We start from the raw sequence: 72,089 nt of genomic DNA, 5'->3' as shown, positions 1-72,089 counted from the left end.
ATCAGCAGCCTGTCTGTGTATCAAAGTTAGAACTACTGATCTGATTATCAGCAGCCTGCCCGTGTATCACAGTTAGAACTAGAGATCTGATTATCAGCAGCCTGCCCGTGTATCACAGTTAGAACTAGTGATCTGATTATCAGCAGCCTGCCTGTGTATCACAGTTAGAACTAGTGATCTGATCATCAGCAGCCTGCCTGTGTATCACAGTTAGAACTAGTGATCTGATTATCAGCAGCCTGCCTGTGTATCACAGTTAGAACTAGTGATCTGATTATCAGCAGCCTGCCTGTGTATCACAGTTAGAACTAGTGATCTGATTATCAGCAGCCTGCCTGTGTATCACAGTTAGAACTAGTGATCTGATTATCAGCAGCCTGCCTGTGTATCACAGTTAGAACTAGTGATCTGATTATCAGCAGCCTGCCTGTTGAAATGGCTCTCAGTGTGTGGAGCAGTGTATGGGTTAGGGTTAGGGTTATAGAGAGAAGCTGGTTGAAATGGCTCTCAGTGTGTGTTGCAGTGCATGGGTTAGGGTTAGGGTTATAGAGAGAAGCTGGTTGAAATGGCTTTCAGTGTGTGTTGCAGTGCATGGGTTAGGGTTAGGGTTATAGAGGGAAGCTGGTTGAAATGGCTCTCAGTGTGTGTTGCAGTGCATGGGTTAGGGTTAGGGTTATAGAGAGAAGCTGGTTGAAATGGCTCTCAGTGTGTGGAGCAGTGCATGGGTTAGGGTTAGGGTTATAGAGAGAAGCTGGTTGAAATGGCTCTCAGTGTGTGGAGCAGTGCATGGGTTAGGGTTAGGGTTATAGAGAGAAGCTGGTTGAAATGGCTCTCAGTGTGTGTTGCAGTGTATGGACAATGGCAGGACACAGTATTGATTCATTGCAATTGTAAGCAGAGAGCCTGTGGAGGCTGGCCTAAGGCCTGTCGGATGTAAGTGAATCAGAGGCAAGTCCAGTCGACTTACTGCTGAATAATAATCCGAATCAGAACCAGAATTTCACTGACCTTTACTATGCTGTGGATCCCACAAGGACAGCAAGACAATTAAAAGAGAAACTGTACCCCACACGTTTCAAACTCTCTGCAGCATATTATTAAAATAATAATAATAATAATAATAATAATAATAATAATAATAATAATAATAATACTAATAATAATAATAATAATAATAATAATAACAACCCTTCACTTCATCTGTAGGTAAGCCAGTGTAAATTTCATATCTTCCACAACATGTATTTAGCCCCATAGCATGAAAGCCACTGTATAAATGAAAGCTGTACGACTTTTGAATTTCAAAATTCCTCTGTCTGAGTACAAAACAATCACTTAACTGGATTTCTGACTGTATGCTTGTTTTTTTAAATTAGATTGCAGTTTCCATTGTAGTATCATCACATATGAACTGTGACAGGCGCACCCCCAGAAATCTTTCACATGGTCCGCACAACTGAACCACACGACATCCCATCCCATGCGGATACCGACTCTGCATCGACCTGCTGTAAAGTGTTTCAGTCAAGAGTGCTGAATTTCTGTTCGTTCCTGAGCTTCCCTTTCTAGAAATAAATAAACACAGCGCGTTGCCATCGAGACAGAAAAGAAACTACAGTGACAGCCAAATACTCCAGAATGACAATACAAGCTACAAATAAACCTTTCTGAAACACAGGCTTCAAGTAGGGGAGAAACTAGCTGGATCTACACTACAACTGATCACGACTCATCCCAGCAGAGCCGATAACACAGGCTGTGTGGTCCAGTGGTTAAAGAAACAGGCTTGTAACCAGGAGGTCCCTGGTTCAAATCCCACCTCGGCCACTGACTCATTGTGTGACCCTGAGCAAGTCACTTCACCTCCTTGTGCTCCGTCTTTCAGGTGAGACGTAGTTGTAAGTGACTCTGCAGCTGATGCATAGTTCACACACCCTAGTCATTGTAAGTTGCCTTGGATAAAGGCATCTGCTAAATAAACAAATAATAATAATAACACATTTATTACACGTGACAAAACAGGAAGTTAAAAAATCAATAATAATAAAAGGAATAAACTCTCGTGGCATGATAAATGACGAGACCTGCAGTATCCATGTCACCAGAAGCCCGAGATACAATCACAGTTTTTTCAAGCTATTGTAAACGATTAGTTGAAGCCGTTTACAATAGCTTGAAAAAGCAGCACATGTGACCATTTCCCTTCCCTTGTTTTTTATAATGCTTTTTTTTCGCCACTAAACTTTCTTTTGGTCCGTTTGGTTACCGTAGTAAATTGAATGTTCATATTTGTGTCGCGTTAAATACCCGTCTTTGCTTCCCAGTATAGCGTAATGTTGTGGAGTTGCTGTTCTGGTATTTGATGAATGTTCCTGTTTTCTTCATCTTCTTCCAGTTACGCTTTTTCTAAAATGTTTAGTGCGTGTTTATCACTCAACGTCTTTTTTCTTGTGGCAGCGTTTTCCTGATTGTCAACGAACACGTCTCTGTTTTCATCGTAACATTTTGAAACCTGGTCGTCATTTTCATGAAGTGTCAGTTTGTGTGCTGTTGTGAAGTCAGTCGAATTTGTGTCTTTTCGTTCACATAAAGTCAGAAAAAAACAACATATGAATCCAAATTAACATGTATTTATACTAAAGTAATACAAAAATGACTACAAAAGATTTAGAAGCGAGTAGTTTTTCGAGATTTACGATTATACTGTAAATCACTTTCACGAATCAGCCCCCAAATGCAGTCTCCCATCATGTTCTCGTTATACTGTCCTTGGTAGCGGCGTTCAAAGTCCAGTATATCCTGGTGGAAGCGCTCGCCTTGCTCCTCCGAGTACGCTCCCATGTTCTCCTTGAATTTATCAAGATGAGCATCAAGGATATGGACTTTGAGGGACATCCTACAGCCCATTGTGCCATAGTTCTTCACCAGAGTCTCAACCAGCTCCACATAGTTTTCGGCCTTGTGATTGCCCAGGAAGCCTCGAACCACTGCGACAAAGCTGTTCCAAGCCGCTTTCTCCTTACTAGTGAGCTTCTTGGGGAATTCATTGCACTCCAGGATCTTCTTTATCTGTGGTCCGACGAAGACACCGGCTTTGACCTTTGCCTCAGACAGCTTAGGGAAGAAGTCTTGAAGGTACTTGAAGGCTGCCGACTCCTTATCTAGAGCTCTGACAAATTGTTTCATAAGGCCCAGTTTGATGTGCAGTGGTGGCATCAGCACCTTCCGGGGGTCCACCAGTGGCTCCCACTTGACGTTGTTCCTCCCCACAGAGAACTCGGACCGCTGTGGCCAGTCCCGCCTGTGGTAGTGCCCCAAAGGCAAAGATAGCAGGGAAACTTGGTAAAAACCGCCTGGAGACCCATCAGGAATGCCACCATTGCAGCCTCTTGATGCCATCTCAGAAAAATGCAGATATGTATCCACTTAGGCAGCTGGAACTAAACTGAACTGGTGGGCTTAAGGCCCCTGTATTTATACTACTATTTATATTACTGGAAAGTTCTAGAAAGTTCTAGAAGTTACTCCAAGTTTACTCAGCACTGAATCTATCTGGAATGTTCTGGAAAATAGGTAAATTTCAAAATATCACTGTCCTGGTCACAAAAGCAAAGTTTGTGGGGAATAATAGCCATTTTCTATACTTTTGAGGCATAAGCAATTAGGAAATAACACTTACTACCCAGGAACAAAAAAAAAAAAAAAATTGTTACACGGTGTAATAGTTTTGTATAAAATGAAGCCATACACTGATGTAGGCATCTTCAGTGAACTGTACAGGGTGTTCATAATTCACTGAGTAGAGACTGTGAGTCCTGAGGGACTGGAGGCATCTTCAGTGAACTGTACAGGGTGTTCATAATTCACTGAGTAGAGACTGTGAGTCCTGAGGGACTGGAGGCATCTTCAGTGAACTGTACAGGGTGTTCATAATTCACTGAGTAGAGACTGTGAATCCTGAGGGACTGTAGGTATCTTCAGTGAACTGTACAGGGTGTTCATAATTCACTGAGTAGAGACTGTGAGTCCTGAGGGACTGGAGGCAGCTTCAGTGAACTGTACAGGGTGTTCATAATTCACTGAGTAGAGACTGTGAGTCCTGAGGGACTGTAGGTATCTTCAGTGAACTGTACAGGGTGTTCATAATTCACTGAGTAGAGACTGTGAGTCCTGAGGGGCTGTAGGCATCTTCAGTGAACTGTACAGGGTGTTCATAATTCACTGAGTAGAGACTGTGAGTCCTGAGGGGCTGTAGGCATCTTCAGTGAACTGTACAGGGTGTTCATAATTCACTGAGTAGAGACTGTGAGTCCTGAGGGACTGTAGGCATCTTCAGTGAACTGTACAGGGTGTTCATAATTCACTGAGTAGAGACTGTGAGTCCTGAGGGACTGTAGGCATCTTCAGTGAACTGTACAGGGTGTTCATAATTCACTGAGTAGAGAATGTGAGCTTCACTTAGCTTCACTTACACTTATAAAACATCCACACTGTATACAAGCATTGACCAGACCAGAATGTAGGTTTGTACTGAAATATTTACACACGCATGTGCTGCTAGCCAATCAAGGGACAGATGGCTTCATATACTGACACAGTGTGATACTCTTGAATCACCACACCCTTATCCACTGTGTGAACTAGTGATCTGATTATCAGCAGCCTGCCTGTGTATCACAGTTAGAACTAGTGATCTGATTATCAGCAGCCTGCCTGTGTATCACAGTTAGAACTAGTGATCTGATTATCAGCAGCCTGCCTGTGTATCACAGTTAGAACTAGTGATCTGATTATCAGCAGCCTGTCTGTGTATCACAGTTAGAACTAGTGATCTGATTATCAGCAGCCTGCCTGTGTATCACAGTTAGAACTACTGATCTGATTATCAGCAGCCTGCCTGTTGAAATGGCTCTCAGTGTGTGGAGCAGTGTATGGGTTAGGGTTAGGGTTATAGAGAGAAGCTGGTTGAAATGGCTCTCAGTGTGTGGAGCAGTGCATGTGTTAGGGTTATAGAGAGAAGCTGATTGAAATGGCTCTCAGTGTGTGTTGCAGTGCATGGGTTAGGGTTAGGGTTATAGAGAGAAGCTGGTTGAAATGGCTCTCAGTGTGTGTTGCAGTGCATGGGTTAGGGTTAGGGTTATAGAGAGAAGCTGGTTGAAATGGCTCTCAGTGTGTGTTGCAGTGCATGGGTTAGGGTTAGGGTTATAGAGAGAAGCTGGTTGAAATGGCTCTCAGTGTGTGTTGCAGTGTATGGACAATGGCAGGACACAGTATTGATTCATTGCAATTGTAAGCAGAGAGCCTGTGGAGGCTGGCCTAAGGCCTGTCGGATGTAAGTGAATCAGAGGCAAGTCCAGTCGACTCACTGCTGAATAATAATCCGAATCAGAACCAGAATTTCACTGACCTTTACTATGCTGTGGATCCCACAAGGACAGCAAGACAATTAAAAGAGAAACTGTACCCCACACGTTTCAAACTCTCTGCAGCATATTATTAAAATAATAATAATAATAATAATAATAATAATACTACTACTAATAATAATAATAATAATAATAACAACCCTTCACTTCATCTGTAGGTAAGCCAGTGTAAATTTCATATCTTCCACAACATGTATTTAGCCCCATAGCATGAAAGCCACTGTATAAATGAAAGCTGTACGACTTTTGAATTTCAAAATTCCTCTGTCTGAGTACAAAACAATCACTTAACTGGATTTCTGACTGTATGCTTGTTTTTTTAAATTAGATTGCAGTTTCCATTGTAGTATCATCACATATGAACTGTGACAGGCGCACCCCCAGAAATCTTTCACATGGTCCGCACAACTGAACCACACGACATCCCATCCCATGCGGATACCGACTCTGCATCGACCTGCTGTAAAGTGTTTCAGTCAAGAGTGCTGAATTTCTGTTCGTTCCTGAGCTTCCCTTTCTAGAAATAAATAAACACAGCGCGTTGCCATCGAGATAGAAAAGAAACTACAGTGACAGCCAAATACTCCAGAATGACAATACAAGCTACAAATAAACCTTTCTGAAACACAGGCTTCAAGTAGGGGAGAAACTAGCTGGATCTACACTACAACTGATCACGACTCATCCCAGCAGAGCCGATAACACAGGCTGTGTGGTCCAGTGGTTAAAGAAACAGGCTTGTAACCAGGAGGTCCCTGGTTCAAATCCCACCTCGGCCACTGACTCATTGTGTGACCCTGAGCAAGTCACTTCACCTCCTTGTGCTCCGTCTTTCAGGTGAGACGTAGTTGTAAGTGACTCTGCAGCTGATGCATAGTTCACACACCCTAGTCTCTGTAAGTTGCCTTGGATAAAGGCATCTGCTAAATAAACAAATAATAATAATAACACATTTATTACACGTGACAAAACAGGAAGTTAAAAAATCAATAATAATAAAAGGAATAAACTCTCGTGGCATGATAAATGACGAGACCTGCAGTATCCATGTCACCAGAAGCCCGAGATACAATCACAGTTTTTTCAAGCTATTGTAAACGATTAGTTGAAGCCGTTTACAATAGCTTGAAAAAGCAGCACATGTGACCATTTCCCTTCCCTTGTTTTTTATAATGCTTTTTTTTCGCCACTAAACTTTCTTTTGGTCCGTTTGGTTACCGTAGTAAATTGAATGTTCATATTTGTGTCGTGTTAAATACCCGTCTTTGCTCCCCGGTATAGCGTAATGTTGTGGAGTTGCTGTTCTGGTATTTGATGAATGTTCCTGTTTTCTTCATCTTCTTCCAGTTACGCTTTTTCTAAAATGTTTAGTGCGTGTTTATCACTCAACGTCTTTTTTCTTGTGGCAGCGTTTTCCTGATTGTCAACGAACACGTCTCTGTTTTCATCGTAACATTTTGAAACCTGGTCGTCATTTTCATGAAGTGTCAGTTTGTGTGCTGTTGTGAAGTCAGTCGAATTTGTGTCTTTTCGTTCACATAAAGTCAGAAAAAAACAACATATGAATCCAAATTAACATGTATTTATACTAAAGTAATACAAAAATGACTACAAAAGATTTAGAAGCGAGTAGTTTTTCGAGATTTACGATTATACTGTAAATCACTTTCACGAATCAGCCCCCAAATGCAGTCTCCCATCATGTTCTCGTTATACTGTCCTTGGTAGCGGCGTTCAAAGTCCAGTATATCCTGGTGGAAGCGCTCGCCTTGCTCCTCCGAGTACGCTCCCATGTTCTCCTTGAATTTATCAAGATGAGCATCAAGGATATGGACTTTGAGGGACATCCTACAGCCCATTGTGCCATAGTTCTTCACCAGAGTCTCAACCAGCTCCACATAGTTTTCGGCCTTGTGATTGCCCAGGAAGCCCCGAACCACTGCGACAAAGCTGTTCCAAGCCGCTTTCTCCTTACTAGTGAGCTTTGGGAATTCATTGCACTCCAGGATCTTCTTTATCTGTGGTCCGACGAAGACACCGGCTTTGACCTTTGCTTCAGACAGTCTTGAAGGTACTTGAAGGCTGCCGACTCCTTATCTAGAGCTCTGATAAAGTGTTTCATAAGGCCCAATTTGATGTGCAGTGGTGGCATCAGCACCTTCCGGGGGTCCACCAGTGGCTCCCACTTGACGTTGTTCCTCCCCACAGAGAACTCGGTCCCCTGTGGCCAGTCCCGCCTGTGGTAGTGCGCCTTGGTGTCCCTGCTGTCCCAAAGGCAAAGATAGCATGGAAACTTGGTAAAACCGCCTTGGAGACCCATCAGGAATGCCACCATTTTGAAGTCTCCTATGACCTCCCAGCCGTATTCATCATACTTCAAGGCATCCAGCAAGGTCTTGATGCTGTTGTAATCCTCTTTGAGGTGCACCGAGTGAGCCAGGGGAAGAGACGGGTACTTGTTACCATTATGGAGCAGCACGGCTTTGAGGCTCCTGGATGAGCTGTCAATGAAGAGGCGCCACTCATTCTGGTTACAGGCGATTCCGATTGCCTCGAACAGACTGGTCACATTGTGGCAGAAGCAGAGCCCATCTTGACGGGTGAAGAAGCTGGAAAAAGGTTGGTGACGCTTCCTCTGATCTGCGACTTGCACACTTTCATTCAACAAGTTCCACTGCTTGAGCCTAGACGTCAAAAGCTCGGCATTGGACTTGGTGAGACCAAGATCTCTAATCAAGTCGTTGAGGTCTTTTTGGTTGGGGTAGTATGGGTTTCTCTCCTCAGCTCCACCTCTGAAATTGTCATCTGGATCTACAACGTCTTCCTCGCTCTGTGACTTGCTGCTCTCTTCTAAAGACGGCTGCTCTCTCTCCGGAGGAGTTGGTACGGGGAGCTCATGGCAGTGTGGCACCGGGGCGATGGATGAAGGAAGGTCTGGATACGTGATAGCAGGTGCATTCTTGCCAGTCCGACGTTTGGAAGGGTCCACCATGCAGAAGTAGCAGTTGCTTGAGTGGTCAGTGGGTTCCCGCCAAATTCTTGGGATAGCAAACTTCATGGCTCTCTTTTCCCTGCTGTACCATCCTACAAAAATACATTTATTTCACCCATGACTAATGTGTAAGAGATTCTCGCAACATTTTTCATATATGATATATTTTTTCAAAAACATTGAAAATTGTAAAACATTTTAAAATTAAAAACTTTTACAATTTTAATAATTTTAACAAATTTTATAACATAAAATTCCGAGCAACAATTGTCCATCTTACCTTCCAGAGTTTTTTTGCAGTGCTCGCAGGTGAAATGAGGTGCCCAGGGTTTGTCTTGATCCCCGACAGGCATGCCGAAATATGCCTTGTAGGCCTCACACATCTTAGCAGATGCTTCCACGGAGTACTTTTTCGCTCTTGTCTTGATAAATTGGCCGCAGACATAGCAAAATGCGTCTGCCGGATGCTTGCAGCCTCTTGATGCCATCTCAGAGAAATGCAGATATGTATCCACTTAGGCAGCTGGAACTAAACTGAACTGGTGGGCTTAAGGCCCCTGTATTTATACTACTATTTATATTACTGGAAAGTTCTAGAAAGTTCTAGGAGTTACTCCAAGTTTACTCAGCACTGAATCTATCTGGAATGTTCTGGAAAATAGGTAAATTTCAAAATATCACTGTCCTGGTCACAAAAGCAAAGTTAGTGGGGAATAATAGCCATTTTCTATACTTTTGAGGCATAAGCAATTAGGAAATAACACTTACTACCCAGGAACCAAAAAAAAAAAAAAAGTTACACAGTGTTATTATTATTATTATTATTATTATTTCCTATTTCTGTGACACTGGACTCTGATACAGCACAGCCCTGACTCTCACTCTTCTCTCCCTCTTCCACTGTGACGGGACCCTGATACAGCACAGCCCTGACTCTCACTCCTCTCTCCCTCTCTGCTCCACAGTTGATGTGACTCTGGACCCTGATACAGCACAGCCCGAGCTCACCCTGTCTGCGGAGGGGAAACAAGTGAGACGGGGAGAGACATGGCAGGATCTCCCTGACAATCCAGAGAGATTTGATTACTGGTCCTGTGTGCTGGGCAGGGAGGGCTTCACCTCGGGGAGATGCTACTGGCAGGTGCAGGTGCAGGGGAATACATGGTGGAGATTAGGAGTCAGCAGAGAGACTGCCAACAGGAAGGGGTGGATCAGCATAACCCCCCAGCAGGGTTACTGGGCTGTGTGGTGGGGGAATGGAGATAGAGGTGAGTTCACTGCTCTCACTGACCCCCAGACCCCCCTCCCCCGGAGCCTGAAGCCCCAGAAGCTGGGGGTGTATCTGGATTATGAAGAAGGGCGTCTCTCCTTTTACAATGTGGAGACCAGATCTCACATCTACACTTTCATTGACATGGAGTTCAATCCCAGTGAGAAACTCTATCCATTCTTCTATACTTACAGTAAAACAAACCTTGAGCTGGAGTCCCCTGACCCTGTCCGCGCTGCAGATTAAACACACATTGCTGTCTGAACCAAGAAACTTTTCAAACAACTCAGACAATCTCCTCTTCACTTTCACTGACACTCTCTCTGCACTTTTCTGGGCTGATGAGAAGAAATCCTCTCTCTTCCTCTTTATGTCTCTACACCCCCTATACTACTCGCCTGCCCTGTATCCCTCCTTCTTTCCCCTCCACCTCTCTCCATCTCCAGATCCCTCTCTCTCCTTCTCTTCTGCTCTCCTCTCTCCTCTCCACCCTGCCATCTCCTCTCCCTCTCACCACCATGCCCTCTACTCCCTCCCTCTTCTCCCTGCCTTCTCTACTCTCCCTCTCCTCCCTGCCCTCTCTCCTCTCCCTCTCTCCACCCTGCCCTCTCTCCTCTCCCCTCTTTTAATATTGTCATATAGCCGGGGAATCTATGTCACGGGAGAGAGCAGTCTTTTGCTACCTTTACACCTGCACACCCGAGCCGAGCCGGTGACGAGTCGAGCCAGCCTGTTACAGCTCGGGTAGCCTGAGTTGCATTTACACTAGAGAAAGGCGAGCCGAGCTGAGAGACGTCACGCACAATGAATGTGCTGAGTCGATTATATTAAATCACACAGACTGCAAAAATAGAACAAAGCATTCATTTAATAAAATCTTTTTTTACCATGGATTTATTATTATTATTATTATTATTATTATTATTATTATTATTATTATTATTATTATTATTATTATTATTTTATTATTATTTATTTCTTAGCAGACACCCTTATCCAGGACAACTTACAATTGTTATAAGATATCACATTCCACATTATTTCACATACAGATATCACATTATTTTTACATACAATTACCCATTTATACAGTTGGGTTTTTACTGGAGCAATCTAGGTAAAGTACCTTGCTCAAGGGTACAACAGCAGTGTCCCCCACCTGGGATTGAACCCACAACCCTCCGGTCAAGAGTCCAGAGCCCTAACCACTACTCCACACTGAGTCCAGAGCCCTAACCACTACTCCACACTGAGTCCAGAGCCCTAACAACTACTCCACACTGAGTCCAGAGCCCTGACCACTACTCCACACTGAGTCCAGAGCCCTAACAACTACTCCACACTGAGTCCAGAGCCCTGACCACTACTCCACACTGAGTCCAGAGCCCTGACCACTACTCCACACTGAGTCCAGCGCCCTGACCACTACTCCACACTGAGTCCAGAGCCCTAACAACTACTCCACACTGAGTCCAGAGCCCTGACCACTACGCCACACTGAGTCCAGAGCCCTGACCACTACTCCACACTGAGTCCAGAGCCCTGACCACTACGCCACACTGAGTCCAGAGCCCTGACCACTACGCCACACTGAGTCCAGAGCCCTGACCACTACGCCACACTGAGTCCAGAGCCCTGACCACTACTCCACACTGAGTCCAGAGCCCTGACCACTACGCCACACTGAGTCCAGAGCCCTGACCACTACTCCACACTGAGTCCAGAGCCCTGACCACTGCTCCACACTGAGTCCAGAGCCCTAAGCCCTACTCCACACTGCTGCGGAGAAGTACTGAAAATGTGCGGTGGGGGGGGGGGGGGGGTGGCGTACCTAAACAGGAAGCAAAGACGGGGGACCATATTCAATGTATACATAATAACGTGCTCGGGAATATAACGCTCCTACAGCATGTCCCCCAATTCTCTATACAAGTGCAATATTTCTACAGTAAATACAGTACCGGTGTTCAAACTGTAAACAACTTATCAGTGTAACTTCCGTTTCTGTCTCTCCCTTTTGATACAGTATCTGAACTGAAGAAAAGATGCGCAGGCACTTTATAACACAGACATCTTATTCAGCATTAATTTTATAACTAAATAAATATTAGGTCTGTAACGTGGTTATCTTTCCTAATCTATTAACTTTTTTGCTGCGAGAGGAGCTGCAGCTTTCTCCGGGAGACGAGATGCTTCAGCCTGCTTCGGCCCTGAGCCAGATTCAGATATGTTGCAGGGCTGGAGTTTCACAGCTTGGTTCCGGCTCGGCTTGGTTATTTGCTAGTGTAAACACTCCCGTCACGGTACGGGTGTGCTAGTGTAAACGGGGTATTAGTTAGAGTAAAATTGACTCACAGACTAAGAGAGAGGAGCTCAGAGGAAGAACTTAAACACCAGCTCCAATGAAACCAGTGAAAACACCCCAATAATTCAACACACTTGGAAGAAAACTGAAATATTGTTTAAGGAACTCTATTAACCTACATCTCCGCTGAAGAAAGTGGAAGTTAACAATCAATGAGTTAATGATGGGCTGAGTTGTCTGACCAAGAAAGGACATCTCAATGTGAAGAGGATTTTTCTTATTGAACAAAGACCTGAACAGGACAACGGCCAAAGTCATCACCCCAGGGATCAACACTGTGAATCAAATTGAGTATTCAACATGAAACTATAAGAATAGAAAAGAGTCACTGAAGAGATACTTGGGGAATGGAATGAATGCATGTTTGCAGAAAGGCTGGTTCTTGTGAAATATAAAGGGGTGTACGATATCTAGCACATTGTTTCAACTAACAAAGGGGCTGGAATAATATTACATGGGAGTGATTTAACAAGTATACAGAGGGAGGATCAATAGCGATCCAAGAGAATGAGTGAAGGGGCTGGAATAATATTACATGGGAGTGATTTAACAAGTATACAGAGGGAGGGTCAATAGCGATCCAAGAGACTGAGTGAAGGGGCTGGAATAATATTACATGGGAGTGATTTAACAAGTATACAGAGGGAGGATCAATAGTGATCCAAGAGATTGAGTGAAGGGGCTGGAATAATATTACATGGGAGTGATTTAACAAGTATACAGAGGGAGGATCAATAGCGATCCAAGAGATTGAGTGAAGGGGCTGGAATGAATAAGAACAAGTGAAGTGGGGTTAAGTTTCTGTTCCGTGGATTCTAATTAAAATAAATATAATTAACAACAGATTGATGAATAATGAATTACGATCTCTTAATATCTTAATCAGATTTCACTGAAATGTATATTTTAATATTTACTGATTGGGTATTCACTCAAACAGTTATCCTGTTTGGATATTCATATTACTTGATTATTGATTTAGGAATATTGCTCATCCTATATAAAAAAAAAAATTCTAGACAATAGATGAATGCATTATTTTCCATGTAATCAATATTTACACTGAAGCTGAGATATTTCCTGAATATTATTCATTGCTAAACTGATTTCTGCTATTTTGATATGAATCTTCTGTTCTGTTTTTGTAGCGTATCCATTTTCTATCTTTCTTGATAAAAATGTATAAAAGATATAACGGTGTTGTGTGATTTACTGCTCAATTGTTTACCTCGGCAATCTTGAACTCATGAAAAGGAAGACATTTATGACAGCTAATTCAATTAGACCATTACAAATACTGTATGAATGAATCATATCCTTAAAGTGTACATTTTACTTGTGATTCTTCCCACATAACTCTCAACAATAAAGACGCTGTTGGGTCCATGAGCAGATTCTTCACAGAGACACAATGGAACAGCTTGCTGTACGAGTTACAAAACCAAGATAAAATGAGAGCTGCACACATGCCATTCAAGAAGATACATAATGACAACATTGTTAATTACAAGTAATACAGTATCTCCCTAAAATATAATAGCATCAATAAGAGGGCTTTGCTATATTTGTTATTTAAAATTTTTCACTATTTTATTTTTGTAGTGTTGTAAAGGGTAGCATCAGATTCATCGTGTCTAAAGACTTTCTTCCAAATCAGCTTTGTGTAGTGGGGTTCATTATTCTGTTTAGTCTGTATTAATACTAGTAATAATAATAAAATTAGTTTTGAATGCCCTTTGAACTGTAACTCTTATGTGTAAATATTATATGACAAAGTGTGTGTTAGAAGTTAAGATTCCAGCCCTGGATGTTTTGGGTGTATTTGTGGTGGTGGGTGGCAGGGATTGGGTTAATTCCTATCCCTGCCAAATACATGTGCAGAATGTGGCCAGGTGTTGATTGAATTATTAATTGTCAATCAACCCTGGCCACATGGTATTTAAGTGAGACAGGAGCAGCCATTGCTGGAGGAATTGCCTGGGAGAGGGGAGACTACATGGAAGGTATGTTTGGTGGTTGCGGGTTTTTCTTTGTTTTTGTAAGTCAGTGAAGGCCTTGCTCAGCCTGACTCTTAATGTTACATTTGTATTTTTGTATAACCCTTTGGTTTGGCCCTGTGCCTATTTGTGTATTGTACTGACAATGATTTACAGCAGCTCCCATATATGCTTCAAGTCCTCCTCTGCTTGTGTATCCAGAGGGTTTGTGTTGGTAGCTGCATGCCCACCTTTGCCAAGCTGTGTTTTAACATAATCTTCAGGTTTGAACAATACCAGCGGTGGAGCGACTAATCTGATGAACAGGAGTGATGACGCTGCTGTTAAGAGCTCTAATTTCTTTAGTGTTTCACCATCACATCCTGAACTATCTTGTTGTAGTACAGTTTTTGTCACTTGATTAATGGAACAGGAAAGCATTTTTTGTTGGGTGTGTGGCAATGTGCCCCGCCCCTGGGTGCATTTGTGTGTTATATGTTGTATGTTGCGTGCGTGTGTTAATGTTGGTGTATAGCGATTGCTACATGGGCTATAAACGGGTCTGTGTTTCACGTGTATTTAAAAATGTAGATTTGTATTTAAGCATGAGGAGGGCACAAATCACTTCACGTGCTGGTTAAATGTAATATGAGCACGGGGTTGCACAGAATGAATTCACGTGCTGGGATTCAAGTGAATAATTAATTAGTAATTGAATCCCAGCACAACAGTGTATATATAGAGACACGTAGCACTCAGTCGGGTTGTGTGTTCGGTGAGTGGAGAACGGGAGAGAAGGAGAAAGTAAAATAAAGTAAATTGAATTGATAGTTGTTTTCACTCACCGTGTTTGTTAGTTTGTCTGTTCACTGTTTAGTCCGTTTTGTTTGTCTTTTTATTTTGGCGTGTAGTGCCGTGTTTTTTGTGTTCAAACCTTTTATTTTCTGTTCTGTTAAATGCTGCGTGCAGAAATCCCATCTCTTCCCTATGATAAACCTACCAGCACTTCAAGTTGACATGGTTTCATGTTTTTATATTAAATCGATAGCAGAGTGATTTCCAAGCGGACGTGGTTTTTATTTTAAATTGATTTCCAGGCTGACGTGGTTTTTATTTTAAATTGATTTCCAAGCGGACGTGGTTTTTATTTTAAATCGATAGCAGAGTGATTTCCAGGCTGACATGGTTTTTATTTTAAATCGATAGCAGAGTGATTTCCAAGCGGACGTGGTTTTTATTTTAAATCGATAGCAGAGTGATTTCCAAGCGGACGTGGTTTTTATTTTAAATCGATAGCAGAGTGATTTCCAATCTGACGTGGTTTTTATTTTAAATCGATAGCAGAGTGATTTCCAGGCTGACATGGTTTTTATTTTAAATCGATAGCAGAGTGATTTCCAGGCTGACGTGGTTCTTATTTTAAATTGATTTCCAGGCTGACGTGGTTCTTATTTTAAATTTATTTCCAGGCTGACGTGGTTTATATTTTAAATCGATAGCAGAGTGATTTCCAGGCTGACATGGTTTTTATTTCAAATTGATTTCCAGGCTGACTTGGTTTTTATTTTAAATTGATTTCCAGGCTGACATGGTTTTTATTTTAAATAGATAGCAGAGTGATTTCCAAGCGGACGTGGTTCTTATTTTAAATTGATTTCCAGGCTGACGTGGTTTTTATTTTAAATCGATAGCAGAGTGATTTCCAGGCTGACGTGGTTTTTATTTTAAATCGATAGCAGAGTGATTTCCAAGCGGACATGGTTTTTATTTTAAATCGATAGCAGAGTGATTTCCAGGCTGACGTGGTTTTTATTTTAAATTGATAGCAGAGTGATTTCCATTGCCACCGCTGCTGTCTTTGTATGCTGTCTGCTCCTGTTTACAGGGCTCTAAGCACTAATATGATCATTGATGGATGCTGCCAATCACAGCCACCTTGATTGTGACTCACTAGCTGTGCAGCCAATCAGAGGGCTGAGCTGCTCTTTCAATGCACAGTCAGTCGGGAGAGGTTCATATTGAAAATTGCAGCTCAGAGGACAGATATGACAGCTGCACACCCCTAGTGGGAATATTTCAGACCAGCTCTCTTCTGGGTCCTCTGCACACCCCTAATGTTAACCCTACCCAACACTTTACACACAGCCTGCCTGCCTGCAGCGTGTCTGACTGGAGCTCCATTATCTCTCACTTTCACAAGGAACATGTTTTCATAGTTAAATTGTTAAGAGAGCCATGAAGCTACTGTATCACATGTGTAATAATAAAAACAGCACACAGCATTGGAATGAACAGCCCTTGCTTTATTTTGTAGCAATGACACTCGGAGCACACACAGTTTATTAAAATAATATTGGACGGCTGTAACATTTGCTGATTAAACATCCTTTGAGGAGGTCGGTGCTGCTGGTAGTTCCTGGGATCAATCTCGTCAATGTGCTCCTGGTCAAGGTGGGACAGGCCAGGGAGAAAGAGGGCATTGGAGGTGGGGAAGAGTCTTGGGGACTGGCTGCTGAGTGGCAATCACCCAGGGGGAGCTGCTGATTGGCTATTGAGCTGGCAGAGAGAAGGGATGGAGAGTGTCTGTGGCAGTGATGTCTTGTGTATCATAGCTTTGTATTTTGCTTACAAATATTGTTAGTACTTTAAAACTATTCAAAAATATATCAATGTAATACTCACACAAATGCCCCAAACTAGCCCAAAAATTAGGCACCCACCCAAAAACATTTTTTTCACGCACAAGACGAAAAAATACAAGCCCAATTTGTTTTTTTTATTTATTTTTTTTCCAAGCTGCGCGAATGCATTTTGTTTAAAATAAGCACAACGTTAACCCAGGTTTCATGGACGTTTAAACCTGTAGTTTTTGCTACAGTTACGATTTCGATGGTAATTTAAATGTAGCCTTTTTCCATTTATAGTACTGTTTTAAAGACTTTAGAACCATAACACTAAGTATTGTATTGCTGTACTGTACCCATGTATTCGCCTGATTGAGGGTGTCCACATTTAATAAAACCATTGTAATTTAGTTTCCAGTTTTAGTTGCACACATTTCAGACTTACGAACAACCTCCATTCCAAGGTGTTCTTAACTGAGGTTCTGTTGTATATTGATCTTACTTTGATCACTATAAATATTTAAATACATAGGGAACAGAAACTCTGAACTTGCCTCGGGAGTAAATCTTTGCAATGAAGATTCTGCTGGAAATTCGCTGCTAAATATTCTGCCAGAGACATTATGACATTTTCCTTTATGATGTCACCCACATGTCCGTGCTGAACATAAACAGCATGATGTCTGTTGCCATGGCGCCGTGCTCATAAACAGATAACTGCATTTAAAATGGCTGCACTGGGTAAGGAGAGCAGCCAGTCTTAAATACAATGAAGAATTATTCATTTGAAATATCTACAGTGTAAGCTGGTCCTGTTGCTTTTGCTGGTCTTTCTCTGCTCTGCATACCAGTGATGCCCTTCTACCCAGCGTGCAGATCTACTGTGCTGCTTCACTGCTTTCATTCAGTATTGGGTATGAACAAGGTGTTTTTTTTTTTTTTTTTTGGCGATACCTTTCTAATAAAACAATAAGTTTTCTTAGGTTAAAGTTTCTAAAACAGTTTTAAAAAATACTGTAACTGCTGTTTTATTCAAACCTCTCACTCTCCGACATATTATCTGATTTCATTATTCATTCAATACATTTAGTTTATTAACCTGCTCTGTCACTCCACTGGGTAGTTATTCATATAATAAAAAGCATTTCATTCAAAGAGCTTTAGTTTTCTAACGCCTCTCACGTTTTTCTTGTGGAATGGGATGCTTTTTAATCACAATAAGACACCTCAGGACATCTTTTCAAAGCTTTTACGCCAGTCTTTAATTAACTCCTACTTATTTTAAAGAGGTAAACCACCTGTTCATTTTACAAAACTAGAACCACACAGCTGAGTGATACACTGTATTTCAAGCCCTCTTCAGCACTCTCAGTGTGTTTAGTTTTTCATGTTGTAACATTAACATGATGTCTTGTCCTTTTTTAAATCAATAGCAGTTAATTAAAGGCTGGAGGAAGCGCTTTGATAAGGCGTCCCCTCGAGTCTCACAGAGCAGCACACTCCTTGGCGTGTCTCATTGCTGGTGACTCTTCTGCTGCTGTGGACGCGGCTCTGTTGCCTGGTTTAGTTCGCAGCGCAGTCTGAGGAAGATCCTAAATCTGTGCCGCTGGACAGCAGGGAGGAATACTGTCCTGGATAAAGAATAGGAGACAAGAATACAGTTTAAGAGAAACTAAATAAAAGCATGGGGTAGAAATAGCAGAGGTTACTGCCTGGAAGTTTACTCGTAAAGAATGACCTTTCTGCGACCCTGTGCTGTATTTACCAAAAACAAGTTCACACGCACTGAACCTGCAAGACTAGCGAAGAGAAAGCTATGAAACTGCGAGCATACCTGCACCATTGTGGATCTGTTTGCGACAACGGCGCTCAATTTGAATTAACCTGATATACTTCTAAAAAACATTACCAGGTGTAAACGTTAGTGTTTGACATTTCGTTCTGAAGAGGGCGGGAAATATAAATATCGATACACAAAACAGACTATTTATCTGCGATAAACTCGCTGCTTCAGTCACAGCGTCCCGTTTGATAATATAAATCCCGTCACGGTCAACTATCACACGGTAGAGCCCTCATTGCCGGGCACTCTCTCATAAATATCTTTTTATATATAATATGCACATTCTTAGACAAGACTGATAATAAGACATGAAGCATTTCTTTACGTTAAATATATTGGTTAATTGTGGGCTCTAGTTAACATCACTGAGCCCTTGTGCCTGTGGATTGCAACCACAATGTGGAAACATATAGAGAATGTCTGGGAATGGTCAATGAACATTGATTTCTAATACTGGACCCTGTTTTAATACTGTATTACATTTTAAATATGAATGTCTGAATTCTGTTGATAATACTTTGAATAACAGATGCATATTTAGCATTAAAAAGCAATACATGTGATTTCTTTACCAGTCGTTCATTATTTTGTGTATCAGCCTCCACACAAAGCCGAGCGCAGTGCGGTATACTGTAATGATGCTCCAGTCAGTCTGCCCGGACTGCACCTGAACCATCTTAAAAACACGAAGCCTCCAATAAGCTCATTTGTAAAAGTTAGTAAAGAATTGCGCTATACAATATAACGAAGTTAAATTTGAACTCCTAGCTGGTGCAGCGAGAGGGAGAGATGGCGGGGTAGAGGAGGAGTCTCCTCCATTTGCATGTTGGAAATGCCTCGTTTGGCTTTGGGAATAGAAAAATGCGTTGTGGGACCGGCCGATATTTACACATGAACATTGGATCGGGGTTTGGTTTGGTCCGGTCTAAGTCACAATTCCGAGATACTGGCCAATACTCATCAAGGGTTTAATATCAATTCGAAATTACCGACACTTTTTACATATTAAATAAAATACAAATTCAAGTTAACACACATACGTTTGGTCACTTTTCATTCATTTATATGCACTGTACGGTTTGTTTGATAGGACACACTGCTCAGCTGACTGGCGAAAACTGCCTTTGTGATCCAGCACATGCTGAAGTAAAATGTTGAACTACTTTATGACAGTTTACTGCATAGCAGTACAAGCACATTTATTCTTTTTAGAAAGTGTTGCTAATTGCGAAATGGTGTAAAACCATTGAATACTGACCACTATCTCAGAAGTCTGCTATTAAAATTGAACTTTTTGGCCTAAATGCAAAGCGTTATGTTTGGCACAAACCCAACACAGCGCATCACACAAAGAACACCATCCCTACTGTGAAGCATGCTGGTGGCAGCATCATGTTATGGGGATGTTTCTCATCGTCAGGGACTGGGGCACTTGTCAGGATAGAAGGGAAAATGAATGGAACAAAGTATAGAGAAGTCCTTGAGGAAAACCTGCTGCCCTCTGCAAGAAAGCTGAAACTGGGATGGAAGTTCACCTTTCAGCATGACAACGACCCAAAGCACACAGCCAAATCTACACTGGAGTGGCTAAGGAACAAAAAGGTAAATGTGCTTGAGTGGCCCAGTCAGAGCCCCGATCTAAATCCAATCGAAAATGTGTGGCATTACTTGAAGATTGCTGTCCATCAACGCTCCCCAAGGAACTTGACAGAGCTTGGACAGTTTTGTAAAGAATGGTCAAATCTAGGTGTGTGCAAAGTTGGTAGACCTATCCCAACAGATTCACAGCTGTAATTGCTGCCAAAGGTGCTTCTAACAAGTATTAACTCAGGGAGGTAGAGACTTATCCAATTATGATCTTTCAGTTTTGTATTTGATATATATACCAGCAGAGACACTGCAGCATTGGCCCTCCAGGAACTGAGTTTGATTGATTTTAATTATTTTAATGTAATTTAGTTTAAAGTAATTACTAGAAACTAAAAGTTAATGTTAAAGTAACTACAACTTGAGTGCAATCTTTATTGATATTCCAGTTTGTTTACATTTACTCAAGTAAGATAGAGACTGTCTTTAAGACATTCATGAATGGAAGGAAGTGTGGAAGGTCACAGAAGCAGAGTTGGGAAAGTAGAACGTGTGTAATCAGGATTCAAGAAGAAAGTTTCTTTCCACACATTGCTCCAACCTACCTGCTGCTGAGCAGAAATCAGAACATCGTTTAAATGTAAAGAGATACAGCTTGCTTTATTGAAAAGATTCAAACTGGGACTGTGCCAAAACCAAGTTGTAATCGAAAGAAGATAATGGACTGGTGCAAGTTTCTTTAAGGGTGCAATATAAAATACCAGCAGAGCTGCTATACAGAGTGTTGTGCACAGCAGAGCTGCGATAGTGTTGTGCACAGCAGAGCTGCAATAGAGAGTGTTGTGCACAGCCAGTATAGCAGTTCTGTGTACATCGGTGGTTCTCAATCCTGGTCCTGGGGACCCCCTGCTGTGTCTGCTGGTTTTTCTTCCAACTGATGAGCTGCTCTCAATTACTTAAACCCTTAATTCAATAAAAATATAGAATGGGCCAGGAACAAAAACACCGACACTGCAGGTATGGTGTAATTGCGCTTGCACCATTTTATTTTAAACAACAAAAATAAACTATTCAAACAAAAACAAAGCAGCCACACAAAATAGTCACGATCACTAAACCATATAGGTCAGGCTGGGTAATCGCCTTCACTGTTCCTATATATTTTTTAAACTCCTCGCTCTCTCGCTTGCTCCGTCCTCTCCTCCTTTACACGTTCCCACCTCTGCCATTGCTCCCGGCCTTTCTCGAGAAGGTCCGGTCGGAGAAGGCGTCAGTTCTCCTAGTGGCCCAGGAGAATCTGGTTTTCATCCCTGTGCCAGCTATTGAACGTCCCGTCCTGGGAGATCCCGCTTCACCAGGATCTTCTCAGTCAGGCGAGAGGAACACTGACACCCGGAGCCGGGCAGGGTCCAGCTATGGGTCTGGCCCCTGAAAGGGACCGCTGGTCAGCCTTAGGGCTGTCTGACACAGTCATGGGTACGTTGCAGAATGCTAGGGTGCATTCCACTAGGTCATTCTATGCCTATAACTGAATGTTTTAAAGATTGGTGCCGACTAATGGTCATGATCCAATCTCCTATCCCATGACTGCCATTTTGCAGTTTCTGAAGGTTTACCTAGCGGCTTTTTCTGCTTGCCATGCCCCCATTGACTAAATGTCCCCGGGCGCGCATTTTTTGGCTACCTGGTTTCTCCGAGGCGCTCAGCAATTGCACCCTCCTAGGAGGGCCACTCTCCCCGAAAGGAGCCTTGAGATTGTACTGGAGGCTCTCACGCAGGCCCAGTTTGAGCCTATATACTCCATAGAGTTGAAGCACCTGTCCATGAAGACTGCCTTCCTCCTTGCTATCACCTCTGCAAAGCAGGTTAGTGAGCTGCAGGCACTGTCTGTGCATAGCTCCTGTATGCATATTTGGGATGATGATAGCAGAGTGTCACTGCGTGCAAACTCTGCTTTTCTCCCCAAGGTGTTACAGCCTTCCACCAGAATCAGTCTGTGGAAATTGAGTCCTTTCATCCTCCACCGTTTGTGTCAGGAGGATAAGAAGTTGAACCTTCTCTGCCCAGTTCAGGCATTGAGATGTTATGTAGATAGGACGAGAGCGCTGCGTCAGTCTGACCAACTCTTCTTCTGCCATGGATCACGGACCCTGGGACAGCCAAGCAGCTGCTGTAGCATTGGATTGCGGACACAGTCTCGACTGCGTATGATGGTGCTGGCTTACCCCCACCTGGGCGGATAGCCGCACATTCCACGAGAGGTGTGGCTACGTCATGGGCCCTCTTCCGAGGTGCCTCCATGGCTGAGATTTGTGATGCGGCTAGCTGGGCTACCCCGCATACCTTTGCCAGGTCCTACCGTCTGAATGTGGTCGATCCCGCATTGCCCTCTGTGGCCACTAGGGTTCTTGAGATTGCACGCTCATGTTGCTGACCTTGTTCAGGCAGGACTTGGCGCCCTCATATGCTGCCGTTCTTTTCTCCATCTGGGGGTGCTTCAGCAAGGCTGGAATCGGGCAGATTTGTCTTTGTGAAGGACGCATGAATCAAGCCAGGTACAAGGTTGTCCTGGAAGAAAACTTGCTTCCTTCTGCTCTGACAATGTTCCCCAACTCTGAGGATTGGTTTTTCCAGCATGACAATGCTACATGCCACACAGCCAGGTCAATCAAGGTGTGGATGGAGGACCACCAGATCAAGACCCTTCCATGGCCAGCCCAATCTCCAGACCTGAACCCCATTGAAAACCTCTGGAATGTGATCAAGAGGAAGATGGATGGTCGCAAGCCATCAAACAAAGCCGAGCTGCTTGAATTTTTGCGCCAGGAGTGGCAACATCAATGTGAAAGACTGGTGGAGAGCATGCCAAGACGAATAAAAGCTGTGCTTGAAAATCAGGGTTATTCCATCAAATATTGATTTCTGAACTCTCCCTAAGTTAAAACATTAGTATTGTGTTTAAAAATGAATATGAACTTATTTTCTTTGCATTATTCGAGGTCTGACAACACTGCATCTTTTTTGTTATTTTGACCAGTTGTCATTTTCTGCAAATAAATGCTCTAAATGACGATATTTTTATTTGGAATTTTGGGAGAAATGTTGTCAGTAGTTTATAGAATAAAAAAAAAATGTTCATTTTACCCAAACACATACCTATAAATAGTAAAACCAGAGAAACTGAATTTTGCAGTGGTCTCAATTTTTTCCAGAGCTGTATATGTAAAAAATGATATACAAGTAAATGTATTTTTATATGTAAAATATAGGTACGTGGATTTGTGATTATGAATTGTTCAGTTACAAAAATACATTTTGGGGTTTTTCACATTTGTTCCACTTAGTACGGTACTATAAATCGTTGGTCTATAGCAGGGGTGAGCAATTCCGGTCCTGGAGGGCCGGTGTCCCTCCTGGCTTTTGTTCCAACCTTGCCCTAAATTACTTAATTGGACCAATTATTACCAATTATTGGTCTAATTAAGTAATTTAGAACACAGTTGGAACAAAAGCCAGGAGGGATCTGGCCCTCCAGGACCGGAATTGTGCACCCCTGGTATATAGAAAGGATTAGACTACTTTAGTCTCGTACTTGGTATCCTCTAGAGGGCGGCAGCAGGTATTTTTTGGGTTCGTTGCAATTGAGACCTTTTTTTTTTTTAGTACGCAGCTGGGGACTAACTTCAGCGGCCAAGTTGGTTGCAATTGGTATTTAACTTGCGTACTCGTTCAGTAGGGAGCTGCGTACTGACCACGGGATCATCCCCCGTTAGAAACTATGCAATGGCAACAGATCAATCTTCTTAAACTTCCCCATTACATTATGCCCTATACAGAAATCGGTGTATCAGTAATTGTTTATAACAGTAACCTTTAAACCATGTCAGCCTTGTTTCATCCATGGCTTTCAGCGTTGCAGTCACAGTACTGTGTTTCTGTCTTCAGTCAGACTACAGACCAGTTATAATACTGTTTGTATCAGAACCACATTTCAATTGGCTGCTAACCCACGATTCCAAGATTTTTGCCAGAATTGACAGTCAGCTGTATCCAACACAGATCAGTGCACTTCAGCGTGAGATTGTGCTCTGTACACGATACAACTTAATAGCCCATTAACTAGCTAAATATAGGAAACGTAGCGAGCTGTATCAGCGATTTATTTTTGATGATTGAACCATGTTTTCTTTGGAAGCCTTTATACTTGCTAGCACACTAGTTATTGTCTTAACTGGATCAGTTGAACAATTTTCCCAGCTGTCTGGGTGATTTATAGAAGCATCGAAACCTGCTGGACACGTTTTATTTTCTCCATTTGTCAGTTTCAGCATGAACTTGAGCAAAACCTACATTGTTGTGTAACGAAACTGATCTTAAACATTTGTCATTCTCCTTTGGTTTCCTTTGTATTTCTGCAGTCAGACTGTATGCAAATAAGTTCCCAAGGGGCAATAACTTCCCCAAAAGCAGGGCATATATAAAAGACTGACGTTATGTTACAAACATAACAGTGCTTCAGGAAAGAAGGAATTACACTGGGGTGAGTTTATGATGATGATTATTTCATTAACTGCATTAGAAAGAAACTGAACTGTAATACTAACAGCTGGTGTGAATCACCCCCTAATTGCTTCTGGAGAGACATTAAGGTGGAGAGTTGCACTTCCTATTTTGTTTGAACAAATTCTGTCATAAAAACTAAAACCAAAACTTGAATTTCTGTTCGTTTCTATTCAGTTAATCTACAGAGAGACACTGCCAAGATGTCTAAGGAAAACCCGGTAAGTAATGGTACTATGCTTTCTTGAAATACAGGAATTGTGTTCAAATATACAACTATCAACTATCAACTATCTTTGTCTCCAACTTTTAGTTGATCTTGTTTAGCTCTTCATGGCCACACAATGCATTATCCACACTTTGTATTAAGAGTGTCTTGTCTCTTCTCATAACCATGTCTGTATTTTTATCTCCAGGAATATAATGTGGGAGACATAATCTCCTTTAACCGTGGACTCTATCATCACTGGGGGGTTTATTACGGACAGGAACATGGAAAACATTACGTTGTCAACGTTTCAGGAGGTAGAACGTGTGTTTTGGTTTGTTTGTCTTCAGCTATATGATCTAAATAGCAGTATGCTGTGTTTTGTATTGATTTTTCTCATTTCTTTTATGGCATAATTGATATATTTGTTATACTTACATGTTTTAAACTTGTTGGGAATCATTAGAACTTGAATATCCTAGATGCTTTCTCCCAGTGTCTATTGATTTTTTTCTCATAATGTAATGCCCATATACCAACATTACAATTATTATATAGGAGAGTCCAACAGCAAGCCTTTGGCCATTACTTCTAAATTGGTGAAGGAAGAACTTAACAAGGTGGCTGGAAAAAGTGCCTACTCTGTGTACAAAGAACTGGACACACATAATAAACCAAGAAGTCCTGAGCAGATGAAAGCAGACATGGACAAAATGATTGGTACCCAAATAAAGTATGATCCCTTTGGAAAGAACTGTCAACACTTTGCTACACAAATACGGTACGGCAAGGAAATATCTCCCGAGGTAATATTTGTTCATGTTTTTATGTATTTATTTTTAGATAATGTATTAATAACTGTCATGGTCAATAAGCAGAATAATGTATTATTTAACTCCCGAAACTAATTATGCCCCCATATAGCCGTATTTACCCAATGAAGGTTCTGCATTTTATAAGGTTTCTGCAAATACAACAAAATGCCTTTTTGTTTTTTCAATACTGTAACACATGAATGCCTTGTTATGGGACATGGATATCTGTCTATTTACTAAACCACTCTGCAGGGATATACTGTATAATTTAAGCCTTAACTTGAAACATGACCTTTTTACTGACTGTATATTTCCATAACATGTATTCTATGTCATGACCGTCGATCTGATCTGAATTTAGATTCACTTGGATTTACAATTGGAAACTTCCAGGCCTTTAGATGTTCAAAATAGTCAGAAACAAAGCTAGCAAACAAACACGTGGCAGGTGCTGAAGTCATTTTAACTGCAGTTTGGATTCATCATTTTCTTTTTTCTTTCGGTAGGGGGAAAGTGCAGCCAAATCCGTGGGCAAAAACCTGACAGATTTCCGTGCAGAAATGGACCCTTTTTCTGTCTTTGGAAGAGAGAAGTTCAAAAAGTAACAGCTTATTCACCTGATGAATTTCTTCATCTTTTGTGGTGTTCCTTGCCTTTCTGATAAAGGGCACAATTTCTCTTTACAAAGTACAATAGAAAATGCTTGTTAAAATATTCTTACTTCTTTAATTATGGTGAGCAAAATGAATCTATTGTTGTAAAAATGAAATCAATAAAAATTCAAGTTGCATCAAATTCCTTTCACTGTAGTCATTTAACAGTAGAACCGCCATGCAGGTCAGTTTGACCCATTTTGCATTTAAAATGTTAAATACTCTTCTGCTGTAAATCGTATGTGTGTGTCCGTGTGACAGGGCGCTCGTCTCCCGTGTGTGGGTAACCGCTGTTTAAGCATCACAGACATGGGAAGGTGGAGTTTGAACGCCAGCACAGGCACGCAGGATTTATTCACAAAACAAAGTAAACAAAAGGGTCATGTGATGTTGCCAGCCATGGTAACACACAGAGGACACATACAGCAAGCTGTGCAATAGAAAAAATAAAACACAGTACAAAAACTACAAATAAAAGGTACACACAGGGCGAGTGCTAGCCTTATAAACGAGGCGTCCCGCTCCAGGAACCGGCTACACTACATAACCCTCGCTGTACATTACATGGGATTACTATCCCCTAAACTAATCTACTGATGAGCCGGTGTTCATATGACGACTCCTGCTGCTTCACACAGCCTTCACAAGCACCGCTTGCAGTTGCAGGGTTGCATAGCTCCCGTTCCTGCAGAGCAGATGCTCTCTTCCTGAGTATACGCAGCTCCCCTCTGAAGCATGGCAATGCAGTCGCCCAGAGCGATCTCCACTGGATGTTTTTAAACTGACGGACACTCAAGACTCGCCCACCTGCCGCTTGAGGAACAGCACAGCCAATCACTTGCTGTCAACCAAACCTTCCCCTCTCCTTCCCCTCAACCAAACCTAGCAGGCAGCAAGTCTCAATGGAGCGCCCGTCTGTAAACAATAATCTAATCACAGAAAATCAACTCCCACAATGATACACAATAAACCCACTTCCACATACAAATTACACCAACACTAAATTCCCCATTGTGCAGGGCAATCGTGCTGCCACAGCCAGTTTTTGACTTTTCCTAAATATATGAATGAACCCTTTGAGTAGTAAGTTTTAGAATGTTTTGATGGGCCCACTGGAGTGAGTTTTTTTTTTAATTTCTCATATTTACACTCCTCACATCGACACATCTGTTGGTAGGCCTATTAGCAATTTATTACACAATGAAAATATATAAACAACTATTTCTTATAGTAAATAAACAAAACAAATAAAGATGAATCGTTATTTTGTCATAGCGAAAGGTTTTGACAAAAGTAACAGGTACTCAATAAACAACGATCAGGATCAACAACACGTCCGGGTAAACACGTGGTGAGGGTGAAGGCAGTGAGGAAAATGTAGCTCAGTGATCCTTGTCACATTGTCTGAGCTTGGGCCACTCGAGGAAGGTAAATATTCTTCACTGATATTTTCACTAACGCCTGATTCAGTAGAAGAATTTAAATCGGAATTCAGTATAATTTCTCGTACTTCTTTCCCACAGAGCATTTCCCGCTGTTTTCCAGACATTGTGGTCATTTTTTGACTGGGTTTGGTGTGTGTAATTCTGTCAGTATCTGGCAGATGACGCAAGAGACCATTACAAGGTGTTACAGACACCTAGTGTTACAATATCAGATTATCAGCAGTTTTGTAGACCCAGTAATTGTAGTTCAAAATTCAAATTCAAAAGCTCAAAATTTGCAGAACGTACCCGTACATTCATACTCCCTGGGGACCATTAATTCAATGACGTACCGGTACATTCGTACTACTCAAAGGGTTAAAGATTTTTGGCAGGGTCTGTCTCCACAGCTCAGGCACCCACACTAGGCAGCTCTGTGACAATGAAACAGAAGCTGGCTCTTCTGACCAAAACAGACCAAAGTTATTTCATACGGAACATCACTGAAATCTAAAGGTGTTTTTTTTTTGGTTTCTCTCTTGCATGAATTCACTCGCGTCTTACAAGGTGTCGTGACTTATAGAAACTCTTCCCACAGTCAGAGAAGCAATGCATTTTTTATCATCTGTGAATTCGCTGGTGTTTTACAAAGTCTCTTGAATCACTGTAACTCTTCCCGCAATCAGAACAGTGATACGGTTTCACTCCTGTGTGAGTTCGCTGGTGTGTTTTAAGGTGTCCTGACTGATTAAACCTCGTCCCACAATCAGAACAGCCATATGGTTTCTCTCCTGTGTGAAGTCGTTTGTGTACAACAAGGTATCCTGACGAACTGAAACCCTTCCCACAATCAGAACAGTGATATGGTTTCTCTCCTGTGTGAACACGCTGGTGTTTTACAAGATCTCCTGACTGAATGAAACTCTTCTTACAGTCTGAACAGTGATATGGTTTGACTCCTGTGTGAATTCGCTGGTGTGATACAAGGTTTGTTGATGAACTGAACGTCTTCCCACAGTCACAGCGATACGGTTTCTCTCCTGTGTGTGTTCGCTGGTGTGTTTTAAGGTGTCCTGACTGATTAAACCTCATCCCACAGTCAGAACACTGATATGGTTTCTCTCCAGTGTGAATTCGATGGTGTATTACAAGGGCTGCCGAATGACTAAACCTCTTCCCACAGTCAGAACAGTGATATGGTTTCTCTCCTGTGTGAATTTGCTGGCGAGATGCAAAGTTTCCTGACCGACTGAAACTCTGCCCACAGTCAGAGCGATATGGTTTCTCTCCTGTGTGTGTTCGCTGGTGTGTTTTAAGGTGTCCTGACTGATTAAACCTCATCCCACAGTCAGAACACTGATACGGTTTCTCTCCTGTGTGAACACGGCAGTGTTTTACAAGATCTCCCAAGTGACTGAACCCTTTCCCACATTCAGAACAGCGATACGGTTTTTCTCCTGTATGAATTCGCTGGTGTATTACAAGGGTTGCTGAATGACTAAACCTCTTCCCACAGTCAGAGCAGCGATATGGTTTCTCTCCTGTGTGTACACGCCGGTGTTTTACAAGATCTCCTAAGTGACTGAACCCCTTCCCACAGTCAGAGCACTGATACGGTTTTTCTCCTGTATGAATTCGCTGGTGTATTACAAGGGTTGCTGAATGACTGAAACTCTTCTCACAGTCAGAGCAGTGAAATGGTTTCTCTCCTGTGTGAATTCGCTGGTGTGTTGCAAGGTTTTCTGACCAACTGAAACTCTTCCCACAGTCAGAGCAGAGATATGGTTTCTTTCCTCTGCGCGTTCGCTGGAGTATTCTAAAACCTCCTGACTTGGTGACACCATTCCCACAGTCACTGCTCGCCCTTGCTTTAGCTGCTATTCTGGAACCTGGAAAATACAAACAGGAGAGAAAGTCAGACTGTTTCAAGTAGGGAATGCTGCAATTGTATCTTCCTCATTTTGTTGTTTCATAACCTTTTTCTACATTGGGTTATTAGCAAACACAGAACTGTAGCGTAGTCTCCACCAGGGAGGTTGCAATTCCAGCAGGCGGATTTCTGGAGCCAGCATTATACTTCAGCCAATAGGAAAGCCATGAGTAAAAGGAATCAGGAAATGTACAGATTATCATCTCTTTTGTTCCAGATTGTACCCGTTTTGTCATAAGAAATGGTTGAAAGCTATATATTGTTGAACTTGTCATTCAGTATGTTTAAATAGGTTTCTAGTTTACAACAAACACAAACTTCTGTAATCACAATATACAAAGAATAAAACAAAAGCAAAAAATAAATAAATAAAACACATGTAGGCAAAAACATGAGCTAAATAAAGACACTAAAATGCAATCTCTCACTTAACTACCACCAAATAATTCCACATGAATGATACAGGGTTCCCCCCCCAGGAATTTTCAGTCACCAGGGTGGCAGACTAAAGCAGCTGGGTGGCAGAATGTTGTAACACCCCCCAATCTTGTCAAGCATCAAGCAAATAGGCACAACTGGAATGGTGCTGGGCCAGGATTAACACAAATGTTGCTTCTAACTTGGCTTCTTTTTATAAATACAGTCACAGATATCAGGAGAGTAAGCAGAAATTCATTTTAACAGCTCATTTTAAATGCCTTTGGTCGACATTTGCCAGTGTAGCAATGAGAGGTATTATATTGATTTGTATGGCATTGCTGAGATAATAGATAACATTTTGTTTTGAGACACAGGTAATAAGTACTATTGTGTGGGTACTGAGTAAAAAGTACAGCCCACACAACACAGAGAGCTGCATATGAGGCCCACCATGGTAAACAGGTTGAGAACCAACTAACTGATCTTCAAACAAGGATACCTACATTTTAACAGGCATACTTTCAACTGTCAAAATAAAGCAGAACATGGCCCAGGCCAAACCAAAACCTGCACAATCTGCTGATCACACTTTAAAAAACCAAACTGCTATAAATGCTGTTAAACACTGTTTCTATAAAGTGAGATGAGCAGCTTACGCAGGTTTTGATTTGGTTTGGGCCGATGTTTCTTAGGATATTTAGGCAACGGATATCAATGTTGACAGAATTCAATTTTTTTTTCACTGTTTTGAATCTTTAGCTTGCCTTCCGATTAATATTGAACCCTTGGGATAGTAAATACTTGGAATTTTAGTAAATTTTACCACTTGTTAGTTTTTGTAAGCTAGGTATCCTAAACATTACGACTCGTCATCCAGTCACTGTGCTCCACACATCACTTCCAACTCTTAACTTAAAGAATAATTCCAGCGTACAGACTTCCCAATCTTCAGAAAACAATAAGCTTGTCTTTACTTACATCCAATAATAGTCAGACGAGTGGAGAACCCTTCAAATACAGCAATATGTCTCGTGCCAGTAACTCCATCCAAGCACAAATGAATGTTCTTCAGTGTAACTATTTTCTTATTATGTCTTTACATCCTTTAAGAATGTAAAAGGACCGAAGGATAGTGTCATTATGATTTCTATGTATACAGTCTTGTTATTAATCTATATACGTATCAAACGGTATCAACGGTCAAAAACTATATTCGCTCCTCTGCTTATTAAAACTCGTTTACTTTCAAAACCGAATTCTAAAATAGCGTCATTAGCTATAATCCTTCAGAAGCTTTGAAGAGTCACTGATTCAAACCAAAACAACTGCAGTAATGGCTGGTGACAATGTGACTTTGTTTAAACTCTTCATTCAATTAGGAACAACATTACAGAACGATAATTTCCAATCCAAAGATGACCATTCTGTGGCAACCTACACACACATTCAAGGTCTGTTCACATTCATAAGTCTGTTCTTGCTAAACCAACAAAAAATAAACATGAATCTCTTCAGTTAAAAATCAAGGAAACAAACCCAGCGACAGTATCTTATCTCCTTTCAATGGTCTCATCACTGTGCCACACATATCAAATTTATAACGAGTTCACTTGTCACTCAGTACTATGCTTCAGCTCATTCTGTGGTATTTCGGCTTGGGGTCGTTTGCATTTGGAAGGACAATTTCTCTCGATAAAATTAACTCTCATGCAAACGGCACTGTAGGGAAGTCATTAGCAAAAGAGAGCAAGTTAAAAGACCCCGTTTTTCACTTTCTGCATGTAAACATGGCCATGGTCTCACGTCACAGGTGTTCATATTCTAATTGTTCTGATTATCTTTTACAATTCACATGTCAATGCTTTTAGTCACAAAGAACAGTGACCTTTCTTCACTTCTAAAGCAGTGGTTCACAGTCTGGTCCTGGGGACCCATTGTTTCTGCTGGGTTTTGTTCCAGCTGAGCTCTCAGTTACTTAAATGAACACTCAAGTGAACTTACAATTTGGTTGATCACATTTTTAAACTATTTTTCAGCTCATAAGTAGTTGATTAGATTTCAAGTTCTATTCATTTTCATACAGAACCTGAAATATCCATCTCTTTCAAATCATTCAACAGCTTTGATAAGGCAAATAGTTGAACTGAGTGTTTTTTGTTTAATTCGATTATGGTTAGTCAATAAAAAAGGTTTCTACCTGCAGTGACTGGACCAAGAAGTGATTAAACAGGACTCAGTTTCCATTGACTTACATCACACTATAGGGCAGCAGGGCTCTGGACTGTTCACTGGAGGGTTGTGGGTTCAATCTGAGATGGGGGACACTGCTATTGTACCCTTGAACAAGGTACTTTACCTAGATTGCTCAAGTAAAAACCAAGCAGTACACAAAGGGTAATTGTATGTAAAAATAATGTAAGGGCATCTAAGAAAATAACAGTAATCATACTGGGGGCAATGTAATTGAATGATAATGGGAGTGCGACATTAACAGGAGTGATATTAAGTAGCTAGTAGTGTAACCCATCTGCTCCCTGCCTCTCAGTCCTGCTGTGGATAATATGACACAGTAGAATGACGTCGTCACAGCTACTCAGAGTTACTCACCTGCTGGACTGCACTCTGAATGGGAGCTCCCCCCGTCTTCCTTTCCACATCCTCGCATGCTGTTGGGAGAGCTGGCTCCCGCTCCAGCGCCCTGCATTCTCAGGCAGATTCTCTTCAGCACCACGCTACACGCCCGCAGGTGTACAGGACCCAGCGCAGGGGGGGCTGCTTTCAAGGAAACGGGTTCTTCTGTCTGGCAGATCTCCAATTCACTGGGTTCAGCTTTAATCCCAGCACACCCCTCTGGCTTGATGCCACTGCATGGCATGATCTCACAGAGCTCCTGTTTAATGGGGAGGGAAGCCAGTGCAGATAACAGTGTAATGGGGACCACTTCAAGTTCAGGGAGCTCCTCTTTAATCAGGTCAGATTCAGTCTTCACACTGTCCATGGCATCACACATGCTTCTGCTTAGTGGCTGCTGTAAGAAGAAAATGAAAAATGATTCAAAATGCTATGAAAGCTGTTTAAAAAGAGCAGCTATCTGGGGTTTTAAAAAGATGAAGTTCTCAGTCCCTGCATGTTGTTGCGGAGTAACATTCATGCAATTTTCACCCCCAGTGTTAATATCCAGACAAGTTTTCATACTTCAAAAAAAGGAAAAGAAATTAAAGATGTCCTGATAAGATTGTCTTGGCCAATACCGAGAGCCGATTCGAGTTTTGATTTTTTGTGTTTTACCTCATTAGACAAACAGACAGAAAGACACAGAGAGAACACAGACAAGCAGCAAGACAGACAGAATGCAAACTTAAAAAAATGTACTGTAGAAGAGATTTGATTTTAGCATTATTTAAAAAGATTGCCATTATGGAGAGCAATGAAGTGCTTATGTGTGATAAATAATATCCATCACCTATAAATAAGGCATTGAAGTAAAGAAATGGGATCCTCAAACACCAGGTCCTTTCCAGGCTGGAGCCGGCTTGAAAACGGATTTCTCACAGAGGAGAGTCTACTCATTTTTTGATGAGGACGGCACTTAAGAAACACATCTCTGCATGTTAACAGCACAAAGGAAAGCAGCAAAGTTTGTGGGTTTGACATCATTACTAGGTTAAGTGGCATCTACACAATACAATATATTTCATACATACCATTTCCAGCACCTCTTCTTTAATGGGACCTGGTCCTGCTGTCTGGGGGATCTCCAGTTCATTGCTCTCATCTTTAATACCAGACACCTCTGGCTTGATGCTGTCACATGGCATCTCCTGTTTCATGGGGAGGGAAGGCAATCCGGAGAAAACCAGTCTAATGGGGACCAGTTCAAGCTCAGGGAGCTCCTCTTTAATGGGGACAGATTCCATTTTCACACGATCCCTGGCATCAGACATGGGGGTTCTGCTGAGTAGCTGCAGCAAAAAAAAAATAATGAAAAATGAGTAAAATTGATCAAATCAAAAGACAATTAAGGGATTCACAAAATCTTACTAGCAGGGTGTCTTTAGTAATGAAGGAAGTGAGAAGTGAACTTGTGTTGCAGGTAAAGTTAACAGAGGTTCAGCAGCAACTTTGTGCTCCCTATGTGGTGAAAGCAGTCAATATTATAAGTGGCACCATTCTCTCAAGTAGCCAATCAGAATGCAGTATTTTGAACTTTAACTGGCTACCCTTTTAAACCAATCATACATTTGTATTTTACTGGTAGTTTGAGAATGCATCTTTGTTAGTGTTTTGAGAAGGGGGATTCATCTTGGTTTGTAATTTGATGAGGATGCATCTTTGTTAGTGTTTTGAGAAGGGGGATTCATCTTGGTTTGTAATTTGATGAGAATGCATCTTTGTTAGTGTTTTGAGAAGGGGGATTCATCTTGGTTTGTAATTTGATGAGAATGCATCTTTGTTAGTGTTTTGAGAAGGGGGATTCATCTTGGTTTGTAATTGGATGAGAATGCATCTTTGTTAGTGTTTTGAGAAGGGGGATTCATCTTGGTTTGTAATTTGATGAGAATGCATCTTTGTTAGTGTTTTGAGAAGGGGGATTCATCTTGGTTTGTAATTTGATGAGAATGCATCTTTGTTAGTGTTTTGAGAAGGGGGATTCATCTTGGTTTGTAATTTGATGAGAATGCATCTTTGTTAGTGTTTTGAGAAGGGGGATTCATCTTGGTTTGTAATTGGATGAGAATGCATCTTTGTTAGTGTTTTGAGAAGGGGGATTCATCTTGGTTTGTAATTGGATGAGAATGCATCTTTGTTAGTGTTTTGAGAAGGGGGATTCATCTTGGTTTGTAATTTGATGAGAATGCATCTTTGTTAGTGTTTTGAGAAGGGGGATTCATCTTGGTTTGTAATTGGATGAGAATGCATCTTTGTTAGTGTTTTGAGAAGGGGGATTCATCTTGGTTTGTAATTTGATGAGAATGCATCTTTGTTAGTGTTTTGAGAAGGGGGATTCATCTTGGTTTGTAATTTGATGAGAATGCATCTTTGTTAGTGTTTTAAGAAGGGGGATTCATCTTGGTTTGTAATTTGATGAGAATGCATCTTTGTTAGTGTTTTGAGAAGGGGGTTTGTAATTTGATAAATCAATAGAGAATAATTTATCACTTACAGTGACAAAAAAACTGGAAATACAAGCAGATCAAGAGATGTTGACAAAGTTAAAAAGAAAACATGTTATTGTAGGAAATATAAATATATATATATATATATATATATATATATATATATATATATATATATATATATATATATATATTACACACACACACACTCATTATATATGCCAAGCACAGACTACAATACAATAACATTTACAGTTTAAAATAGCATATATGCATTCACTACTACCACCAAAAGGATCGCTTGTAACGTTACACTAACAATCAACCTTGAGCACCAGGCCAACCCGGTATTCCCAGAATAAGAACAGGTTTCTACCAAAGACCCTTTAAATAATACTGTATAAAGTAGATGGCAGGAAGGCAGTTTGACAGCAGTAATAGGATTGCTGGGCTCGCTGGTTGCAAACAGTTTAATTTCTGTTGCACGCACAAGCACACACACACACGAATGGAACACTCAATAAGAAACCTAAGAAGCGCCAGTAACCATGGAGACTAATAGACCAGAGCGCAATAGGAGAGGGTTGAAATTAACCACTAAGATTGTGGCACAGGTAAGAACAAAAGAAAAAGAAAAAACAATATTTGCTAAATGACTTCAGCCACGCTACATACAGTAATGCGTATATGCAATCAATAAGGCAATAGCGTTTCAAAGCAAATCCAATGCCTCAAATATAACAGTCTCGTACCCTGCTCATCAAAAAACAGTCCAACACAAAAAATAAACGTATTGTTAAGATACAAAAAAACAGGAAACAAAATAAAACAAAAAATATCCAAGGAATCCAAAACACTGCTCTTCTTGGACCATCCAATAAATAATAATAATAATTATTATTATTATTATTATTATTAATTATTATTATTATTATTATTATTATTATTGTTGTTATTATTATTATTATTGTTATTATTATTATTATCAATCAGCTTGATCTCCCCGGCCTGCGTGCTGGTCTGTAGGGGATCCAGTAGAACACGAGAGAAAGGAAAAGCCGGGATCGAGCAGCAGAGAAAACCAACAAAACACCAACAGGAAATATTCAAGAGCTAAACAGTAAGAGAGGAGAAGCGACAGCAAAGCTACTCTGTACTACAGAACCGTCTTAAAACTGTACATGAAAACAAAAGCTAGTAAAAGTATTACGCTTTCTAACTATGTAGTTTTACAATAAACGGAACTCGGTAAAGCCAACCTGAACACTTTTAAATATCCCACAGCAAACCTTCAGCCATGAGCAACAGAGAGAGACTTCCCTGCAGGAAAAGACGCCATCCCATAGTGCATCAGTGCAGGGTTTAAAAAGGTCAAGGGCCTCCAAACTCATTTAAAGGGGCAACGTTTCCCCAAACCAGCACTTAAAAGGGAAACGCTAAACAGAACTTTTTGACTTAAATTGTCATTATTTTTATGCTTATTAATGGACCACTTAATTAATATTTACTTTTGTGTGACAGGCGTCAGATTGTGTTCAATCTGTATGGAAAGTGTTTCTTATTAACATAAAATTTCGCATTTAAAAAAAAAACGCGTTTATCGTTTACTGATTTGAATAGATAGACATATTTTGAGCTCCGACACAATACTTTGCAGTCCTGTTTTTTAAATAAAAACAAATCTGTATAAACTAAGCTCTTTAAATACTTCTTGAAAAGTTATGTTAACAGTTCAGTGCGTGCGTTTGTTGGTACCCTTACAGCTCATTGAAATAATGCTTCATTCCTCCTGAAAAGTGATGAAATGAAAAGCTATTTTATCATGTATACTTGCATGCCTTTGGTATGTCATAGAATAAAGCAAAGAAGCTGTGAAAAGAGATGAATTATTGCTTATTCTACAAAGATATTCTAAAATCGCCTGGACACATTTGTTGGTACCCCTTAGAAAAGATAATACATAATTGGATTATAGTGATATTTCAAACTAATTAGTTTCTTTAATTAGTATCACACATGTCTCCAATCTTGTAATCAGTCATTCAGCCTATTTAAATGGAGAAAAGTAGTCACTGTGCTGTTTGGTATCATTGTGTGCACCATACTGAACATGGACCAGAGAAAGCAAAGGAGAGAGTTGTCTGAGGAGATCAGAAAGAAAATAATAGACAAGCATGGTAAAGGTAAAGGCTACAAGACCATCTCCAAGCAGCTTGATGTTCCTGTGACAACAGTTGCAAATATTATTAAGAAGTTTGAGGTCCATGGAACTGTAGCCAACCTCCCTGGGCGCGGCCGCAAGAGGAAAATCGACCCCAGAGTGAACAGAAGGATAGTGCGAATGGTAGAAAAAGAACCAAGGATAACTGCCAAAGAGATACAAGCTGAACTCCAAGGTGAAGGTACGTCAGTTTCTGATCGCACCATCCGTCGCTTTTTGAGCGAAAGTAGGCTCCATGGAAGAAGACCCAGGAGGACTCCACATTTGACAGAAAAACATAAAGCCAGACTGGAATTTGCTAAAATGCATATTGACAAGCCACAATCCTTCTGGGAGAATGTCCTTTGGACAGATGAGTCAAAACTGGAGCTTTTTGGCAAGTCACATCAGCTCTATGTTCATAGACGAAAAATGAAGCTTTCAAAGAAAAGAACACCATACCTACAGTGAAACATGGAGGAGGCTCGGTTATGTTTTGGGGCTGCTTTGCTGCGCCTGGCACAGGGTGTCTTGAATCTGTGCAGGGCACAATGAAATCAAGACTATCAAGGATTTCTGGAGCGAAACGTACTGCCCAGTGTCAGAAAGCTCTGTCTCAGTCGCAGGTCATGGGTCCTCCAACAGGATAATGACCCAAAACACACAGCTAAAAGCACCCAAGAATGGATAAGAACAAAACATTGGACTATTATGAAGTGGCCTTCTATGAGTCCTGATCTGAATCCTATCGAACATCTATGGAAAGAGCTGAAACTTGCAGTCTGGAGAAGGCACCCATCAAACCTGAGACAGCTGGAGCAGTTTGCTCAGGAAGAGTAGGCCAAACTACCTGTTAACAGGTGCAGAAGTCTCACTGAGAGTTACAGAAAACGTTTGATTGCAGTGATTGCCTCTAAAGATTGTGCAACAAAATATTAGGTTAGCGGTCCCATCATTTTTGTCCATGCCATTTTCATTTGTTTTATTATTTACAATATTATGTTGAATAAAAAATCAAAAGTCTGATTTCTATTAAATATGGAATAAACAATGGTGGATGCCAATTACTTATCAGTTTCAAGTTATTTCAGAGAAAATTGTTCATTCTTCGTTTTTTGTGGAGGGGTACCAACAAATTTGAGCACGTCTGTATTCTAATACCCGTCATGCCAGTAAGAACTGGCAGAAAAGTTGTTTGTGTCTTTTGCCATTTTCCCACTGCAGACTGTATTAATAACAGTATTTCTCCTGAAAATATGCATTCAACTGCATATTTCACAATTACAGATGTGTTTAAAGAGGTGTCTATCAAAGCACAGTAAACAAAGCATAGACATTATTGTAGTGGTCTCTAGTGTCAGTGAGAGTAATTGCAGGCACTCACCCCAGTCATCCTGATCTTCTTTTCAGTAGGACTCTTGTTGATGCCGCCATGCCGCGTTCATTTCACAAACAAAGGGCCGGCCACACCCGTGCGTCGCACACAACTAAACTTGAATCTAAACTAAATGGAACTCAGATTGTGCTGCGCTTTGTATTATAATAGGATCCAGTCTTTCACAATGACAATTTTTTTTCTTCAGCATCATCGTGCATTAATTTCTGATACATATTATTCTTTTAAAATTAACTCTTAAAGGGAAGCTCTGCACCGGCTGTGGAATGCAACTCTGTCACATGACACGTTTGCATTCCGCAGCAAAGCAGCTGTGTGAGCATGGACACCTGACCCTGCAGAGCAGAGCAGCAAGTGGGAAATGAGAATAAATAGTTCTGTACTGCGATATTAAAAAGTTTAATTTCACTCTTAATTATATAAATGTGTAGAGGGGGGAAAACTGGTTTCCATCTTCTTTATGTGGAATGGTTAAAAGTACTGAATTCTAGCTCTAAACTTGCTGACGTTTTGCAATACCCAGGAGCTGTGCACGAGCTGTTACCAGAGGGGAAGATTAACCAGCACCTTGGAAAACAGGAATTCTCTACAGCATCACACAACACAAATCATGACAAACAAACAATTTATCATTTATTGTACATTAGATCATTAAAAAAAAATAAAAAGCATGATAATTAACTTGAAAATAAATAAATTGAGTAAGTTCAAAATGTTGAATCCTGAAACTCATTTCCACACTGAGTTATTGATTTCTCCTGACTCGTCCATCAGATGAGGTGTGGAATAGTTTCCTTTCTGCATATTCCCACTCCCAGGCACTGACTGCATTGACAGTCTGAGTTAAACTGACAGCAGAGAAGCCTCTTGTGACGTGTCCGCATCACCACCCACTATCTGACACAGAGTGCAAGAGAGTTTTAAATGCATGCTCAAGAGTGATCTACAAAACAGTTATTACACAGGGATTCGTAATGCAAGGTTAATATTATTTTCCCCTCATGAGTGAAAAGTCCCATTGAACATGGTTTTTAAAGTTTATCTCTTCTGTGAATTCGCTGGTGTTTATGAAGGACTTGTTTCACACTGAAACTCTTCCCACAGTCAGAGCAGCGATACGGTTTTTCTCCTGTGTGAGTTCGCTGGTGTGAAACAAAGCTGTCTGCCCGAATGAAACTCTTCCCACAGTCAGAGCAGCGATACGGTTTCTCTCCTGTGTGAGTTCGCTGGTGTGAAACAAGGTTGTCTGCCCGTCTGAAACTCTTCCCACAGTCAGAGCAGCGATACGGTTTCTCTCCTGTGTGAGTTCGCTGGTGTCCTTTTAGGCTTCCTAACTGACTGTAACTCTTCCCACAGTCAGAGCAGCGATACGGTTTCTCTCCTGTGTGAGTCCACTGGTGGTTTTGAAGGCCTCGTTTCACACTGAAACTCTTCCCACAGTCAGAGCAGTGATACGGTTTTTCTCCTGTGTGAGTTCGCTGGTGTGAAACAAGCCTGTCTGCCCGTCTGAAACTCTTCCCACAGTCAGAGCAGCAATATGGCTTCTCTCCTGTGTGAGTCCACTGGTGGTATTGAAGGCTTTGTTTCACAGTGAAACTCTTCCCACAGTCAAAGCAGTGATACGGTTTCTCTCCTGTGTGAATTCGCTGGTGTTGTTTTAGGTTTCTAAAATGATTGAAACTCTTCCCACAGTCAGAGCAGTGATACGGTTTCTCTCCTGTGTGAGTTTGTTGGGTTTTGTTTAAATGCCCCAACAGCATGAAACCTTTCCCACAGTCAGGATATTCTCCACCACCTGCCCTCACTTTAGCTGCTGGACTGGAACCTGGAAAATATGAACAGGAAAGAGTGAGGGGAAGTGCTTGTAGGCTTAAGGTTGGTTCATAATTCAGACTGACAATTTCTGGTTGGAGTTGAGGGTCTCTGACCCTGTGCGACAGGTTGAATAATGTCATCCACACTCCTGCACATGCCTTAGGGCATGTGCAGGGCCGATTAACACACAGGCAAACTAGGCATGTGCCTCGTGCCCAAACTCAAGGCGGGGCCCAAAACGGTTATGTGGGTTTTTTGTTTTTTTTAAATATACAGATCTGCGCCCAACCTGGAAAGAACTTCACTCCCCGACATTCGAACTGAGGCATGTATCTCAAAATCAAATTGTTCTGACGGGTGTTATGCAGATTTCTGTACCCCATAGAATTCTGCATCCCCTGTGCAGATGCAGTTTCTCAGACTGCTGGACGCGCACATGTGATATTTCTGTACCCGAGCCCAGGTGTTTTCTCAAGCACTCCTGCAGCTTGCAACACATATTGTGAACAAAACAAAACTAGTGATGTGGCAAAATAAAAACCGCACATTTAACTCCACTGATTTTCTAGATATACAGGACATTCAGCCTCCTGTGTTGCTCATCCATGAAACCCTGGATTTAAAGTAACCTTAGAAAAGATTCTTTTTAAAACACGTTTTCATTTTTTTTCACATGTACTGTCCAGAATCATCAAGTGTTCATATCCAGCGATCTTTGAAAGAAAATGCAGCTGTGTCAGGATGGAATCATCAAGGGTACACAATTATACAGGGTATAGAAAGCTACCATAGGAAACACCTGAATATACTTGCATGTCAAAACATTGATGATTCTCTGCTCTGGAGAAAAGGGCATTTTCTTTAATGAAGCGAGTCAAACCCAAGGAGACATTATTGACGATTTTGCGTGCAGTAATTTAATGTATTTGACTCACAACAATGTACAGGTAGGTTTGTTTTTTACTATTTATTTTCATTGGCTATTGTGGAGCTCCCATTAGTGAAAAAAAGTTTGAGCACCCTTCTATATATTTCCTTTTTCAACTTCATATGGTGTTCCTTGTTTGTTTGAACTGTTGCCTTTTTATTTAGTAAATTGGGAAAAGTCATTGTTACCCTCCCCATGTGTTGCTACAACTGTTTAAATAATATATTTCTCTATTCATTGTTCACATCCTGACAACTTTACTCCCATAACTATAAAGTTTGCTTCAAAGCTCTTTACAAAATGTCCACTCTAGTACACTGATTATTGCCCATGTTGTCAAACAGGTAACACAGCAATAATGATCATTGATGTGGTACGAAACAGAAAAGAGTACTTGGGTCTTTTAGTATCTCTCTTCCTGCAGTGATTTAGAGTGCATATCTAAAACCCCAGTGCACTAGAGCAGACATTTTGAAAAGAGCTTTCCAATAGACTTTAAAGTTATGTGTAAAAAGGTGGCCGGATGTGAACAATGTAAAGAAATGACAGGTACGTTATTTAAACAGTTGTAGTAACACATGGGGGCGGGTAATGCTAGATTTTTCAGAACCCCGCTACTTACTCTTTAAAGCCTTTACTTTATGTGTAAAAGCAAAGTCAGTAAAGACGGACGCTGGTGAAACCGAGCCCTGGGATCAAAATCTGCCCTCTGAGTTCTCCTGTAATGTTTCGGGTCTATTTCCTCTAACACACCCTACAATTATATATTTTTCAATAGCATTACATTTAGAGGTGTTAAACATTTAGAATTTAAATGTCAGTAAAGGGTCAAGCGTTTTTAATTTTGCTTAATTATTTCAACTTTGTCAAAAATGGCCAAATATTAACAAGAAGAGTGTATCTGCAAATACAGCTACTCAGTTTTCTTTCGTTGTCTTCACCAGATGCATCGGAAGGCTTGGCATTTAAATCAGCCAAGCTTTCATTTTTCATTACAAGCAGGATGTGCAAACGAGATCGCGACATGTTAATAAGAGACTCCTCTTTATTAAAGCTAGAATGAACAGTACAGTATTTTATGCTGGACACACTCTATTACAATCTTTCTCTTAATTTACATTAAGAGGAGTCGCTTCTGCATTTAAATGAAAACCCCCATTTAGTTGTTTCACATGAACGTGTTTCTCAGTGTGATTGAGATACACGAATGGCTGAACAGGATCAACTGCATTCTTTAAAGAGAGTAGAAAAGCAGAGGTACAACACTGAACAATCAGAAGACCTTTTTTACAGACATATAGGCTGTGCGATCATTTATAGAAAGCTATTTATATAAAAAGATATAGCAATCTCAATTTTTTTACTTGAACGTTTAAACTATATATTTGTAGAAGTCTAAAAGTGTAAAATAAATGAAATGGAATCAATCACCCCTAATAACGCTACACATGTACAATAATATCCCTCTATTTAGACACTGAACATTTCTAATGTTATATACAGTACTTTAGCTCTTCTCCCCCTTGGTATAATCGGGTAGGGGTGCCCGTGTGAAAGGGGCTTATATCTGTATCTTAAGATCACCAGTAGCGAGTCCTATCCTGAACTGGTGTGAGTGGTACAGGAAAAAACAAATAGCTAGTAATGTAACCCACATGCTCCCTCCCTCCCTCTCTGCCACACTATCACGCAATCTAGAATGACAATGTCACAGCTACTGGGAGTCACTCACCTGCTAGACTGCATTCTGAATGTGAGCGCCTGTCTTCCTTTCCACCTCCTTGCATGCTGTTGAGAGAGCCTTCCTCTCCAGCGCCTTGCTCTCTCACACAGATTCTCTCCAGCACCACACTACACTCCCGCAGGCGTACAGGCTCCAGCTCAGTGATGTTTGGTTTGAAGTCCTCTGGTTCTTCCTTCCCTGGTTCCATGTGCTCAAACTCTACTTCAGGGGGACCCCGTTTAATACAGACAATTTCCAGCACCTCTTCTTGTTTAACAGGAAGGTGTTCTTCTGTCTGCGGGATCTCCAATTCATTGTGCTCAGCTTTAATCTCAGAGACCTCTGGCTGGCTGCTGTCACATTGCATCTCACAGAGCTCCTGTTTAATGAGGAGGGAAGCCAGCCCAAAGAACTCCATTGTAAAGGGGAGAGGTTCAAGTTCAGGGAACTCCTCTTTAATCTGGACAGATTCCATCTCCACACTGTCCATGACAGCACACGGGATTCTGTTTAGAAGTTGCTGAAAAAAGAAGACATTTATTTATTTATTTACAGTACTACTAAGGCCATTGAAGGGACCGACAGAATCTGTCCTTAACAGCAGGGCTGGCTTTACTATAGACACAGAATTACACAGAATTAATTGTAATAAGTTTATAATAACGAAGGACTTGATCTGTCTAATCTCAAGAATGATGGATGAAAGTTGGCAAAAGTTACAATATTTCTCTTTTCATTAATTATGTGGAGTATTTTAGAATGCGTTCTCCTAAAACATCCGATCAGTAAGGAGTCCTTTTGTCCTCGGGCATTAAATGTAGATTTGTTACAAAACATGATCTGTGATCTGTTCCACAAACTTTATCAAACTGTGTATATTCTTTTAAAGACTTACACAAACATTGCCAGCACTGGTGTATTATTTATTTCTTAGCAGACGCCCTTATCCAGGGCGACTTACAACTGTTACAAGATAACACATGTTTTACATACAATTACCCATTTATACAGTTGGGTTTTTACTGGAGCAATCTAGGTAAAGTATCTTGCTCAAGGGTACAGCAGCTGTGTCCCCTACGAGGGATTGAACCCACAACCCTCCGGTCAAGAGTCCAGAGCCCTAACCACTACTCCACACTGCTGCCCATTTCACTATCTGAAAGCAAGGCTTGTAAACTGGTATTTATGTTAACCTAGTATAGTACCAGATATCCTGTAGCAAAATAAAAAAATGTGTTTCTTTCACGCAGGAATATTAAAAAAAAACCCTGTGTGACGCTCCACAGCACGAGTTTGGAACTGAGGTCTCCCTCAGTGTTTTAAATGATACCAGCAGAATAAAACTAGTGAAGGAAACAAAGGTACACTTCATTGGAAGTATATTTAAACATTATTTCAAACATATTAAGTACATTTGCGTTTGAACATATTAGTTCAAACACAAATGTGGCTTTTTTATTAAGATTCTGAATTTAATATTTGAATCAGTTCATAAAAGTGACCAGTAGATGGCAGAATTTTTACTTTTATTTTTTTCAATGCAGTCCAGCAATCCAGTTTATTCTTGCACATTAATAACACCGCTATAAGATTTATGTGGTGTTATTATGTTTCCTGTTCCAATATGGTCCTTGTTAGTGTGAGTGACATTTCCTTGTTCATTTGTATCAGTCTGAACCCCTTCTATACATTTCAGCTTCAGCCCTTGGGTTCCAATGCAACGAAACACTAAAGTTAACAAACCAGGATTATTATTGTTACATGTTACTGTTTGTACCACTTGACCCTCATTCGATTAAAAATAAAATACATATTTTAGTAATCAATCTTCAGAAGTGTGCTTTAAATGTGTTTCCAAAAGCTGCTCCACATGAAACACCTCAAAGCTGCTCCACATGAAGCACCTCAAAGCTGCTCCACATGAAGCACCTCAAAGCTGCTCCACATGAAGCACCTCAAAGCTGCTCCACATGAAGCACCTCAAAGCTGCTCCACATGAAGCACCTCAAAGCTGCTCCACATGAAGCACCTCAAAGCTGCTCCACATGAAGCACCTCAAAGCTGCTCCACATGAAACACCTCAAAGCTGCTCCACATGAAACACCTCAAAGCTGCTCCACATGAAACACCTCAAAGCTGTCCACATGAAACACCTCAAAGCTGCTCCACATGAAGCACCTCAAAGCTGCTCCACATGAAGCACCTCAAAGCTGCTCCACATGAAGCACCTCAAAGCTGCTCCACATGAAGCACCTCAAAGCTGCTCCACATGAAACACCTCAAAGCTGCTCCACATGAAGTACCTCAAAGCTGTCCACATGAAGCACCTCAAAGCTGCTCCACATGAAGCACCTCAAAGCTGCTCCACATGAAACACCTCAAAGCTGCTCCACATGAAGCACCTCAAAGCTGCTCCACATGAAGCACCTCAAAGCTGCTCCACATGAAGCACCTCAAAGCTGCTCCACATGAAGCACCTCAAAGCTGCTCCACATGAAGCACCTCAAAGCTGCTCCACATGAAGCACCTCAAAGCTGCTCCACATGAAGCACCTCAAAGCTGCTGCACATGAAGCACCTCTGCAGTGGTGTCATTTTCTGTGACCTTAATGTTTTAAAGTAATGCTGGATTTTGTTTGTTGTTTTTGCCATTTCCGCATGCATGACATCCCTGTACAGTGCAAACCTGTTTGAGGATCCATTGCTCCTGATCCAATCTAAATCAATCTGCATGCTGTTTGGATTAATAGACTTCTCTTCTCCTAGACAGGCAGCACAAATAGTGGAGCTGAGCAGTAAAGCAATAAAGAAAAAGCACTTCACAACAGTTCAGTGTAAAATCAATGCAAAGTTTATTAGTGGCTTCTGAATAGTGAAATGTGTAAAGGTGTTCTCTTTTAATAGCATCATCTACACTTCACACTGTCTTACAGGATGCAATTGAGACACAATATATAAAGATTTAAACATTCTACTGTAAAGGCAGTGCTGATTTATATGTACAGCTCAGACAAAAGTTTAGCATCACCTAGAATTTTTGGTACAATTCATAACTTATTTAACATTGTGTAATCAAAGAAACTACACAAGGATATCACAAAAGTCTACTGGATGTCATAATAGTAGTACAGTACTTCATCATAGATTTCAAAATGTCAATTTATTTCAATTTCTGTCACTTTTTCATTCAGTATATGCAAAACTACAAATCACTATAATTCAATATGTTAACGTAACATTATTCAGCAGGTCTCATTCGACTTTATGAGCAAAATTAGTTCATTCTATAGTGAGGCAAAACGTTTGGTCATATATCTGTAGTCTATTTCAGTCAGTCAAAGCTCTCAGCCTGCGTTAAAGCAGCTAGCAGGGCCAGTGAAATATGACACTGTCTACACTCACACACACACACATACAGCCTAAACTGAAATGGGTCAGACAATCTTACAATAGATCACACTAAGCTAACTAATAGTAAATTGTTCATCGATATAGCAAGTTTACTTTAAAATAAATTCTTCATACAACTGTGAGGTAGATTACTTATAGTTACTTTATCAAGTTTCACTAAAACGTTATTTCACACACAAGGTGTGCAAACTAAACAATTAACATTTCAATGGTACGTGATAGTGTTACAATTAATTAATTTAGTTTCATGAGAGGAAAACGCAACTGGAACTATACTGGCTTACAGCAAACTCAGGCTCTCTGCATTTGCTCGTTTACTAGCTTGCCTTCCCTTTTTGGGTCGTGTTCTCAGTCACAGTCCTGGAGTTGCAGCTTGGCATAGCAGAGTGACAGCAATTAGTTTAGCAATCAAAGTGGAGCACAACATGTTTAGTTTTGCTTGAATATTTATAGCATTTCTCTATGCTAGGTTGCTATCTGCATTAGGTCATTTGTTCATCTTGCACCTTAAAACTCAGTCCTTTGATGTTTAATGTCCTTTTCCGCTAGGACATCGATGCTTTATGTCTTCCTCGCGTCAAACCGCTTCTTGTTGCCGCTGTGAATTATCTGTACAGAATTCAACTGTCCTTTCAGCCTAATCCAGTCCAGATGCCACCCAGCCCTGCTCACCTAGTTCAGGGGTCACACAGTTCAGTGTGTGCAGGAAAGGAGCCCTTTTTCTTCAAGACACATATTTCATTAATCTGTCCAGTTACATTTATAATACACTTTCATGTATTAATATCATATTCAGGGAATATTCACCACAAACAGCAGCATCTTCCCCTTTTTCAATGTCTCTCTTGGGTTTGTTCAGTTCCACTGCAGATCTTTATCTCAGGAATCATTGACAGTTTAAACAATGACAATCCTTTTACATACAGAGGTAATGGAAACATAATAATGTGCCCTTTATACACACAGATACTGGAAAACATACAGGAACTCAAACTCAACGTCAATGAAATCCTTTATAAATAACTAAGCCTGCCTTTGGATGTACTGCATTGTCAATTTAATGATAGCATACTGATACCAAATACAAGCAAATAAGCCATATTTTGCCCAAAGGAATAAGCAGCTAATGGTGATTCCACAAAAGCACCAGCTCTGTTACTGTCAAACAGTCTGAGGCAACTTCATACTGCAGATTGTTTAGATCAATTATTCATAAACTGTATAAACTATGAATGTAGTAATGATGGTAATGTTGCAGCATGTATGTATTGCAGATTTGAGTAAAAGCAACTTTTATGACTCTTTTACTTGCAAACCTTTCATGCTTTACAGTATATTTATACAGCTCTAATATTGTGGGTGTGTCAATTTCACACACAGCAATTTACACAATAAAAATGATAGGAATTGTATTTGAATCCCACTGCATTGAAGCAGGGCTCCAGTACACAACAAGCTTGGAGGTTCTCAGTACTTAAAGGGTGCATAAGGACCTTTTTATTTGATTGTGTCGCATGTTCCCATGTGTTGCTACAACTGCTTACGGAAGGAGAGCGTATTGTTTAATTTGTTGTTTTATTTTTATATTTTGACCACTTTTCTAAACTTTTAAATTGCATTCCCTGCCTCAAGGACCTCTCAGAACTACATTTCCCATCATCCTCCTGCTCACTGGTAAATCCATCTCAGTTACATATGTGAGCAGCAGGATGATGGTAAATGTAGTTCTGAGAGGTCCATGCAGGTACATGTGAAGCCATCTTGAGGCAGAGAATGCAATTTAAAGTTTTAAAAAAGTGGTGAAAATGAAAACAATACACACTTTACGTGAACACATGGGAACATGTAACACAATAAAAGGTCTATATGTGCCCTTTAAAACACTCAAAGCAGTCAAGTTCATTCAAACCCAAAACAGCATTTGCTCCAGTGCAAAGTGTGCACCACATGATATAAAAAAAAGAAAATAAAGGTTGTTTCAGCTTGTGCTTGCACTGGTGCAATAGCTTAGAGGTCATTCTAGTAAGATGAAGGGCACACTGCTGCCACACCCATGAAGAGAGTTTTAGTTTTTTTCAAATAATTTACTTCTGTTCTCACCGACACTGGTACAGTAATGGTATTTTAAAAATATGGTGTGTTTTTGGCATCTTTGTTTAATGTGTTCACAGAAACAAGCTTGGCATGAATCCTCACAGCATGATAAGTGAGATTAATTTCCATTGCAGTTCATTCTGAAAGAATGGGTCTGTCTCCTTCAGTTTGACATGCTCCCCTTCTCAGTGTCTCTGGATTCAGGCTGGCTCTCACTCCTGGGGACCCCCTTCATTTACTGCAGGGTGAGAGAAAGACAAGGAATCAGTCAGCTCTCCACACACTCAAACAAGCAGGGTGGAGAGGTGAGGGACTGGGAGGGAGGGAGGCTGTCTCTAGTGTGAATTCGCTGGTGTCTTTTTAGGCTTCCTGACTGACTAAAACTGTCCCCACATTCAAAACAGTGATACGGCTTCTCTCCAGTGTGAATTCGTTGGTGTGTTTTTAGATTTGCTAACTGATTGAAACTCTCTCCACATTCAGAACATTGATATGGCTTCTCTCCAGTGTGAATTCGCTGGTGTGTTTTTAGGCTTCCTGACTGACTAAAACTCTCCCTACATTCAGTACAGTGATACGGCTTCTCTCCAGTGTGAATTCGCTGGTGTCTTTTTAGTTTTTCTTTGTCAGTGAAGCTTTTCCCACATTCAACACAGTGATGCGGCTTCTCTCCAGTGTGAATGCGTTGGTGTCTATTTAGGCTTCCTGACTCATTGAAGCTTTCCCCACATTCAGTACATTGACATGGTTTCTCTCCAGTGTGAAGTCGCTGGTGTCTTTTTAGGCTTTCTGACGCATTGAAGCTCTTTCCACATTCAGTACAGTGATACGGCTTCTCTCCAGTGTGAATTCGCTGGTGTTTTTTTAGGACTCCTAACTTACGGAAGCTCTTTCCACATTCAACACAGTGATACGGCTTCTCTCCAGTGTGAATTCGCTGGTGTGTTTTAAGGTTTGCTAACTGATTGAAACTCTCCCCACATTCAAAACATTGATATGGCTTCTCTCCAGTGTGAAGTCGCTGGTGTCTTTTAAGGCTTCCTGATGTATTGAAGCTTTTTCCACATTCAGTACAAAAGTGTGGCTTCTCTCCAGTGTGAATTCGCTGGTGTTTTTTTAGGACTCCTAACTCGCGGAAGCTCTTTCCGCATTCAGTACAGTGATACGGCTTCTCTCCAGAGTGAATTCGCTGATGTGTTTTTAGGCTTCCTGGCCTTCTGAAGCTCTTCCCACATTCATTACACTCATGTGATATCTTTGGCCGGGATATGTTTTCTGTATCCTTAAACAACAAGTCAACAGATTCCTCTTCAATATGGACATGCTCCAGTTGAGTCTCCTCTTGTTTAATGTGGACAGGCTCCAGTTGAGTCTCTTGTTTAATGTGGACAGGCTCCAGTTGAGTCTCTTCTTCTTTAATGTGGACAGGCTCCAGTTCAGTCTCTTCTTTCATGTGGACAGGCTCCAGTTCAGTCCCTTCTTTCATGTGGACAGGCTCCAGTTCAGTCTCTTCTTCTTTCATGTGGACAGGCTCCAGTTCAGTCTCTTCTTCTTTAATGTGGACAGGCTCCAATTCAGTCTCTTCCTCTTTCATGTGGACAGGCTCCAGTTCAGTCTCCTCTTTAATGTGGACAGGCTCCAGTTCAGTCTCTTGTTTAATGTGGACATGCTCCAGTTCAGTCTCTTCTTTAATGTGGACAGGCTCCAGTTCAGTCTCTTCTTTAATGTGGACAGGCTCCAGTTCAGGCATCTCCTGTTTAATGCAGACAGGTACCAATTCCAGAACATCCTCCTGTTTAATGTAAACAGACTCCATCTTTGTTCCTTGGTTTTCACCAGGATAAGGCAGTCCTGAAAACAGAAAATGAAATGAAGTATTACGAGCTGTTCTCTATCGGTGTGTTTACACTTACAACTCGGACCTGGACTGGCTTAGGCTCTAATCAGATTCAAAGATTCTTATCATTTGAGCCCCCGTTTACACTTGAGCACAGACCTAGGCTGGCTTTGGCCCAGTATGCGCGCACATACCCCCTGAACTGCAGTGTGTGCCCGATGACATCATATCAACCACGTCTTGTGTGAAGACATTTCCCCTCCCAGAACACAGAGGCGGAAGTGTTTAAATCAACAGCAAGCCTGTCATTTGAGTCACTCGTGTGTTTCTACTCCAAGGTGGTCATTCCGTGCCAATTAAGATTTCATTCTGTCATCAGAAATGGAGCGGAGCATTGAAAACGAGCAAATCAGATGTTTCAAGAAACAGGTCTTTTGGGTCGGTGTGACAGAAACACAGTGATTCTTGGTGGTAAATCTCCCAGACCTGGATTGTTAAAAATAAAATACTTCCAACTGGATTACAAATCTCTGTCTGATAATGACACACCGCATCACTCCTGCACCTGTACACTGCAAACCACTTTGCCACAGTCGGTAAGCATTCTTGGTACTGTGAAGCAATTTAGTCTGCTCTCCAGTAATGCTGCATTTTAAAATCCTGGTATAAACAGTCACCTAAACTGAAACCTAAGATACTGAAATGCTGCACCTCATAATAAAAGGTATTTCTAATGGCCTGGGGATTTAGTGAAATGCATTTTGATTGGACAGTCATCTGTGATGTTTGTCCTATGAATATTTCACAACAGTTAATATTTTGTTTTCTGGTAAGCTTGTACTTGTGATCGCTGAATCTCGTGAAAAGTATATAAAACCATCCCTGATTGGTTGTTGGAGCCTTTGGAGATGTCACTCATATGGTATGCAACCGATGGTTGTTTAAAACGCCTTAAAATGGGCATCTACCGTCACCATGACATCATCGTTCACATATCAATGATTTATAGCAGCTGTTTTTTGGGTCCAGTTAGGAGTGAATAGTCAGATGTTTTCCAAATGGTTTCATGTGGGCTTTTGAAAATCCAGTATTGCACCAAAAATAGCCTTGCAGCCAAATGATATTTCTCAAGAACTGGCAAGGATAGTCCTCCTAGTTTAGAGAGCGAGAATCTCCTTTTCTTTATTCTGGGCTGGGAACCCTCCATATAGACAACAGACAGATTGGCAGCATTTTCCAGTTCAGCATCTTCTACTATTAATTCTAATTATCATCCTGATTATTGGTAGTGTGACAGTCTGGCTCGCAGTGGTGAAGTGGATGACGTCACGGACCAGGAAGTAACTGACACCAAAACAGTGGATGGGTGGGTGAAGCTGAATGCTGCGGCACTCAGCATATTTATTAATAAACAAAACAAAAGATTTAACAAAACACAAAACAAAAGGGCACGAAGGCCAAACGAATCAACAAACAAACAAGTAAGTGTCGTGCTGGAGAATCCAGCACGTTTTAGCAATTGTTTTTTTAAATGTGACTCGCTCTCTCCGCTCCCCGTACTCTCCTCTGTACACCCAACCTCGAGTGCAGAGAGTTGATTTTTTATTTTTTTTTTGCCTTTCATAACAGACTATGAATAGCAGCACGCTCAACACTTTTGTCAACCAATTGTTATTAATTTCACTTCGATCTTCAATTACAGTTTGAGCTCATACACGTATATTGTCGATAAACGGTTTTTCATTTAAATAAATTATTATTTATATATATATATATATATGGATGGATGTTTACCGTGTTAAGGACAATGCTTTCAGTTTTGAGCATTCTGACATGGTTTTTCTTGGCTTTTATAATGCCTAATTGCAACATAAATTGAAAAGGTTAAACTAGTTTTCATTTGAATTAATAGTCTGATTAATAATTTAAAATGAACACAATGCTATATTATCTTAAATCAGTTGTTTGTTTTATACTAAGAGTTTTGTTCTCGATTTGAACAGGAGTGCTCATTGCAATGTTTAAGATTGGCATTTGTTACATTTTAGCCCATGTCTTTAGTCAAAAACATGGATACATTGTTTATCCTCAAACATGATGGTGCAATTGCAACAGACAATCTGAAGTTTAAACCTGAGGACTAAATCCAGTTTAAACCTCAATCACCAATCTGATTCAGATGGTCCGTTGCAATTGCACCAAAAAGTTTATAATGGTATTTTTTATTATTTTTGTCAGTAATGATTTGCCCGTTGGGAATGCAGTGCCCACAGTGCACTGATTGCCTATGTACAATTAGTAATATAAAAAGCAATACTATCTGTGATTAAACTACAGTTTCAAGATTATATCACGTGCCATGCCTCGGAATAATTTCAAGTGCCAGATTATATCACGTGGCGTGCCTCAGACTCATTTCAAGTGCCAGATTATATAACGTGGCGTGCCTCAGACTCATTTCAAGTGCCAGATTATATCACGTGGCGTGCCTCAGACTCATTTCAAGTGCCAGATTATATAACGTGGCGTGCCTCAGACTCATTTCAAGTGCCAGATTATATAACGTGGCGTGCCTCAGACTCATTTCAAGTGCCAGATTATATAACGTGGCGTGCCTCAGACTCATTTCAAGTGCCAGATTATATCACGTGGCGTGCCTCAGCATAATTTCAAGTGCCAGATTATATAAACGTGGCGTGCCTCAGACTCATTTCAAGTGCCAGATTATATAACATGGCGTGCCTCCGAATAATTTCAAGTGCCAGATTATATAACATGGCGTGCCTCAGACTCATTTCAAGTGCCAGATTATATAACATGGCGTGCCTCAGACTCATTTCAAGTGCCAGATTATATAACATGGCGTGCCTCAGACTCATTTCAAGTGCCAGATTATATAACGTGGCGTGCCTCAGAATGATTTCAAGTGCCCGGGTGTGCCTTCCCTAAAAAAGGTTGAGAGCCACTGGTCTAGGCAATGTGAACGACAACAAGGGCTGTTACATTCTTATTGTAAGCATACACTGCTTCAAAATGCAGCACAACTTCAACTGTTCACTTAATCAAAAACAAAAAGATCTCATGAAAATAACTGCTTACAAAATTCAATCAAACTTGAATTAGTTACTAAACAAGACGGCACAGTAATCAATTACAGCTTCAAAAAGCCACAGAATACACCCGCAACCAATGAGATTGAGCAAGATACACAATTACAAATAAATATAATTATTATTATTTTAAACCATCAGTGTTATTTATGATTCAATCTATTTTTTTTTTTTAAAGCATCAGAATAATATTCTACTCGCAGTCCATCGCTGGATTTAATGCAGCATCAAGTCTGTTCTGCACACAACTCGCTATCCTATTGTTGTCTTCAGATATTAAAAATCCAAACACGGCTCTTTAGAGACTTATTTACTGCAGGATGATCACACGTTACACAGCACTGGTAAAATGAGTGTCTCAATGTTCTTGCATCATTAGTAAGCATGCCTGAGCAAACATTAAATTCTGTGCTGGATGAAATTCAATCATGTATATGGATGTACATTATCGGCTAAAATAACACACACTGCAGATAGCCGATTGTGTGTGTGTTTATTCCCTCTCATCGGTGCCATGCAGACAGGCTCCCGATTATCAGAGCATCCCTATTATTAAATAAAAACATGTAAACTGGAACAGAAATAAGAAATAAAAGCTTCTTGAAGTGCATCCTGAATGGTTATAATAACGAGATACAAAGTGAAATTCAAGTGCTTTGAATGAAGTGACTGAACTAACACGATGAGACTGCAGTTTAAACGTACGTGTATTTTGTTGATCTTACAGTAAATCAATGAAATGTGCGTGTTTCAGCACATTGCCACCAACTGTCATTTTAACATTTTACTATGGAGGGGCGTTAACATGAACACAAAAATGTAAGACCAGCAGATGACAGAAAACCCTTTAATCCCCATTAAGATGAGCGACATGATTGTTTGGTCTTGAGATCTGTTTATATGGTCTCATGACAATGTGCTCTGATGCCCTTCAGTGATTTCAATTAATATTTAGCTTGTGCATGATAAGACATGGGATTACTCTGCAATCTCATCAAGTTTACTACCAGTCACATCCAGAACTGTCACGTCCGGAACGCTAATCTGGGCACTTACTATTAAGAAAGGGGCAACATTTTTATTCCAGAACATACATTTTAAAAAGTTATCTTTGCAGAGAAAGTTTGAACAAAATATATAATGTAGTATCCAACTTTTATAGAAACTTTACCAAGAAAATATGATGGCTGTGACATTTGGTTTAATTTAAACACCATTATTTTGAATCACTAAAATATTTTCCTTCATCCCAAGAAAATGTAATATTAGTAACTGGGCAGCAGTGTGGAGTAGTGGTTAGGGTTCTGGACTCTTGACCGGAGAGTCGTGGGTTCAATCCCAGGTGGGGGACACTGCTGCTGTGCCCTTGAGCAAGATACTTTACCTAGATTGCTAACCCAGTAAAAACCAACTGTATAAATGGGTAACTGTATGTAAAAAAATAATGTGATATCTTGTAACAATTGTAAGTCGCCCTGGATAAGAGTGTCTGCTAAGAATTAAATAACAATAATAATAACAACTTGGTATTACATACACAGAGTCAAAATGTGACTTATTTACAAATGTGTGACTAAAACATGTCTCTACCATTGATAGCTACAGTGTATGGAAGGCAGACTTCTGAAAATGTTGCTTTTTTAACAGTAATTTTAAATGCCTGTAAAGGCACAAACAGAACAATAACAATACAGCCTGCATTGACACACACCCTTCAGTACAAATACAGGGAGAGATGCTTTTGATAAATACAACTTTTTTTTTTTCATGGCCATGGCACTTTCATGGAATTGTCCTTATAATGTTTTTACTTATTAAAAACAAGGCTAATTGTTTAGAATGTTACTGCAATTACTGATTTGAGGCACCTCTGTGTGCAGAGCAATAACTTGCATAGTATTGATTTGAGGCACCTCTGTGTGTAGAGCAATAACTTGCATAGTATTGATTTGAGGCACCTCTGTGTGTACAGCAATAACTTCCATAGTATTGATTTGAGACACCTCTGTGTGTACAGCAATAACTTGCATAGTATTGATTTGAGGACACCTCTGTGTGCAGAGCAATAACTTGCATAGTATTGATTTGAGGCACCTCTGTGTGTACAGCAATAACTTGCATAGTATTGATTTGAGGCACCTCTGTGTGCAGAGCAATAACTTGCACATTATTGACTTGAGGACACCTCTGTGTGCAGAGCAATAACTTGCAAAGTATTGATTTGAGGACCTTTGTGTGCAGAGCAATAACTTGCATAGTATTGATTTGAGGCACCTCTGTGTGCAGAGCAATAACTTGCATAGTATTGATTTGAGACACCTCTGTGTGCAGAGCAATAACTTGCATAGTATTGATTTGAGGCACCTCTGTGTGTACAGCAATAACTTGCATAGTATTGATTTGAGGCACCTCTGTGTGCAGAGCAATAACTTGCATAGTATTGATTTGAGGCACCTCTGTGTGCAGAGCAATAACTTGCATAGTATTGATTTGAGGCACCTCTGTGTGTACAGCAATAACTTGCATAGTATTGATTTGAGGCACCTCTGTGTGCAGAGCAATAACTTGCATAGTATTGATTTGAGGCACCTCTGTGTGCAGAGCAATAACTTGCACAGTATTGATTTGAGGCACCTCTGTGTGTACAGCAATAACTTGCACAGTATTGACTTGAGGACACCTCTGTGTGCAGAGCAATAACTTGCACAGTATTGATTTGAGGCACCTCTGTGTGTACAGCAATAACTTGCACAGTATTGACTTGAGGACACCTCTGTGTGCAGAGCAATAACTTGCATAGTATTGATTTGAGGCACCTCTGTGTGTACAGCAATAACTTGCATAGTATTGATTTGAGGCACCTCTGTGTGCAGAGCAATAACTTGCATAGTATTGATTTGAGGCACCTCGTTGTGTACAGCAATAACTTGCACAGTATTGACTTGAGGACACCTCTGTGTGCAGAGCAATAACTTGCACAGTATTGACTTGAGGACACCTCTGTGTGTACAGCAATAACTTGCATAGTATTGATTTGAGGCACCTCTGTGTGTACAGCAATAACTTGCACAGTATTGACTTGAGGACATCTCTGTGTGCAGAGCAATACCTTGCATAGTATTGATTTGAGGCACCTCTGTGTGCAGAGCAATACCTTGCATAGTATTGATTTGAGACACCTCTGTGTGTACAGCAATAACTTGCATAGTATTGATTTGAGGCACCTCTGTGTGCAGAGCAATAACTTGCATAGTATTGATTTGAGGCACCTCTGTGTGCAGAGCAATAACTTGCATAGTATTGATTTGAGGCACCTCTGTGTGTACAGCAATAACTTGCACAGTATTGACTTGAGGACACCTCTGTGTGCAGAGCAATAACTTGCATAGTATTGATTTGAGGCACCTCTGTGTGTAGAGCAATAACTTGCATAGTATTGATTTGAGGCACCTCTGTGTGCAGAGCAATAACTTGCATAGTATTGATTTGAGGCACCTCTGTGTGTACAGCAATAACTTGCACAGTATTGACTTGAGGACACCTCTGTGTGCAGAGCAATAACTTGCACAGTATTGATTTGAGGCACCTCTGTGTGTACAGCAATAACTTGCACAGTATTGACTTGAGGACACCTCTGTGTGCAGAGCAATAACTTGCATAGTATTGATTTGAGGCACCTCTGTGTGTACAGCAATAACTTGCATAGTATTGATTTGAGGCACCTCTGTGTGCAGAGCAATAACTTGCATAGTATTGATTTGAGGCACCTCTGTGTGTACAGCAATAACTTGCATAGTATTGATTTGAGGCACCTCTGTGTGCAGAGCAATAACTTGCATAGTATTGATTTGAGGCACCTCGTTGTGTACAGCAATAACTTGCACAGTATTGACTTGAGGACACCTCTGTGTGCAGAGCAATAACTTGCACAGTATTGACTTGAGGACACCTCTGTGTGTACAGCAATAACTTGCATAGTATTGATTTGAGGCACCTCTGTGTGTACAGCAATAACTTGCACAGTATTGACTTGAGGACATCTCTGTGTGCAGAGCAATACCTTGCATAGTATTGATTTGAGGCACCTCTGTGTGCAGAGCAATACCTTGCATAGTATTGATTTGAGACACCTCTGTGTGTACAGCAATAACTTGCATAGTATTGATTTGAGGCACCTCTGTGTGCAGAGCAATAACTTGCATAGTATTGATTTGAGGCACCTCTGTGTGCAGAGCAATAACTTGCACAGTATTGATTTGAGGCACCTCTGTGTGTACAGCAATAACTTGCACAGTATTGACTTGAGGACACCTCTGTGTGCAGAGCAATAACTTGCATAGTATTGATTTGAGGCACCTCTGTGTGTACAGCAATAACTTGCATAGTATTGATTTGAGGCACCTCTGTGTGCAGAGCAATAACTTGCATAGTATTGATTTGAGGCACCATTGTGTGCAGAGCAATAACTTACATTGTATTGATTTGAGGCACCTCTGTGTGCAGAGCAATAACTTGCATAGTATTGATTTGAGGCACCTCTGTGTGTAGAGCAATAACTTGCATAGTATTGATTTGAGGCACCTCTGTGTGCAGAACAATAACTTGCACAGTATTGATTTGAGGCACCTCTGTGTGTACAGCAACAACTTGCACAGTATTGACTTGAGGACACCTCTGTGTGCAGAGCAAAAACTTGCATAGTATTGATTTGAGGCACCTCTGTGTGTACAGCAATAACTTGCATAGTATTGATTTGAGGCACCTCTGTGTGCAGAGCAATAACTTGCATAGTATTGATTTAATACACCTCTGTGTGCAGAGCAATAACTTGCATAGTATTGATTTGAGGCACCTCTGTGTGTAGAGCAATAACTTGCATAGTATTGATTTGAGGCACCTCTGTGTGCAGAGCAATAACTTGCACAGTATTGATTTGAGGCACCTCTGTGTGTACAGAAATAACTTGCATAGTATTGATTTGAGGCACCTCTGTGTGCAGAGCAATAACTTGCATAGTATTGATTTAATACACCTCTGTGTGCAGAGCAATAACTTGCATAGTATTGATTTGAGGCACCTCTGTGTGTAGAGCAATAACTTGCATAGTATTGATTTGAGGCACCTCTGTGTGCAGAGCAATAACTTGCATAGTATTGATTTGAGGCACCTCTGTGTGTAGAGCAATAACTTGCATAGTATTGATTTGAGGCACCTCTGTGTGCAGAGCAATAACTTGCATAGTATTGATTTGAGGCACCTCTGTGTGTACAGCAATAACTTGCATAGTATTGATTTGAGGCACCTCTGTGTGCAGAGCAATAACTTGCATAGTATTGATTTGAGGCACCTCTGTGTGCAGAGCAATAACTTGCATAGTATTGATTTGAGGCACCTCTGTGTGCAGAGCAATAACTTGCATAGTATTGATTTGAGGCACCTCTGTGTGTACAGCAATAACTTGCATAGTATTGATTTGAGGCACCTCTGTGTGCAGAGCAATAACTTGCATAGTATTGATTTGAGGCACCTCTGTGTGCAGAGCAATAACTTGCACAGTATTGATTTGAGGCACCTCTGTGTGTACAGCAATAACTTGCACAGTATTGACTTGAGGACACCTCTGTGTGCAGAGCAATAACTTGCACAGTATTGATTTGAGGCACCTCTGTGTGTACAGCAATAACTTGCACAGTATTGACTTGAGGACACCTCTGTGTGCAGAGCAATAACTTGCATAGTATTGATTTGAGGCACCTCTGTGTGTACAGCAATAACTTGCATAGTATTGATTTGAGGCACCTCTGTGTGCAGAGCAATAACTTGCATAGTATTGATTTGAGGCACCTCGTTGTGTACAGCAATAACTTGCACAGTATTGACTTGAGGACACCTCTGTGTGCAGAGCAATAACTTGCACAGTATTGACTTGAGGACACCTCTGTGTGTACAGCAATAACTTGCATAGTATTGATTTGAGGCACCTCTGTGTGTACAGCAATAACTTGCACAGTATTGACTTGAGGACATCTCTGTGTGCAGAGCAATACCTTGCATAGTATTGATTTGAGGCACCTCTGTGTGCAGAGCAATACCTTGCATAGTATTGATTTGAGACACCTCTGTGTGTACAGCAATAACTTGCATAGTATTGATTTGAGGCACCTCTGTGTGCAGAGCAATAACTTGCATAGTATTGATTTGAGGCACCTCTGTGTGCAGAGCAATAACTTGCATAGTATTGATTTGAGGCACCTCTGTGTGTACAGCAATAACTTGCACAGTATTGACTTGAGGACACCTCTGTGTGCAGAGCAATAACTTGCATAGTATTGATTTGAGGCACCTCTGTGTGTAGAGCAATAACTTGCATAGTATTGATTTGAGGCACCTCTGTGTGCAGAGCAATAACTTGCATAGTATTGATTTGAGGCACCTCTGTGTGTACAGCAATAACTTGCACAGTATTGACTTGAGGACACCTCTGTGTGCAGAGCAATAACTTGCATAGTATTGATTTGAGGCACCTCTGTGTGTACAGCAATAACTTGCATAGTATTGATTTGAGGCACCTCTGTGTGCAGAGCAATAACTTGCATAGTATTGATTTGAGGCACCATTGTGTGCAGAGCAATAACTTACATAGTATTGATTTGAGGCACCTCTGTGTGCAGAGCAATAACTTGCATAGTATTGATTTGAGGCACCTCTGTGTGTAGAGCAATAACTTGCATAGTATTGATTTGAGGCACCTCTGTGTGCAGAGCAATAACTTGCACAGTATTGATTTGAGGCACCTCTGTGTGTACAGCAACAACTTGCACAGTATTGACTTGAGGACACCTCTGTGTGCAGAGCAAAAACTTGCATAGTATTGATTTGAGGCACCTCTGTGTGTACAGCAATAACTTGCATAGTATTGATTTGAGGCACCTCTGTGTGCAGAGCAATAACTTGCATAGTATTGATTTAATACACCTCTGTGTGCAGAGCAATAACTTGCATAGTATTGATTTGAGGCACCTCTGTGTGTAGAGCAATAACTTGCATAGTATTGATTTGAGGCACCTCTGTGTGCAGAGCAATAACTTGCACAGTATTGATTTGAGGCACCTCTGTGTGTACAGAAATAACTTGCATAGTATTGATTTGAGGCACCTCTGTGTGCAGAGCAATAACTTGCATAGTATTGATTTGAGGCACCTCTGTGTGTACAGCAATAACTTGCATAGTATTGATTTGAGGCACCTCTGTGTGCAGAGCAATAACTTGCATAGTATTGATTTAATACACCTCTGTGTGCAGAGCAATAACTTGCATAGTATTGATTTGAGGCACCTCTGTGTGTAGAGCAATAACTTGCATAGTATTGATTTGAGGCACCTCTGTGTGCAGAGCAATAACTTGCATAGTATTGATTTGAGGCACCTCTGTGTGTAGAGCAATAACTTGCATAGTATTGATTTGAGGCACCTCTGTGTGCAGAGCAATAACTTGCATAGTATTGATTTGAGGCACCTCTGTGTGTACAGCAATAACTTGCATAGTATTGATTTGAGGCACCTCTGTGTGCAGAGCAATAACTTGCATAGTATTGATTTGAGGCACCATTGTGTGCAGAGCAATAACTTACATAGTATTGATTTGAGGCACCTCTGTGTGCAGAGCAATAACTTGCATAGTATTGATTTGAGGCACCTCTGTGTGTAGAGCAATAACTTGCATAGTATTGATTTGAGGCACCTCTGTGTGCAGAGCAATAACTTGCACAGTATTGATTTGAGGCACCTCTGTGTGTACAGCAACAACTTGCACAGTATTGACTTGAGGACACCTCTGTGTGCAGAGCAAAAACTTGCATAGTATTGATTTGAGGCACCTCTGTGTGTACAGCAATAACTTGCATAGTATTGATTTGAGGCACCTCTGTGTGCAGAGCAATAACTTGCATAGTATTGATTTAATACACCTCTGTGTGCAGAGCAATAACTTGCATAGTATTGATTTGAGGCACCTCTGTGTGTAGAGCAATAACTTGCATAGTATTGATTTGAGGCACCTCTGTGTGCAGAGCAATAACTTGCACAGTATTGATTTGAGGCACCTCTGTGTGTACAGAAATAACTTGCATAGTATTGATTTGAGGCACCTCTGTGTGCAGAGCAATAACTTGCATAGTATTGATTTGAGGCACCTCTGTGTGTACAGCAATAACTTGCAAAGTATTGATTTGAGGCACCTCTGTGTGCAGAGCAATAACTTGCATAGTATTGATTTGAGGCACCTCTGTGTGTAGAGCAATAACTTGCATAGTATTGATTTGAGGCACCTCTGTGTGCAGAGCAATAACTTGCATAGTATTGGTTTGAGGCACCTCTGTGTGTAGAGCAATAACTTGCATAGTATTGATTTGAGGCACCTCTGTGTGCAGAGCAATAACTTGCATAGTATTGATTTGAGGCACCTCTGTGTGTACAGCAATAACTTGCATAGTATTGATTTGAGGCACCTCTGTGTGCAGAGCAATAACTTGCATAGTATTGATTTGAGGCACCATTGTGTGCAGAGCAATAACTTACATAGTATTGATTTGAGGCACCTCTGTGTGCAGAGCAATAACTTGCATAGTATTGATTTGAGGCACCTCTGTGTGTAGAGCAATAACTTGCATAGTATTGATTTGAGGCACCTCTGTGTGCAGAGCAATAACTTGCACAGTATTGATTTGAGGCACCTCTGTGTGTACAGCAATAACTTGCACAGTATTGACTTGAGGACACCTCTGTGTGCAGAGCAAAAACTTGCATAGTATTGATTTGAGGCACCTCTGTGTGTACAGCAATAACTTGCATAGTATTGATTTGAGGCACCTCTGTGTGCAGAGCAATAACTTGCATAGTATTGATTTAATACACCTCTGTGTGCAGAGCAATAACTTGCATAGTATTGATTTGAGGCACCTCTGTGTGTAGAGCAATAACTTGCATAGTATTGATTTGAGGCACCTCTGTGTGCAGAGCAATAACTTGCACAGTATTGATTTGAGGCACCTCTGTGTGTACAGAAATAACTTGCACAGTATTGACTTGAGGACACCTCTGTGTGCAGAGCAATAACTTGCATAGTATTGATTTGAGGCACCTCTGTGTGTACAGCAATAACTTGCATAGTATTGATTTGAGGCACCTCTGTGTGTACAGCAAAAACTTGCACAGTATTGACTTGAGGACATCTCTGTGTGAAGAGCAATACCTTGCATAGTATTGATTTGAGACACCTCTGTGTGCAGAGCAATAACTTGCATAGTATTGATTTGAGGCACCTCTGTGTGCAGAGCAATAACTTGCACAGTATTGACTTGAGGACACCTCTGTGTGCAGAGCAATAACTTGCATAGTATTGATTTGAGGACACCTCTGTGTGTACAGCAATAACTTGCATAGTATTGATTTGAGGACACCTCTGTGTGCAGAGCAATAACTTGCATAGTATTGATTTGAGGACACCTCTGTGTGCAGAGCAATAACTTGCATAGTATTGATTTGAGGCACCTCTGTGTGTACAGCAATAACTTGCATAGTATTGATTTGAGGCACCTCTGTGTGTACAGCAATAACTTGCACAGTATTTACTTGAGGACACCTCTGTGTGCAGAGCAATAACTTGCATAGTATTGATTTGAGGCACCTCTGTGTGTACAGCAATAACTTGCATAGTATTGATTTGAGGCACCTCTGTGTGTACAGCAATAACTTGCACAGTATTGACTTGAGGACATCTCTGTGTGCAGAGCAATACCTTGCATAGTATTGATTTGAGGCACCTCTGTGTGCAGAGCAATAACTTGCATAGTATTGATTTGAGGCACCTGTGTGCAGAGCAATAACTTGCACAGTATTGACTTGAGGACACCTCTGTGTGCAGAGCAATAACTTGCATAGTATTGATTTGAGGCACCTCTGTGTGTACAGAAATAACTTGCACAGTATTGACTTGAGGACACCTCTGTGTGCAGAGCAATAACTTGCATAGTATTGATTTGAGGAACCTCTGTGTGTACAGCAATAACTTGCACAGTATTGACTTGAGGAAATCTCTGTGTGCAGAGCAATACCTTGCATAGTATTGATTTGAGACACCTCTGTGTGCAGAGCAATAACTTGCATAGTATTGATTTGAGGCACCTCTGTGTGCAGAGCAATAACTTGCATAGTATTGATTTGAGGCACCTCTGTGTGCAGAGCAATAACTTGCATAGTATTGATTTGAGGACACCTCTGTGTGCAGAGCAATAACTTGCATAGTATTGATTTGAGGCACCTCTGTGTGCAGAGCAATAACTTGCATAGTATTGATTTGAGGCACCTCTGTGTGTACAGCAATAACTTGCATAGTATTGATTTGAGGCACCTCTGTGTGTACAGCAATAACTTGCACAGTATTGACTTGAGGACATCTCTGTGTGCAGAGCAATACCTTGCATAGTATTGATTTGAGGCACCTCTGTGTGCAGAGCAATAACTTGCATAGTATTGATTTGAGGCACCTCTGTGTGTACAGCAATAACTTGCACAGTATTGATTTGAGGCACCTGTGTGCAGAGCAATAACTTGCACAGTATTGACTTGAGGACACCTCTGTGTGCAGAGCAATAACTTGCATAGTATTGATTTGAGGCACCTCTGTGTGTACAGAAATAACTTGCACAGTATTGACTTGAGGACACCTCTGTGTGCAGAGCAATAACTTGCATAGTATTGATTTGAGGCACCTCTGTGTGTACAGCAATAACTTGCATAGTATTGATCTGAGGCACCTCTGTGTGTAGAGCAATAACTTGCACAGTACTGATTTGAGGACACCTCTGTGTGCAGAGCAATAACTTGCACAGTACTGTTCACTTAAGAAACAGTCGGAAATGAGTCATGGAAAAGAGATCTACTGAAAAAATTAATTTAAAAGCAAGTGATCAGCCCTTTTTAATCTGTGAAAATAAGAGATTCATTGTACTGTAACGCGCATTCTTGTGCTAAACTCTTAGCCTTTCAGATACGTTTCTTTCTGTAATATTAAGCAACAATGTCACAATAATAAACAAAGCATTGCACACAATTACAATCCTGCCCAGTAACACAGTGACTGCTCCGACACACTCAGTTACAATGAGACAATATAAGCCGAGTATGAAGCTGATTGAAGTGTAATGAATAAAGAGAGAGACGCTTACTTCAGGTATTGTCAGTGGGATGTGCAGCACGGCTCTAGTGCTCCAGTCACTCGCTCTGACCGTCTCCTCAGTGAATGTGTCCTTTCTTCTCTTCAGATCTGAAAATGTGTTTGTTTATTTCAAGAAGAACAAAGATTTTTTTTTTACATATATTATTTGTTTTAGTTCACTTTCACAGATGTATACTGCACTATGAGATTACAAGAATACAGATTAAGATACTGTGAAAGAAGCCGTTCAAGAGGAGGGGGCAATTTCACCCCCCAGGTGAGCAAGGAAGTGCAGCACTATCTGAAAGCAAGGCTTGTAAACCCATATTGTAACCTCGTGTAGTACCAGATATCCTGCATCAAAATAAAAACGTGTTTCTTTCAGGTAGCAATATTAAAAACCCTGGGTGACGCTCCACAGCACGAGTTTGGAACTGAGGTCTCCCTCAGTGTTTAAAATGATACCTGCAGAATAAAACTAGTGAAGGAAACAAAGCTACACTTCATTGAAAGAATGTTTAAACATGATTTCAAACACATTAAGAAGGACAGAAAGCCGGGTTTCCATGCGTGTTCATTTAAGTGTGAAAATGGCAGAGTCACTGTATTAACGTTTTGCAATGCGCTGCTTTTACAATCATTACGGCACACGTGAATTCACTCCACTCAGTGAAATAATAATTGTTTGATACTGAAAATATATTTGATCTCGTTTATAAAAATCCCCGATTGCTAGTCTCTAAGTTCCACGCGGTCTCACGAATAGAAAAAAAACAAAACATGCACGACAAAAATAGCCAGACCGTCAAAGACAATATTTACTCGCTAGATGTTTTCAACACGATCTCAATCTGTCTGCAAACCCGCCACTCGAGCAGCACTGAGCCCGCGGCACGGAGACTGCAACTGAGAGATATGAATAAAAACAAACACGCCGCTTCACAAATACAACACACACACACAAAAACAACGCGCTCCTACCACACTACAACCCGGACCTTTCAAAATAATACAATATAACAGCGCTCTGTAGTTTATAAACACATTGTAGAGCTCCATGCAGACTCTCTCACCTCCTCTCTGCTCTCCCTCAGTGTCTGAACGGATAAAACAACGCGCTCCTACCACACTACAACCCGGACCTTTCAAAATAATACAATATAACAGCGCTCTGTAGTTTATAAACACATTGTAGAGCTCCATGCAGACTCTCTCACCTCCTCTCTGCTCTCCCTCAGTGTCTGAACGGATAAAACAACGCGCTCCTACCACACTACAACCCGGACCTTTCAAAATAATACAATATAACAGCGCTCTGTAGTTTATAAACACATTGTAGAGCTCCATGCAGACTCTCTCACCTCCTCTCTGCTCTCCCTCAGTGTCTGAACGGATAAAACAACGCGCTCCTACCACACTACAACCTGGACCTTTCAAAATAATACAATATAACAGCGCTCTGTAGTTTATAAACACATTGTAGAGCTCCATGCAGACTCTCTCACCTCCTCTCTGCTCTCCCTCAGTGTCTGAACGGATAAAACAACGCGCTCCTACCACACTACAACCCGGACCTTTCAAAATAATACAATATAACAGCGCTCTGTAGTTTATAAACACATTGTAGAGCTCCATGCAGACTCTCTCACCTCCTCTCTGCTCTCCCTCAGTGTCTGAACGGATAAAACAACGCGCTCCTACCACACTACAACCCGGACCTTTCAAAATAATACAATATAACAGCGCTCTGTAGTTTATAAACACATTGTAGAGCTCCATGCAGACTCTCTCACCTCCTCTCTGCTCTCCCTCAGTGTCTGAACGGATAAAACAACGCGCTCCTACCACACTACAACCCGGACCTTTCAAAATAATACAATATAACAGCGCTCTGTAGTTTATAAACACATTGTAGAGCTCCATGCAGACTCTCTCACCTCCTCTCTGCTCTCCCTCAGTGTCTGAACGGATAAAACAACGCGCTCCTACCACACTACAACCCGGACCTTTCAAAATAATACAATATAACAGCGCTCTGTAGTTTATAAACACATTGTAGAGCTCCATGCAGACTCTCTCACCTCCTCTCTGCTCTCCCTCAGTGTCTGAACGGATAAAACAACGCGCTCCTACCACACTACAACCCGGACCTTTCAAAATAATACAATATAACAGCGCTCTGTAGTTTATAAACACATTGTAGAGCTCCATGCAGACTCTCTCACCTCCTCTCTGCTCTCCCTCAGTGTCTGAACGGATAAAACAACGCGCTCCTACCACACTACAACCCGGACCTTTCAAAATAATACAATATAACAGCGCTCTGTAGTTTATAAACACATTGTAGAGCTCCATGCAGACTCTCTCACCTCCTCTCTGCTCTCCCTCAGTGTCTGAACGGATAAAACAACGCGCTCCTACCACACTACAACCCGGACCTTTCAAAATAATACAATATAACAGCGCTCTGTAGTTTATAAACACATTGTAGAGCTCCATGCAGACTCTCTCACCTCCTCTCTGCTCTCCCTCAGTGTCTGAACGGATAAAACAACGCGCTCCTACCACACTACAACCCGGACCTTTCAAAATAATACAATATAACAGCGCTCTGTAGTTTATAAACACATTGTAGAGCTCCATGCAGACTCTCTCACCTCCTCTCTGCTCTCCCTCAGTGTCTGAACGGATAAAACAACGCGCTCCTACCACACTACAACCCGGACCTTTCAAAATAATACAATATAACAGCGCTCTGTAGTTTATAAACACATTGTAGAGCTCCATGCAGACTCTCTCACCTCCTCTCTGCTCTCCCTCAGTGTCTGAACGGATAAAACAACGCGCTCCTACCACACTACAACCCGGACCTTTCAAAATAATACAATATAACAGCGCTCTGTAGTTTATAAACACATTGTAGAGCTCCATGCAGACTCTCTCACCTCCTCTCTGCTCTCCCTCAGTGTCTGAACGGATAAAACAACGCGCTCCTACCACACTACAACCCGGACCTTTCAAAATAATACAATATAACAGCGCTCTGTAGTTTATAAACACATTGTAGAGCTCCATGCAGACTCTCTCACCTCCTCTCTGCTCTCCCTCAGTGTCTGAACGGATAAAACAACGCGCTCCTACCACACTACAACCCGGACCTTTCAAAATAATACAATATAACAGCGCTCTGTAGTTTATAAACACATTGTAGAGCTCCATGCAGACTCTCTCACCTCCTCTCTGCTCTCCCTCAGTGTCTGAACGGATAAAACAACGCGCTCCTACCACACTACAACCCGGACCTTTCAAAATAATACAATATAACAGCGCTCTGTAGTTTATAAACACATTGTAGAGCTCCATGCAGACTCTCTCACCTCCTCTCTGCTCTCCCTCAGTGTCTGAACGGATAAAACAACGCGCTCCTACCACACTGCAACCCGGACCTTTCAAAATAATACAATATAACAGCGCTCTGTAGTTTATAAACACATTGTAGAGCTCCATGCAGACTCTCTCACCTCCTCTCTGCTCTCCCTCAGTGTCTGAACGGATAAAACAACGCGCTCCTACCACACTACAACCCGGACCTTTCAAAATAATACAATATAACAGCGCTCTGTAGTTTATAAACACATTGTAGAGCTCCATGCAGACTCTCTCACCTCCTCTCTGCTCTCCCTCAGTGTCTGAACGGGTAAAACAACGCGCTCCTACCACACTACAACCCGGACCTTTCAAAATAATACAATATAACAGCGCTCTGTAGTTTATAAACACATTGTAGAGCTCCATGCAGACTCTCTCACCTCCTCTCTGCTCTCCCTCAGTGTCTGAACGGATAAAACAACGCGCTCCTACCACACTACAACCCGGACCTTTCAAAATAATACAATATAACAGCGCTCTGTAGTTTATAAACACATTGTAGAGCTCCATGCAGACTCTCTCACCTCCTCTCTGCTCTCCCTCAGTGTCTGAACGGATAAAACAACGCGCTCCTACCACACTACAACCCGGACCTTTCAAAATAATACAATATAACAGCGCTCTGTAGTTTATAAACACATTGTAGAGCTCCATGCAGACTCTCTCACCTCCTCTCTGCTCTCCCTCAGTGTCTGAACGGATAAAACAACGCGCTCCTACCACACTACAACCCGGACCTTTCAAAATAATACAATATAACAGCGCTCTGTAGTTTATAAACACATTGTAGAGCTCCATGCAGACTCTCTCACCTCCTCTCTGCTCTCCCTCAGTGTCTGAACGGATAAAACAACGCGCTCCTACCACACTACAACCCGGACCTTTCAAAATAATACAATATAACAGCGCTCTGTAGTTTATAAACACATTGTAGAGCTCCATGCAGACTCTCTCACCTCCTCTCTGCTCTCCCTCAGTGTCTGAACGGATAAAACAACGCGCTCCTACCACACTACAACCCGGACCTTTCAAAATAATACAATATAACAGCGCTCTGTAGTTTATAAACACATTGTAGAGCTCCATGCAGACTCTCTCACCTCCTCTCTGCTCTCCCTCAGTGTCTGAACGGGTCTGTCTCCCACAGGACGAGGAATATACCAATCACAAAATACACACCGATCAGCGCGGTCTGACAATTCATCTAATATGAACCGCAAAGGAAATTGTCATACCGGGGATCTTTTAATAAAAAATGAATATGACTTTCAATTTTAACATCATAATCGAGCTGTTTGTAGCTCTATATTTTCCCCAGTGAATACAATTTGAATTCAGGTAACCCCTCCCCCATGCCGGAGTTGGTATAGTCCTTTCTCTATCAGGCTGCAGCAGCGTCGATGCAGCGAGTTTCACGCAGATATATAATCTGTGTTTCGTGTAATTATATTGATATTTCCCGTCCTCTTCTTCCAAATGAGATGTTCAAACACTAACGCGATACCCCTGATAATGTTTTTTAGAAGTGTATTAGGTTAATTCAAGTTGAGCGCCGTTGTCACAAACAGATCCACAATGGCGCAGGCATGCTCGCAGTTTCATAGCTTTCTCTTCGCTAGTCTTGGAGGGTCAGTGCGTGTGAACTTGTTTTTGGTAAATACAGCACAGGGTCGCAGAAAGGTCATTCTTTACGAGTAAACTTCCAGGCAGTAACCTCTGCTATTTCTACCCCATGCTTTTATTTAGTTTCTCTTAAACTGTATTCTTGTCTCCTATTCTTTATCCAGGACAGTATTCCTCCCTGCTGTCCAGCGGCACAGATTTAGACTCTTCCTCAGACTGCGCTGCGAACTAAACCAGGCAACAGAGCCGCGTCCACAGCCGCAGAAGAGTCATCAGCAATGAGACACGCCAAGGAGTGCGCTGCTCTGTGAGACTCGAGGGGACGCGTTATCAAAGCGCTTCCTCCAGCCTTTAATTAACTGCTATTGATTTAAAAAAGGACAAGACATCATGTTAATGTTACAACATGAAAAACTAAACACACTGAGAGTGCTGAAGAGGGCTTGAAATACAGTGTATTACTCAGCTGTGTGGTTCTAGTTTTGTAAAATGAACAGGTGGTTTACCTCTTTAAAATAAATAGGAGTTAATTAAAGACTTTGAAAAGATGTCCTGAGGTGTCTTATTGTGATTAAAAAGCGTCCCATTCCACAAGAAAACCCTGAGAGGCGTTAGAAAACTAAAGCTCTTTGAATGAAATGCTTTTTATTATATGAATAACTACCCAGTGGAGTGACAGAGCAGGTTAATAAACTAAATGTATTGAATGAATAATGAAATCAGATCATATATGTCAGAGAGTGAGAGGTTTGTATTAAACAGTCCAGTTACAGTATGTTTTAAAGGTTTTAGTAGTTTAACTGCTTATGACTGCGAGGATTGGAAACAAAGGTAAATATTCTCATACAATACTCTGCATTTATATTACTGCTCCCAACAGTACTTTCTGTAAAGCTGTATTTGGGTCTGTAGTTGTTGTCCCCGGTCTGTACCAAGTGTATTCATTCAGGAGAAGCAACACGAGTGAAGGTGAATAAGCAGCCTACAGAATGTGTGCATTGCAGAAAGCGTTTATTATTAAAACATGAAGACATCTCTCAGGTTTTATTAATAACACCGATATTCTCTTTGAGTGGCGTTAGGTTGTAGCCCTTCAAAAGTTACAAACGTCAAATTTGCAATGCTTCAATGTATCCAGTAGGTGGCACCAAAACACTGTTCAGCTTTTACATTGTACAGTTTAGACTGCATTGGTTGATAATGTACATTCCTCCTTGAATGAGTTCAGTAAAAAGGGGCGGACCTAGATATTTCAAACAGCATGACTGATATTTTTGTGATACAATACACACATAAAAACAATGTGCTCCACAATATAAAGCATTCTTTAATTCTTAGTTTAAACTGCTGCATAATAAAGTGAATGTGCACAAACATTTGTGTTTAGTGTTTAAGTCTTCTAATAATTAGATTATTATGTTTAACCCATTTATCTTTTTAAATGATACCTTCAATCTTCTACTGTGATACTAATGGGAAAATGTAAAATAAGTTGATGGCTGATCGAAACAAAATATTTGTTGTTTTGTGAAACGTAATTAACTCTCATCAAAAAAATGTATCTTCTAAGAATCTTCCTGTTTCTTTTCTTTGTAAATCACCTCCTCACCCAGTTCATTGCTCTGTGTGTGTAATCTCCATGCCTGCAATGGTAATGACTAGAGTTAAATCACCTCCTCACCCAGTTCATTGCTCTGTGTGTGTAATCTCCATGCCTGCAATGCTAATGACTAGAGTTCAGTCACCTCCTCACCCAGTTCATTGCTCTGTGTGTGTAATCTCCATGTCTGCAATGGTAATGACTAGAGTTAAATCACCTCCTCACCCAGTTCATTGCTCTGTGTGTGTAATCTCCATGCCTGCGATGGTAATGACTAGAGTTAAATCACCTCCTCACCCAGTTCATTGCTCTGTGTGTGTAATCTCCATGCCTGCAATGGTAATGACTAGAGTTCAATCACCTCCTCACCCAGTTCATTGCTCTGTGTGTGTAATCTCCATGCCTGCAATGGTAATGACTAGAGTTCAATCACCTCCTCACCCAGTTCATTGCTCTGTGTGTGTAATCTCCATGCCTGCAATGGTAATGACTAGAGTTCA

At 41.0% G+C, this 72,089-nt stretch overlaps 3 protein-coding genes across 3 annotated transcripts; 1 reads left to right on the top strand and 2 right to left on the bottom strand.

The window, feature by feature from the left end:
- Nucleotides 1-24,831: 24,831 nt before the first annotated feature.
- On the top strand, nt 24,832-26,271 carry LOC117970313 (phospholipase A and acyltransferase 4-like). The gene is made up of 4 exons (XM_034918141.2): nt 24,832-24,864; nt 25,060-25,168; nt 25,410-25,657; nt 26,173-26,271. The coding sequence occupies exons 1-4, from the start codon at nt 24,847-24,849 to the stop codon at nt 26,269-26,271; spliced, it is 474 nt and encodes a 157-aa protein (XP_034774032.2). The 5' UTR covers nt 24,832-24,846.
- A 357-nt stretch (nt 26,272-26,628) lies between these two features.
- LOC131721240 (zinc finger protein 883-like) lies at nt 26,629-36,556 on the bottom strand. The gene is made up of 4 exons (XM_059014697.1): nt 36,470-36,556; nt 33,798-34,055; nt 32,701-33,121; nt 26,629-29,632 (listed from the first exon to the last, which is right to left on the bottom strand). The coding sequence occupies exons 2-4, from the start codon at nt 34,035-34,037 to the stop codon at nt 28,365-28,367; spliced, it is 1,929 nt and encodes a 642-aa protein (XP_058870680.1). The 5' UTR covers nt 34,038-34,055; nt 36,470-36,556; the 3' UTR covers nt 26,629-28,364.
- A 9,543-nt stretch (nt 36,557-46,099) lies between these two features.
- Nucleotides 46,100-69,528, bottom strand: LOC131721244 (zinc finger protein 501-like). The gene is made up of 3 exons (XM_059014702.1): nt 69,467-69,528; nt 64,948-65,045; nt 46,100-50,627 (listed from the first exon to the last, which is right to left on the bottom strand). The coding sequence occupies exon 3, from the start codon at nt 50,590-50,592 to the stop codon at nt 49,045-49,047; it is 1,548 nt and encodes a 515-aa protein (XP_058870685.1). The 5' UTR covers nt 50,593-50,627; nt 64,948-65,045; nt 69,467-69,528; the 3' UTR covers nt 46,100-49,044.
- Between the last annotated feature and the right edge of the window lie 2,561 nt (nt 69,529-72,089).

Source organism: Acipenser ruthenus, chromosome 48 (assembly GCF_902713425.1).
Source record: "Acipenser ruthenus chromosome 48, fAciRut3.2 maternal haplotype, whole genome shotgun sequence".
Taxonomy (NCBI): Eukaryota; Metazoa; Chordata; class Actinopteri; order Acipenseriformes; family Acipenseridae; genus Acipenser; species Acipenser ruthenus.
The sequence above is the reverse complement of the archived record's forward strand: the minus strand, read 5'-3'. Positions and strand labels throughout refer to the sequence as shown.

Coding starts and splice junctions, on each gene's coding strand:
- LOC117970313 (XM_034918141.2), top strand. Junction 25,169..25,409: donor CGTTGTCAACGTTTCAGGAG/GTAGAACGTGTG, acceptor ATTATTATATAG/GAGAGTCCAACAGCAAGCCT. Junction 25,658..26,172: donor GCAAGGAAATATCTCCCGAG/GTAATATTTGTT, acceptor TTCTTTCGGTAG/GGGGAAAGTGCAGCCAAATC.
- LOC131721240 (XM_059014697.1), bottom strand. CDS start 34,037: ATGTCTGATGCCAGGGATCGTGTGAAAATGGAATCTGTCCCCATTAAA. Junction 33,122..33,797: donor AAGAAGAGGTGCTGGAAATG/GTATGTATGAAA, acceptor TTCTTCTTACAG/CAGCCACTAAGCAGAAGCAT. Junction 29,633..32,700: donor TTCAGAGTGCAGTCCAGCAG/GTGAGTAACTCT, acceptor TGTATTTTCCAG/GTTCCAGAATAGCAGCTAAA.
- LOC131721244 (XM_059014702.1), bottom strand. CDS start 50,592: ATGGAGTCTGTTTACATTAAACAGGAGGATGTTCTGGAATTGGTACCT.